Here is a 56,963-nt window from a genome sequence, read left to right on the forward strand (position 1 = left end):
CCTGGTCGAGGTCGAGGTCGAGGTCGAGGCCGCATTCCTGGTCGCGGCCGGGGTCGAGGCCGCATTCCTGGTCGCGGTCACATTCCTGGTCGCGGCAGAGGTCGTGGACGCGGACGGGCAGCCCGCCGCGAGCGCCGCAGAGAGGAGCGTCGGGCAGCCCGTCACGAGCGCCACAGAGAGGAGCGTCGGGCAGCCCGCCGCGCGCACCGCAGAGAAGAGCGTCAGCACCGCAGAGAGGAGCGTCGTCGGGGAGCCCGCCACGAGCGCCACAGAGAAGAGCGTCGGGCAGCCCGCCGCGAGCACAACAGAGATGAGCGTCGTCGGGGAGCCCACAGTGAGCGCAGCAGAGAAGAGCGTCGGGCAGCCCGCCGCGAGCACAACAGAGAGGAGCGTCGTCGGGGAGCCAACAACGAGCGCAGCAGAGAGGAGCGTCGGGCAGCCCGCCGTGAGCACAACAGAGAGGAGCGTCGTCGGGGAGCCAACAACGAGCGCCGCAGAGAAAGGGCGCGTCGTCGGGGAGCCGACAATGAGCGCAGCAGAGAGGAGCGTCGGGCAGCCGGCCGGGAGCGCCGCAGAGAAGAGCGTAATCAAGGAGCCCGCAACGAGCGCCGCAGAGAGGAGGCGCGTCGTCGGGGAGCCCGCAACGAGCGCAACAGAGAGGATCGTCGAGCAGCCCGCCGTGAGCGCCGTAGAGAGGAGCGTCGTCGGGGAGCCGACAACGAGCGCCGCAGAGAGAAGGCGCGTCGTCGGGGAGCCCACAACGAACGCCGTAGAGAGGAGCGTCGGGCAGAGCGCCGCGAGCGCCGCAGAGAGGAGCGTCGGGCAGACCGTCGCGAGCGCGGGAAAGAGGAGCGTCGTCGTGGAGCCCGCAACGAGCGCCGCAGAGAGAAGGCGCGTCGTCGGGGTGCCCGCCACGAGCGCCGAAGAGAGAAGAAGCGTCGTCGGATGCGTCGTAAGGCGCGTCATCGTGGAGCCCGCAATGAGCGCCGCCGAGAGAAGGCGCGTCGTCGGGAGCGTCGTCGGGCGGTTCGCCGGGAGCGTGAGCGACAGCGTCGCCGAGAGCGTCGCCGGACGTCTCCGGAGGCGAATAACTGCTGCAGGTGGGCTAGAGAAGTGGACAGTCAGTGTGTTTGTGAAGTTCTGGCTCGGATGCCACCATTCCTTGTGAGGCCTTCTCATCTATACACGCTCCGAATCGGTTATGGTGATTCATGCGTCATCACATACCGTTGCGGTTCACCAGTTTGAGTTATAGGTTCATCCTATTATTAACAAATAATATATACTGCATGTGATTATAGTTAATATATAAAGTGAAAAAAGAATAAGAATTAGGTGATTATTACCATCTCTATGTAACTGCCGGTTAAGAAAAGAAGAAAAAGATAAATAATTATATATATTACTACTACCTCAGTTTTTGGACTGGCTTGTAGGTGTGCTTTCACGTACGTCCATGTTCTAACTTCTAAATGTGTCTTTTTTCCTTTTTTTTTTTTTTTTTTTTTTTTTAATTAAGTAAAAATGTTCAGTATCAAGTATCAACTACCATGTAAGCATGTATCCTATTATCTAAAGACCACAAATTAATAACAATAAAATATGTGTGATTAGTGATTACTTCATCATTTGGCTAGAGACCTAATATTCTTAATTGAAAGATTGGTTCTTCTAATTTATTTCCCAACTCCTTACCTATTTTCGAATTTATATTTATATATTAATAATTTGGACTTTCTTTGTATTTTAGTTAAAAACAATCAATGCATCCTATTATTCCGATCCTCCTATATTAGCTTCCATTTGGAGAGAGAGAAAAAATTTAGGAACTAATTTGTTATTAGTGTCTTTTAGATATAATGATTAAATTTAATTTGACCATATCGTTGAATGGTTAAACAATCAACTCGGTAAAAATCAGTTTAAATTCGGTCAAAATCGATTAAAATTAGATAAATCAACCTCGTCAAACTATAAATACATGTACAGTTTAATTTATTTTTAGTAACTGATTTTAACGTATACGTAACATGATTGTTATATATATATATATATATATATATATATATATATATATATATATTAAACAAGAGAGTTCAACACAATTTAACTGTTAAACTATATTTTTTTTGTTTTTTGTTATAATATATAACTAATAATAATTAATAAAAATTCTGATTAACGGATATAAAATATTCGACAAGCTTGTAAGTTGTAACACAAATAATTATATAATACAAGGCAAGTTAGGTAAAAATAGAGGATCACATAATATGTATTATGTATTATGTATTATATTATTAATTATATTTTGTTTTATGTAGTTGTCTTACAAAAATTATTTGCGTAATATTATTAAACAGAATTATGGAATTTTATCTTTTCCATGCATGATCTATTAGAGGTTATTAGAGCTTAAGAGGGATATGGGTTGTGTGAAAATTTGTGCGTCATGTTCTCCTGGGTTTGAATTAAAATTTCTTAGGTAATGTTTTAAATTAATTTTTTTAATTAATTTAAAGCTTAGCTTCCTAATAATTAGATGACAACGATGGATAAAAATTACACTGTATAAAATAGCATTTATGAGAAAAATAAAATTTATATAACAATATTACTTAAAAAGGACTATCAAAATAGTAATAATAATTATAGGGTAGAGTACAAATATATAAAGTAATGGTGGATAAATTTTAGGTTTTTTCTTATTATTGTTAGTATTTAAAAATTATATCTTAGTTAAAACATCTTGTTATTCAACACCATATGCCACAACTTCAAGTTCACAAATAATATTTATGCTTATTATACTGGACTTAAATTGTGTATCAAAAAATTAAAAAACGTTCTCATCATATAAAATATTTGTCTTTTCTTTTTGTTCAAAAATTATTTGTCCTTTTGTTGTTTTGTTCAACAGAATCTTTGTTTTTTTTAACATAAAACAAAAAAGTGTCCAAAACTCACAAAACTATTTTATTTTATTTTATTTGTTCCTTCCTCCACAGTTCACACAATTTATTCATTTTTTACTTGGTGAGAATCAGATCACACAACTATTTCAGTATTTTGCAACTTATTTTTCAGGTCATCATTTCACAACATAGGGTTAAAAATAATGAAAACAAATCCTCTTTCTTAGTATTATAAGTTGATGAATGCTATGGTGCTTTTAAAATTATCTAATTACTAAAAAAGGTAAATAGATAATATTTAATAAATTTTAAGTATTTTATTTTTTATTTTAAACATTTTATTTTTAACTTTTAAAAACAAGTTAGGTAATTTAGACACCATAGTAAAAGGCACCATAGAACTCACCTTATAAGTTTTGGTTTGGTGGCGAAGAATTTAACACAGTATGCATGAAATTTTATATTCAAATTTATTAGAGATCCAAATAATGTAACCCATGTTTTTGTGAGATGTTCAAGTATTTATAACTTTTTTCTTTCTTTATTCTTTGTTGAGGGTTTTATTGTTGTTACGGCCTGACCCAAACTGAATGTGGGCCGGCCCGACCTGAGAACCATCCGACCCGGACGGTTAGGAACAAGGCGCCCGATCACCGACCCGGACACGCGTCCCTGACAGCTTCGCTACAGCTGTGCAAGGAAGGTCTCGAAGAAGGTGGGCCTGCCCTTGCAGGGCCCACCTCTGACACGGTATAAATGGGGAAGGACTTACCCTTCCCCCAAGGTACGTGATATACCACTCAATCTTTACTCGCCTGCACACTTCACTGACTTGAACGTCGGAGTGTCTTTGCAGGTGACACCCCCTCTACATCCGAAGAGCTCGGGACCTCGCCTACCCTCAGCCCAGAGACGTGCGACCAGACGACTTCCCCTTCTCTGATCACGATATCAACCCAACCCGTCCGTTATCCGACCTACCGAACATTGGCGCCGTCTGTGGGGACCTAGTCACCTGGATGGACGTTGTATTGGGCCCGGGAGAGACAGGCCGCGAGACCGAGCGCAGGGGGGAACCCTCCATGACTTCTACCCGACCGCGCACAAGGTCCCCTCCAAGACGTACCACCCGATCTCTCGAAAGACGCCCTTTCGGGGGAACTGGCGACAACCACGCCAGAATAATGCAGGAACTACGCCACAGGATGCAAGACTTGGAACGCCGGCTAGAAGACTGGGAACACGACCAGCACACCCCAGAGCAAAGTCACTCTCGTTCTCACTCAAGGAGCCATTCCAGACGCACAGCCAGCCCTCAGGCTTAATCCGAGAGCGCCGGGGAAAGAGGACGCGCGAGAAGACGCCACGACCCCCTCATCTACGCCAGGCACGAGATGCGGAGTACCACGGATCGCAACCACGAGGAAACTCATCAGGAGGACGACGAAGGGAGAACAACGAGAACGCGAGGACCCGTGATAATGGGAGCGACCCCATTTCATCGTTCCTTCCTCGAGGTCCAGCTGCCAAAACATTTTGACAAGCCAACGGACATGAGGTATGACGGAACGCAAGACCCGCTGGAACACCTCACGGCCTTTGAGGCCAGGATGAACTTGTAGGGAGTGGGAGACGAGGTAAGGTGCCGCGCTTTCCCGGTCATCCTGGCGGGACCTGTAATACGGTGGTTCAATAACCTCCCGCAGGGCTCAGTGACTAGTTTTGCGGACATCAGCCATGCCTTTCTAGCCCAATTCATGACTAGAATTGCAAAAGCAAAGCACCCAATCAACCTGCTTGGAGTGACCCAGCGGCCCGGAGAGCCGACCAGGAAATACCTAGACCGATTCAACGACGAGTGCCTGGAAATAGACGGGCTGACGGACTCAGTTGCGAGCTTGTGCTTGACAAACGGACTCCTGAATGAGGACTTCAGAAAGCACCTCACCACGAAGCCGGTATAGACCATGCAAGAGATCCAATGTGTAGCTAAGGAGTACATCAACGACGAAGAAGTTAGCCAAGTCGTGGCCGCCAACAAACGGCAGCCCTCTTACAACCAAGACCGGCACCGCGGGAGCAGAGAAAGACAAAAGGAACACGCCAGGGACGGCGGTCCAAGCAAGGCACCCAGACCGTTTCCTCATATCGGGAAGTTCACCAATTACACTCCCCTCACCACACCAATCATGGAAGTTTATCAACAAATCGCCGAAAAGGGATCTTGTCGAAGCCCCGACCACTCAAGGAACGAACAGGGGGAAACCGAAGCCTCTATTGTGACTATCACAAAGGCTATGGGCACAAGACACAGGATTGCTTCGACCTGAAGGACGCATTAGAACAAGCGATCAGGGATGGAAAGCTAGCTGAATTCTCCTACCTCATTAGAGAGCCGAGACGACGGAATCGCGACCACGACGACGAAGACAGGACTCGGGCAGCAAAGCGACGCCAAGAACCGGAGGACGACGACCAAGGCCTCACCATAGTGAACGTGGTAACAGCTAGGAATACGGCACCTAGGTCAAGGTCGGCACATAGGAAAGATGCCAAAGTTCTGGCGGTCTCCTCGTCCTCAGCACGAAGCACGAGGAAGCACCCACCCATTTCATTCGGCCCAAAGGATCAATGGTTCGACGAGGTCGGAGAAAGCCCTCCCATGGTCATAACGGCCAGAGTAAGAACCGGTATCGTCAAGCGAATCCTTGTAGATACGGGGGCAGACTCGAACATCATGTTCCGCAATGTGTTCGACGCTTTAGGCCTAAGGGACGTCGACCTACAGACTCACCAGCACGGCGTCGTAGGGCTCGGCGACCATTTCATCAAGCCGGATGGCATAATCACCCTGCCGACCTCATTGGGACAAGGCCAAGGGAGAAGAACGGTAATGGCCGAGTTCGTGATCCTATGAGACTCCACCGCCTATAACATCATCCTGGGGAGAAAGACCATCAATGACCTAGGAGGAGTCATCAGCACAAGGATGTTGATAATGAAGTTCATAACCGAAGAAGGGTCAGTAGGATCTATGAGGGGAGACCTGGAAACGGCAGTCGCTTGCGACAACGCCAGTCTCTCGTTAAGAAAGAAATCTAGGGAAGCATCGAGGGTATTTTTCGCCGACTTGGATGCCAGAATTGACGACAAGCCCAGGCCCGAACCAGAAGGGGACCTGGAAAAGTTTAGGGTCGGGAACACGGAGAAAAAGTTCACGTTCGTGAATAGGAACCTTCCCCATGAATTAAAAGATCCCTTGATGGAAATGATCAGAGCCAATGGCGATTTGTTTGCCTGGACACCTGCCGATATGCCGTGGATAGACTCCGGACTCATGTCACATCACCTAGCCATCAGGCCGAAAGCCAAACCAGTGGCTCAAAGGAGAAGAAAAATATCTCAGGAAAGGGCAGAGGAAGTGGCCAGACAAACGGCCAGCCTCCTTGAAGCATGGTTTATCCGGGAACTGGACTATTCTACCTGGTTGTCAAATGTGGTCCTGGTAAAAAAGCACAATGGGAGATGGAGGATGTGTGTGGACTACTCTGATCTCAACAAGGCATGTCCCAAGGACTGCTACCCCTCCCCAACGTTGATGCACTCGTTGACGCGGCCGCGGGGTACCAGTATCTGAGCTTCATGGATGCCTACTCCGGCTACAACCAGATACTGATGCACCGGCCAGATGAGGATAAAACGGCGTTCATAACGCCAGGAGGGACCTACTACTACAAGGTGATGCCCTTTGGTCTGAAAAACGCGGGGGCAACATACCAGAGGCTGATGGACAAAATATTCAGCGATCTTATCGGCAAGACGGTGGAAGTCTACATGGACGATATCCTTGCAAAAACCGCCCGACCTGATGACCTCATAAGTGACCTGGAGAATGTGTTCGCATCCCTCCGACAACACGGCATGAGGCTCAACCCGCTTAAGTGCGCCTTTACCATGGAGGCCAGAAAGTTCCTGGGGTTCATGATAACCCAAAGGGGAGTGGAAGCCAACCCCGAAAAGTGCCAAGCGATACTCCAGATGAGGAGTCCGGGTTGCATCAAAGACGTTCAGCGGCTGGCGGGAAGGCTCATCGCGTTGTCCCGATTCCTCGGTGCATCGGCAGCAAAGGCCCTACCCTTCTTCAACCTGATGAAGGGAATAGCGTTTGAATGGACTCCTGCGTGCAAGGAGGCGTTCAACCACTTCAAAGAAATCCTAGCAGCACCCCCTATGCTCGGGAAGCCCAGAACCGGAGAACCACTCTACCTATACCTAGCCATAACAGAAGGAGCGCTTGCAGCGGTGCTGGTGCAAGAAGAAGGGAAGACCCAGCAACCGATTTACTTCGTGAGTAGAGCGCTGCAAGAGGCAGAACTTAGGTACAGCAAGCTGGAGAAACTGGCACTAGCACTCTTGATCTCTTCCCGCAGACTACGACAATACTTCCAGGGTCACCAGGTGGTCGTGAGAACAGACCAGGGGATCCGTCAGGTGCTCCAAAAACCCGATTTGGCGGGGAGGATGATGACCTGAGCCATCGAGCTGTCCCAATACGATCTGAGCTACAAACCCTGGCACGCGATTAAGGCACAAGCAATGGCGGACTTCCTAGTGGAAGTAACCGAAAATCCAACCGAGGACACGGGCACACGGTGGAAGCTCCATGTGGACGGAGCTTCCAACCAGACGTCCGGGGGCGCCGGGATCATCCTAGAAAGCCCGGCTGGAGTCATTTACGAACAATCGGTTAAGTTCGAGTTTCCCGTATCAAACAACCAAGCAGAATACGAAGCACTTCTGGGGGGCTTGGTTCTAGCTCAGGAAGTCGGGGCCACAAAGTTGGAAGTATGCAGCGACTCGCAGGTCATCACCGTGCAAGTAAATGGAAGCTACCAAGCCAGAGACTCGCTGTTGCAAAAATACTTGGAAAGGGTCAAAGAGCTGAGCAAACAATTTGAGAAGGTCACGGTCCAACATGTCCCAATGGAAAGGAACACACGAGCAGATCTCCTATCCAAGCTGGCAAGCACGAAACCTGGAACCGACAACCACTCCCTCATTCAAGCCATCACGAAAGAGCCCGCAGTTGCTCTACACCTGACCAAGATGAGCCCCTATTGGTTGGATCCCATCACCGATTTCTTGAAAAACGGCAAACTCCATGGGGATGGGAAGGAAGCCAAAGCGTTGAGAAGGGAGGCTGCCAAGTACACGGTCATACAGGACCAGCTATTCAAAAAGGGACTCAGCCAACCTTTGCTGAAGTGCCTACACCCCGACCAGACGAACTACGTCCTCAGAGAAGTCCATGAGGGATGCTGCGACCACCATATCGGGGGCAAAGCCCTAGCAAGGAAGCTCATCTGAGCTGGATATTACTGGCCGTCAATGATGAATGACTCTAGAGAATTCGTGAAAAAATGCGCCAAGTGTCAACAGAACGCCAACTTCCACAGAGCGCCACCTTCCGAGCTGAGCCTACTAACGTCTTCCCGACCTTTTGCACAATGGGGAGTCGACCTCTAGGGCCCTTCCCGGTTGGCCCAGAGCAAGTCAAGTACCTCATAGTTGTCGTCGACTACTACACCAAATGGATAGAGGCTGAACCGCTAGCCAGCATATCCTCATCCAATTGTAGAAAGTTCATGTGGAGGCAGGTGATAAACCGGTTCGGCATCTCGGAAATCTTCATTTCAGATAATGGGACGCAATTTACCGACAAGAAGTTTGCAGAGTTTCTCACCGGCCTGGGGATAAAACAGAAGTTCTCCTCGGTTGAACACCCCCAGACAAATAGACAAGTGGAGTCCGCAAATAAAGTCATCCTGCTAGGCCTCAAGAAGCGTTTAGATAGCAAAAAAGGCGCATGGGCCGACAAGCTCGCCTCGGTCCTCTGGTCCTACCGAACAACCGAGCAAAGCTCTACAGGGAAAACCCCCTTTCGCCTAACATGCGGGGTTGACGCGGTGATACCTGTGGAGATTGGCGAACTGAGCCCGCGACTAATTCTGACGGGAGTAGAAGAAGCAGTGGAGAAAGACCTGGTGGACGAGGCCAGAGAGATGGCCCACTTGTCGGAGGTAGCACTGAAACAAAGAATAGCCCTGCGTTACAATACCAAGGTCCTCAGAAGGGAGTTTGAGGAAAGAGACCTCATCCTGCGACGAAACGACGTCGGGCTACCAACCCCAGGAGAAGGAAAGCTGGCGGCAAACTGGGAAGGTCCCTACAGAATTAGAGAAGTGCTTGGCAAAGGCGCCTACAAATTGGAGAGACTCGACGGCAAAGAAATCCCGAGAACGTGAAATGCAGGTAACCCGAGGAGATTCTATTCGTAGCCTGGGTACACCGGTTAAGCGGCCTGACGAGCTAGATAACCCTTTAATTTCCAGTGATTTACTTTTATTAAGTGCCTACCATGTTCATAAACTTGTTTAGCTGACGATTAATGTTTACTTGTCTGAATTCTCCCGTCCACTATTCCCCAATATGTATCCCACACCATCGCGTTCTTCAACGGCAACCCGGGACTGATCACCCCGGGAGCCAATCGAATCATAGGCATAACAAACGGCCGCGATAATAAGACCAAGACGGTTTCAACCAAGTTACCAACACAAACGGCAAAACGGACACAAGCAATAAGTCCACACCGAAAAAAATGGTAACAAAACAAAAATGCTACTAAACAAAGCAAGATAAATGCGATAATTATAAGCCAACCAGGCGACCACTAAAGTATAACAAGTTAACGGCCTCAACAAGTGTTCTACAAATCCACATAAAAAGCGCAAAGTTACAAGAGTTCACTTTCGGGGCATGTCAACAATCTTGCCGTCCTGAACTGTTTTGAAGACCCCAATAGCCGACGTGTCAAAGTCTGGGACCATGATCTTCACCTGGGCCTTGAGAGCCTCTTCGGTCATGAAGATTGCGTTCTTTCCCTACTCCTTGACCGCCCTATGTTTCCTTTTCAGCTATTCGACCTCAGCTCGCGCAGCCTCAGCCGACAAGACGGCCGCGTCACGCTCCTTCTCCATAGCGACCACCCGACCTTGCGCAGCGTTAAGCTGGCTCTCTAGAGTCATCTCCCGCTCGGTTAAACGGGAGACGGTGGCGTCAGAGACCTTCATTTTTTCCTTAAAGGACGCAGCCGTCTCCTCGGCATCCTTGTGCCCCTTCTCTGCCGCAGACAGTTGTTCCTGAAGCTTTTCGACCTGGACCTTGAATTCGTTGTTGGCCTAGGCAGCAGTATCGAGCTTCCTTCGCAACGCCTACATGCCTGACAACTCGAACTCGGCCTTCCGAGCTATCACCGCTCTGCGGAGAAGTGTGCGGTACATCCACCTCGCCTGCCCCGTGAGTTCGGTACCAAGAAAGTGATCCTACGTACCGGGAATCAGCTGATTGTCAATAAAGGCCCCGGCATCAAAGTTCCTCTCCATCACGATGAGAGTTCCTTCCGGACTAGAGGATGCCCTCTGCCTCTTGGGAGTAGGGACAAGCTTCAGATCATCATACTCCTGATGGGTAGAGGACGACTGCCCAATACCGGCCGTCTCCTCGGGAATAGGAGAAGCCTGCATCCCGACAGAATTCTTGTCGGACATTTCGGTGTCCCGAGGTGAAGGTACAGCTTGATCCTCCTTCTCCTCGGTAGGGTCTTCCGACTTCCCGGCAACCTTCTCGTTAGCCTTCTCCTCGTCGCTATCCTCCAAGAAGGTCTTAACTAAACCTTCGAGCCCGGTTACCGAAGCAGACATCTCCACTACAACAGACAAACAAATACGTCAGTCGCGAAGTCGGCGATAACAAATTAAACGATAAACAATACAAAAGTATAAGACAAAACAGCTCACAAATATAACTTCTGGCGGCCTCTCGTTCACCCATAAGGAGGTGGGAGTTCACGTGGTTCTTTCCAAAGACCGCCCACAACACGTCGGCAATTCTCTTATTTACGGCAGACATCCCCTTATAGGTCACCTTAATGAAGGTGTTGGACCTCGCCCCGAAGCTCCAATACGTCGGGATGAGGCGTTCTCCCTCCAAAGACAACCAAAAGGGATGGAGACCTTTGACGGGACGGACCTTGAAATACTTATCCTTGAACCCATGATAAGAGTCCTCGAACAAGCCAAATATCCTCCGACCCTGGGAAGATCGGAAAGATAAGAACCCTTTTCTCGCTTTCCCCTCCTTGGAAGGGTTAGTAAGGTTGAAGAAAAAGAGAAAGACGTCCACAGACACCGGCAGCTCGAGATATTCACACACCATCTCGAAACAGCGGATAGAAGCCCAACTGTTCAGATGAAGCTGCGACGGCGACACGGATATCCGACTAAGAAGCGCCATCTGGAAGTCGGAAAACGGTATGCGAACGCCCACCTGGGTGAACATGGCTTTGTAAAACCAAATCCAGTTGGTAACCCGAGGGGAGTGGAAATTAATCTCATACAGCTGTTCGTGGGGGCAGGAACGAAGACGTCATAATTAGCCTCCTCGTCTATCCCCCCGCACAGATACTCGGCTTGCCGGAACTTCGTCAACTCCCCCTCGTCCATCTGATTTGGCGAGTCCTTCACATCCTTAGTCACCCAGGCGTAGGGGTCGTAATTCGCGGTGGAAGAAGAAGCCCGGAAAACGATGCGTGGCATACCTACAGTGGGGGTACCACTCCGTTAGTCTATGAGGTCGGGAGTCCAGAAAAAGCCCAGAAACTATGTTCGTCATATTCAACAGTTAAGATCAAGCATGGCTAAAGTTATCTATCATGCAAGCTACCTAAAAGCCTACCCTGGAATGGTACCCCTCCCCTAACGCATCTACTTGGCACTAAACAGTCATCTACCAACAAAAATCAAACAAAACAGCAAGAACACGGAGCAAATACAAGCAACAAACGTACAACAATGAAGCAGAAAAGAGAAAGGATCAAAGATTACCTGAATTGGTTGCAAAAATTGAGAAGGAAGAAGGAAAGATGCACGATGATGCTAGAACGACGCTCTGAGATTTTTTGAGTAAAGAAGAGGGAGATTGTAGGGAGATAGTAGGAGTAAGAGTGGGAAGGGAAAAAATAAAGCAAAACTGTTTAAAATTGCCACCCTGGAAGCGCGAAAGACCTAGGGGCAAAATAGTCTTTGCATACAGGTTTTTCCAGCCCATTATGAGCATTAAATACCCCGCGCGAAGAACGAGGCGACAAGCGGTCGTTCCAACAACGAACAGACACGCGCGCAAGAGGCACGTCCCTCCCACGGACGGCCGACCTGGCGACAACGCACGAAAGGTGAGATGACACGCCACCAACGATCCTCACGGTCGTTGCCGGCGCGTCGGGGGTACTGTTACGGCCTGACCCAAACTGAATGTGGGCCGGCCCGACCCGGGAACCACCCGATTGCCGACCCGAACACGCGTCCCTGACAGCTTCGCTACAGCTGTGCAAGGGAGGTCTCGAAGAAGGTGGGCCTGCCCTTGTAGGGCCCACCTCTGACACGGTATAAATGGGGAAGGACCTACCCTTCCCCTAAGGTACGTGATATACCACTCAATCTTTATTCGCCTGCACACTTCATTGACTTGAGCGTCGGAGTGTCTTTGCAGGTGACACCCCCTCTACATCCGAAGAGCTCGGGACCTTGCCTACCCTCAACCCAGAGACGTGCGACCAGACGACTTCCCCTTCTCTGATCAGGATATCAACCCAACCCGTCCGGTATCCGACCTACCGAATAATTGTCTTTCGAGATAATTATCAGGTGCTATTTAGAATTTTTTTCTAAATTTTTACATATATACTAAAATTCATTTCCTAAATCGGATATTTCACATGCACCCACATATACGCACACACACAAATATATATATATATATTCAATTAATCACTAAAATAATCAAATTTATAATAGTAAAATAATAAATATGTACTAGATGAATAATTAAAGTTTATAATAATATAACAATTTTTTTATAATATTAAATATATTTTTATATATAGTAGCCAAATAAATACATATTAGAATATTAGATTGTGTTTGTTTTGAAGTATTGAGACTGGTATTAAAAGATCGAGATTGAAGATTGTGTTTGGTGAATAAAGAATGAAATAAAATTTGAATATTTTTAATACTTCTAAAAAATAAAAATAAAAAAATTAAATTTTCTAAAAATAAAGACTAAAATTTTAATAATATATTTTTTAATTTTAAATTTATCTTTTAATTTTTATTTATTTTAAATTAAACATAATATTAAGACAACTCAAATGAGTACATCTTTTAATTTCTGTCTCTCAATTTCAATCTTTCTTTCGAAGAAACAATCACCCAGCGGGGACGAGGAGGGACCAGAAAGAAAAAAAAAAAAAGAAAGAGAGTAAGGGGGTGGTTTTACAATTATAGTTAATAAGAGTATAAGTATCTGACAGCAGTCAGAGACGCTCATGAAACACATGATTCAAAATCCTCAATTATTCAAACAATTATTTACAAGCATGATAGGTTTATAATTAGAATTGGCACCCATAATTTTACATTCCCACAAAAATAAAAAAGAAAAAGACAGTAGTAGGTCGCATAATTACCCCTTAAGAGTGAAGAAAGGGGCACACATAAATAGGCAAAACCACCATACTACCATTATTAATATCATAAATTCACGATAATGAAAATGCAAATGCAAATGCAAATTGAAAAATCATCACAATCAATCATGTAGAAAAAATGTTACATTATTAAGCATGTACAATACATTACATTACTACACTAGACAACATTATTTATTTGTAACGCTACATCCGCTATTTAACAAGTGTTGACATTTCATTCAGTAACATACACTATACAATTTAATTTAATTTAATTTAATTTTCTTTTTCAGTGTCTATATTTTCCTGCGTTTTCTTTCTCTTTTTCTCGTTTGCAGAAAGTGGTTGGTTGCAGAGGATGTTACCTCTGACTATGAGTTTGATGAGGGTGCTGGGAAGTGGGAAACTGTTCCCACCGGAACACATAGTCACCGATTCAGAGGACATACCTTTTGGAACACTATGGTGGTTTGTGTACGCTGGAATTTCATGTTTTCTTGTCCTCTTCGCTGGGATTATGTCTGGTCTCACCCTCGGTTTGATGTCTCTTGGTCTCGTTGACCTTGAGATTCTTCAGCGTAGTGGCACTTCCACTGAGAAAAAACAAGCTGGTACTTCCTAGTTCCTACCTACCAACTTTCTTTCTCTTTCTTTCTTGTGTTTCTTGATTCTCAAATTTGTTCTTATTCTTGTTCTGTGTTTCTTGCAGCTGCTATTTTGCCTGTTGTTAAGAAACAGCACCAGTTGCTTGTCACTTTGCTTCTTTGTAATGCCTGTGCTATGGAGGTACTATTTCCAATTTTTTTTAACTAATTTTTTTTTGCAATTGATGTAGTTTTTGAGTGAATTGGAGTCTGTGTGTTTGTTTGATGATGCAAGATAGAATCTTGTTTGCATATGTTATATGAATTGGAAGCTAGGGCTGGAGAATCATAATATATGAGCTAAGTTTGACTGAGTTTTCACATGGTCAACTAGCTGCTCCTTTACTTGTATGTAGTAATTCTTTAGAGTAATATTAACTTGAATGATGTTGTGATTAAATATGTATCAGCATTTCATTTGTTTTAGAGTAACAACTTGTCAAGAAGAGCATGTTTTGTTGAGTTAGTAATCTGAACTTAGCTCATAGAGTATAAAAGAGCTCAGTTAATACAATTCTTGATGATATTGGCTCGTTGAATAATTCTTTATGAATCTTTTATTGTTGGTCCAAGAATATGGCAACTTCTTGTTTATTATCTTGTACTTTAATAGTGATTAAATTTGTCTTCGCAGTAACTAAGCCATAGCATTTCTCTCAGATACTCTTGCATTAATACAATGTTAATGGTGTGAGAACTTAAGGTGAAAAAAGATTATAAAATAAAAATACCCATCATGAGTATTATAAGTGAATATCTAATCCATTGTATGATTTTAGCTGATGTTCTAACTACTAATGCTGGATTCTTCTCTTTTGATCCGCAGGCACTTCCTATCTACCTTGATAAAATTTTTCATCCTGTTGTTGCTGTTATTTTATCAGTAACTTTTGTTCTAGCTTTTGGAGAGGTAAAATACTTTTTCAATCCATGGTTTTTGTCATGCTCCAACATTTTGATCTTGACATTGAAGAACTAACTGTTTCGATGCCTTTCGGCTTAGGTTATCCCTCAAGCTATATGCTCAAGATATGGACTCTATGTTGGTTCAAATTTTGTGGGACTTGTACGTGTGCTGATGATAATTTGTTTTCCAATTGCATACCCTATTGGAAAGGTATATATTATGATTCTTTAAACATGTTAGCTTGTATCAAGGAAATTATATTAAGATAATAACATCATTAGCTTTTGGTCTGTTGCATTTGTAACAAAATCATGGCCATTTTTGAGTTCATACTTTATACTACACCTTTATGCTTTCAGGTTCTGGATATATTACTAGGACACAACGATGCACTGTTTCGGCGAGCGCAATTGAAAGCCCTTGTTTCAATCCATAGCCAAGAGGTAATCTCTGTTCAAATCACCATGTGCATTTTGTAAAGGTATTTGGATTTCCTGGAAAAATGTTCTAATTTATTACCATGAAAAGCAAATCATGATAACAACTATATAGGGAAGGCTACTAATTTTACCATGATGAATTTTATAGTATCTTGTATTCTTTTTTTTTTCCCTCCCTAAATTTCATTTTCTTGATCATTTAAGGCTGGTAAAGGCGGTGAACTCACACATGATGAGACAACAATTATCAGTGGAGCACTTGATCTCACTGAGAAGGTATGCACTGATTTGAAGAACAGCAATCTTATAGGCTTTGTAATATAACAGAAAATTCATCAACATTGTTATGCAGACTGCAGAGGAGGCTATGACACCAATTGAATCTACATTTTCTTTGGATGTTGCTTCCAAATTAGACTGGTAAGTATGCATCTGCAAGATTTTCTGTTCACATATCAATACCAGCTAATTTTCTTTCTCATGTCTTTTTTATAGTAATTATTTTATAAGCCTGTACCTTACTGTAATTGAAGTTAACGGAGAATTGTCGATTATTTAATTTTATTATTTTAATCTCCCTTTTCTCATTCTTTCTCTTTTTCCATGATGAAAATTGAAGTTCCAGAATCTGTCAAATCATGATTTGTTCCCATTAACATAAATAAGAAGGCCTTCTTGATAACTTTATTTGTTATGACCTGTCACTGAGCATAAACTCAGTTCTGATCATGAGCATGCACACTTAGAGGTGAAGCAAACTTATATATCTTGTTCCCTGCTTTTTGGCAGGGAAGCAATCGGGAAAATTCTTGCACGAGGCCATAGTCGTGTCCCTGTATACAGCGGAAACCCCAAAAATATAATTGGCCTCTTACTAGTGAGTTGATTGCCTATAGTATCCAACATAATGAATTGTTTTGATGTTACTGGCTAATAAAAACTGTTTGCCAATCTTTATGATCATTGATTTGGCAGGTAAAAAGTCTTCTAACTGTAAGAGCTGAAACTGAGACTCCTGTTAGTGCTGTTTCGATCCGGAGAATTCCAAGGTATGATCAATAATCTCCTTCTATTTCATATAGTCTAATTGTATTTTCAAGTTTAACTGAATTTGTATTCTTGTAAAAATCACAGGGTTCCAGCAGATATGCCTTTATATGACATCCTAAATGAGTTTCAGAAAGGAAGTAGCCATATGGCCGCTGTAGTCAAGGTTACAAGAGATAGAAACAGCACTCAGGCTAATGGAGACACTGACAAATCTAAGGATAATGAAGTTTCCAAGCACAATTCTCAACTAACTATGCCATTGCTAGCAAAGTCTTCCGACAAATCGGAGAGTGTTGTCATCAGCATTGACAAAACTCATAAGCATGCTGCAGACAAACAATATCAACAAAATGGAACCGCAACAAACGGTGTTCACCATTTTTGTGAGAACACTGATGATGGTGAAGTTATTGGCATCATAACACTGGAGGATGTTTTCGAAGAACTCTTGCAGGTTTGGATTTACTTGCACAACAGCACTAGCCTCATAGATTATAAATGTTTCACCCCTTTAAGCTTATGTAACTAGGATCTAGGGGAATTTTTGTGCTTTATTGTTACAACTATGAAAATGCATTAGCAATATATTGTGTATAGTTTGAAGAAATTTTGGTGATATTTTTCTTTGCAGGAAGAAATTGTGGATGAAACTGATGTATATGTAGATGTACATAGAAGGTGATTTAAATTTTGCAGTTCACTTATACTCTCTTTCGAGTTTCGATCCCTTTGTGTTTAACCCTTTGCTTATACTCTTTGAATTTGGCAGAATACGTGTAGCTGCTGTTGCAGCTGCTACATCAGTGGCGCGAGTTCCATCCGGCCGGAAGTTGACGGTTCACAAGCCTGTAGTAAGTTAGAATCAGTTTTTCTTTCACTTCTGTCATGATATCATCACTCCTCCCAAAACCTTAAGCTGATAGGAGGATGCAACATAAACGGTTATATCTCTAACAACTTCTATGTTTCTTTCTCTCTTGGAAGCATTCAAGCTTGGACTAGAAAAAAAGATAACTATTATCTTGGGGCAGTTTTTATTGCATACTGAAAAGAAAAATCAAATTGCTAATGAATTATGAAGTGCATACTAAAAAAATGGTTGCTGCTCTTCCAACCAAAAACTTAATGTTCTATTAACACTTCACTAACTGATAGCCTGAGAAGTTGTTATGCAAATATTTAGATATTGACAGAATGTTGTTCACTTTCAGGGGAATCAAACAAGCAAGTGAAAGCTTGATAAAGAAATTTAGAAGATGAACTTCAATCAGCAGAGTGTATTAACAAGTTTGTGTGGCCACTAGTACTCTTTTTGTTAGGATGACATAGCATAATACACGGCCATATACTGCTATATAATAGTATAATACATAGATAATGTATTTTGGACCATTGTAACAAAATGTAGAACTAGGATTTCTAATATAAACTCCTGAATTCTACTCTTTTTTGTCCCTAAATCCTAAGCTATTTGATTTAATAATATCAATGATACATTGATACTTGTTTTGCCTGTCATATTCATAGCAATGTTGCAAGCTGTATCTCATATAATTTCTACAATATTTGAAAAAAATGTATACTTTAAAGTGTACCAAAAAAATACTTTAACAAAGATATGCGTATTTTTCGTATTTAACTGTCTTAATAAAAAAGAAAAAAAATTATAGATATACTTGAATATTCTTAAGTATAATATGTATTTGTGTGTTCAATCTTATTCTTAATATATATTATTGAAATAAATTTAGAAATAATATAAATTATTAATTATTATATAAAAATATTGAAAATATCTTGTATAATTAAAAAAAAGGCAATATTTAATTATTTATATCCAAATCAACATATTTTCAGCCTTCAACACATGGTCAAACTATTTATTTTGGTAAAACATTGCATTCAAATTTAGCTACAATGTTTGACAATGTAACTTTCAAGTACTTACCTGTCTTTAAGATATTCATATTGATCGTGTTTGAAATATTGCATGAATAGACTCAAATTAAAATGGAAAAAAAAAAACAATTATAGTTTACCACCAATATTAATAGATTTGCACCTCCTTCAGTTAATTTTTAAATAAATGAAAGTGAGTGATTAATGAATGAACAATAGTTTACCACCAATATTTTATTGGGAAAAAAGATATGAAAATGACATTAATGAAAATCTTTTGATTGGAATTGAAGGAAGCTTAATTGCATAAGTCCACATCTTGGCTTTAGTACAAGGATTGTGACCAAAGAACAATTTTTGTTTTAATGTTTTTCAAAAATGAATATTCTACAAATGGCTCAAGTACATTCCTGCATTACACTACTGTAGCTGATTTTTTTTTTTTTCAAATTTTCAATTATATACTCAACCATAAAAAAAAAAAAAACAATGGCTAGAAAAAAATATCTTTTTCAACAGAAAATTCCATACCTTGAACTGTTTATCACTTGTAGCCAAAAACAGAAAATTTAATTATTATTTTATCTTCAGGGATGCCATGGCCCATGAGTTTTCTAGTGTCAATCAACAGCTACACGTGGAGTATAATGTAGCTGAAATAATATTGTTTATTATGACTCATAAACTGCACAAGTTAGTTCACTTGGAATAAATAACAAAATAAGATCAATTTTGCAATGGAATGAAATTGCACAGTTGCATTTAATTTGCATTGACTATTTTTTTTTGGGGTTAGTTTGATCCATATTATTTATAACAAAATAAGGTTGATTTGTAATATAATATTATTTGTAGAATATATTAATATGGTGATTAATATTTATAATTGGTAATTATAAAGTGAAATTTAGAAATAAATAAAAATATTATATGAAAAATTATCTTTTTTTTTTTTTTCCTCATCTTCAACTTCAACACCTCTTCCCCAAGTATGAGTAATGATGGAAGATCAGAGCATGCAACATCCCATTGTTATGAAAACAACACCTCAAATATCTTCAATGAATAATTAACAAAAACGTTTCTTTCACTTCCTTGTCCAACGCCGGAAATAGGAAAACCGCCGCCATAGCCTTTGTGTTTTGTCATGTGTGAAATTACATTGTTATCCTCGTTTTGTACATCAAGATTTCACAAAAAAAAAAATTGAAAATTAATTTATTTTTTTTAATGGTCTCTTAATCTTAAATAAAAATATTAAATTTTTGTTTTCTAATATCTTTAAAAAATAATATATATTTAAATTTTTACTTATAAATATAATTGGAAAAATAAATTAAAATTTTCAATTATCAATCAAATTTAAAAAGACATAACTCATATAATTAAAGAACTTCATTATTTGACTATACTATATATCGCATGTCTATTTCACATTTCATGTTAGATTAATAGATAGGATAACTACTAAATGATTGTACTTTATACATTAATGAGTTCTCACTTATTTCTAATCCCTAATTTTGGTATCAATTAACTAAAATCAATCGTTAATATAAAATATAAAATAACTAATTTTGATATATAAATAATATTTTTGTTTTAGTATAGTATCTTCACTTTACCATTTTAGCATATAGACTAAAGAGCAAATATATTCAAGAGGAAAAAGAGCAAATATATTCAAGAGGAAATTAAAAAGAAAAAAACAACTTCAAAATTCAAAGAAGGCAATTTGGTGATATATGATTATTACATACATGTTAGTTTACATATAAATATATATAATCTACACATGAAGGTAGGTGGAGCCTTGCTTAGTACTTACGTACCTAGCTAATAATTAAGATTACAAAAGGTTTTTGTAATAATAATTTGTAGATTGCTACCTTGTGCTCTGATTCTGATCTAGCTATGTAATTATCTCAAGAACAAGAACTAGTACATGATACTAATCATGGCAGCACAAGAGTAAAACAGTGCATCTCCAAATAATGTAAAGACGAGTCCTCTGTTGCCTAATGTACTTTGAACATCTCCTTCTTGATGACCATACCTTCCTAACTGTTGTTGATGATGCCATTTCAAGAACTTGATGTTTTAATTTGGGTTTGGTGTAATAGAGTTAGTTGTTATTGTTCAAGAATGAAAGAATGAATGAATGAATGGATGGATGGTTATAGATATATATAATGCAATGTATGAGTTATTGAAGATATGAAGGAATTGAATTTGTGGTGGAATATATGAATGTGGCCCATGGTTGAAAAAATGTGGGACATGTTCCATTGTCCACCTAAGATGATCAACTTCCACCTCTGACTTTGTCTCCTTTTTCCCTAACCCTCTTGACATGGACTTCTCATCCAATTCTACTCAAACTCACTGATTAATAAGTAGGTAATGTTATGGAAAAAAAGAAAACTTAACATTTATCTTATTTAGTATTAATTAATTATTGATTAATCATTTTTTTTAAAACAAATAATTTTATTTTTGTAATTTTTTAATAGTTTTAAAGTCGTATAAATTGACTTAATTAAATTCAATTTTTCTCGTTTTATTTTAGAATAATCATTCACCGGACTAGATCGAAATTGGATTATATACATTTTCATTATGAGAAAAGGGTTATTTGAGTGTATCTAAATAGATATTATATTGCAATAATTAATTAATACTAAATAAAGTAAGTTTGGACTGTTTTTGGCTAATTTATTTTGACTACCAAATATTTTTGTTAATAAGTTTCTTTTTTTATTCGAATGGATGAGTTTAATTTTAATACATTAACAAAAATATAATAAAATAAAAACAAAAATATTTAATAATAAAAAAATATTAACAAAAAAAAATCAAAACTTGTTTTATTCTGTATTCAATAATTATTACTAGAATTATCGAATGTTAAATAAGACAAATTTATGTTTTTTTTTTCTCTCTCACATTATCAAAAATAAAATTGATTTAATTTGAATTTGATTCGGATTATATTATTACAAAAATATTCTTGGTTTTTTGCTTTTGTTGGATATGCATTCGCATCTACAGAACTATATGCTATAGTTTAGTAGCTTCAGCTACACTATGCTTCTTGTTATCTTCCTTCCTTTTTTTCTCTTTAACTGTTTTCTTATCTGATATATATTCCATTAAGATATGAAATCACAGAAGCTCGGGTGCAAGGCTTTTTAGCTATCAAAATGAATGACTAATAACAAAATATCTTGCTTCAAAAAATATTCTTGATCATTAGTTGGTCACTAATTAAAGGCATGTATATGTATATCATCATTATTCAAGATATTTTGTACCGTTTGTGGCAATATATATGGTTACATCACTGCATTTTATTCTAACCTTGTAATGCATTTCTAGTTGTCACAATTTTTAAATTTCTGTGAATGATAAAATGTTTGCCACATTATTGTAATTTTAATATTTCATGATATACATAATAACATATCATAGGTTGTAGATTATTAGATGAAATAAATCTATAGTATATGATTTTTTTCATTAGCAGTTAATGATCATATATCGCATCATTTAAACAACTTGTTAACACTAAATAATGATCATATGTTTTTCATAGTGGTTACTCGAAGTTGAAAAACCTTGAACTAACTATATTTATAGTGTTAGTTGGAGAAAGCACTTGTGTGTGAGATTTATGTCTTAATAATAAGTAGTCTATCCATAATATTAAAGAGATAAAAAAATATAAATTTATTTTATTTAATATTAATTAATTATAATAGTAATTAATTAATATTAAATAAGATAAATTCTGACTATTTTTTATTAATTTTTGCTGTTATCAAATATTTGTGCAAATCTACATGTGTTGGATTATCCACTTCATTAATTAGATATACCTTTTAACCTTTAATTTCAAGTTTAACTATTCTACATTATTGTTTAATAGATTCACATACATACAAACAGAAATTTATAATTTAGTTAAATTTCAGAAAACAATGAATAGTTAGTCAAATAATTTTTGTTTAATTTAATATATATAATACATAATTGGATATATAAAGAGTTATATATATTAATAAGGCGGAATTTTTGTCGTTCAAAACTCTCCACTGGTCAAAATTATTTATAAGTAGTATTTTTTTAATTCGTTGACTCTTATCAAAGAACTCAATATCTTATAAGACGTTTTTTCATGTGTTGGCTCATATTGGTTTTTCGAAACTCATAATAATAAGAATAGTAATTAATCAAGGACATCCATATATGAGATTTTTATTTTCAACATTCTCACACATGAAAGATCTAACGAGAAACACGTATGATTCACTTTTCACAAGACATTTGGTGCACCACAACTTATTCGAGAACAAGAAGAATAAAGAAAAAAAAAATCTTCACAGCTATTAGGAATATATATACTAATAATAATTATGATGATGATAGTCTAATGTGAAAATTCAGGTGTGTAATCAACTTCAGGCGAAGTTGATAATTGAGAGCCGTTAAATAATTTGACTGATTTGACTAAATTTTTATCTAACGATTTTCAACTATCAACTTTACGTGAAGTTGGCTGCACCTAAGTTTCCATCTAATCTTAAACATACATATACGCAGTATCTTCATATGAAGTTGATAGTTGATAATCATTAGATAATATTTTAGTCAAATTTATTAATTTATCTAACAATTTTTAACTATTAACTTTACATGAATATAATTATACGTAAATTTTTATTTATATATATATATATTAAAGAATTTTAAGTGTACTGAAAACATTGGTGTTTCATTTGTTTTAACCGTTGATTTAAATTATAAAAAATATATTAATATATATACATATATTAATTGAAGGTAAAAACTCATATAAAACCGACTTCACGTGAAGTTGATAGCTGAGAGTCGTTAGATGAAAATTTAGTCAAATCAGTCAAACTATTTAACGGCTCTCAACTATCAACTTTACGTGATTGCATCTGAATTTCCACCTTAATTGAAATCAATAGTTAAAATAACTAGAACACTAATATTTTCGGTACACTTAAAATTTTTTTCTATATATTGAATCGAAGAAAGAGCGGCGTGGGTTGGCAGAGGAGGGCGAAAACATCAAATCAAAAGAGAAAAGAAGAGAATTGAAGAAGTTGAAGAGGCATGCATGGACACAGTAGAGTCCACTGTCACGTGTTACGGTGTGGATCGGACAAAGCTAAACCCATAACAACGTCCCTCTCACCCCTCATCTTGCCGGAACTACATCATTAATATTTCATGGAATAATTAAATTATTTTCTCATGCCCAAGATTTTTTTTTTACCCTATTTTATATATTACGTACATTTAAAACACATTTTAATTCGTAATGATAATTGTTATGATATCCCTATATACTCTTCTAATGGCTAAGAAAACATGGCAACGAAGATGTAAATCATAGGATGGGTTTGATAGAGTTAATCGGAAATGTATAGGTTAAACAAAAAAAATTATATATTTATATTTTTAGTTTTTAAAAATTATGTCTAAAAGTATTTATAAACAAATTTTAAATATAATTTGTATTTTTTTAATATTAAAATTAAAAATTTAATATAAAATCATATATATTAAAAATATTTATATTTACTTATATTTATTATTAAAAACTAATCAATTTTAGAGAAATAGTACAAATTTTACCAAACCAACAAATTAAGATCTAAATTAATAGGAGAAGATTATGTTTAATAAAATTATGTAAAATGTTCACGTCAAATCTCTATGCGAAGATCTTCAGGCTGCAATGAGTGTTCTAAGATCTCTGCATTTATGTGCAAAGGCCCACATGAGTTTGTAATTTATATATTCCTTCATAATAGACAAAGTGGGCCTAAATGGGCCACATTGTGTGAAGCAAGTCCATTGAGTCAATTACACGTGTAATATGGGCTTTGATATTGGGCCATAGTTCTCCATTTTAAGTTAGTAATAATTTGTATATATATTTATAGAGATTTTACACATAAGAAACATATAATTTGTATATATATTTATCAAAATTTACACATATGAATCAATATAATTTGTAATTATATTTTTTAAAAATTATAAATATAAATTAGTAAAATTTATTTATTAAATATTAAAAATTGCTACCCAAAAATTTTTCTAATTTTATTGTACGTGCAAGCATTTTTATAGTTAAGTTTAATTAAGTTAACACAAGTCCACCAAAAAAAGCATGCATATATGTTACTGCTTTTTTTTCTTTGTTTGTTGAAAAATACAAAAATTTATTGATATAGTACATAAATATTTTTTTTTTACTTTTACCAAAGGTATGAGACTCGAACCCGCAACCTCTTAATTGAGTATGGAGAGACTATGCCATTTGAGCAATTATTCATTGGCATAATACATAAATATTTACGTATAACACATAAATTTTTATACATAATATATAAATTTTTACTGTAAATATATTTTGTTAGTTGAATAAATTAATTGTGATCTTTAAAAAAGTTGTATTTTGTGCATAAAAAATTTGTGCTAGATACCAAAATTTTTGTGTGGTATATATTTTGTTAGTTAGATATTAATATTTTGTATATGTAATTCTTCTAAAATGTGTATGCACATCAAATTTTTTGTATTATATATGTACCGATATTTTTAATTTGTACATATTTTATTTATTAAGTATCAATATTCTAATTATGTAGTTCTTTAAAATTTTGTGCTGTATACCAACATTTTTGTACGGTGGATAATTGTGTTGTAAATGAAAATTTGTGTGCTCTAAAAAAAAAATGGAGACGATATTATTAAAAAAGAGAAAGAAAAAGAAGACAACGCCAACGTAAGTCAACCACTACGATAAAAACAAAATTGTGCATGTTTGATTTAGTTGGGATTTGATTGATAAAATTAATTGACCGCGTAGCATTATTATTTATTTATTTCTTCAAAACTAGATCAATAATTTTCATTCTCTAATAGTGAAAAAAAATATCTACTTTATTGAGTGCTAGGGTTACCATAATCAGCGGCTAAAGTTTGTGAATTTTTTATTTTTAATATTAAAGTGGTAGTGGTGTTTTTTCAAAATGTAGATTGTTGGGGTATTATACTCAAATGTGGAATCGTTTAACTAGAAAAGTAGAAATTGGATCGTCCGATTTATTAGAGGTACAAAAATCGGACCGTCCGATTTCTAGAGGTACACAAATCGGACCGTCTGATTTATAGAGATACATAAATCGTACAGTCCGGTTTGTGGTAAAAAAATATTAAAAAATTTGAGGTACAGAAATCGGAGGATCCGATTTGTATACTTTACCTTAGGTAGTGTTTGTTTTGAAGTACTGAGACAGAGACTGAGAGATTGAGACTCAGTATCATGTTTGTTGGCTTAGAAACTAGTACTAAAATTTCTGTCTCTGTCTCCAAAATTTCAGTATTTCAGTACCTAAAAAATGTGGGAACATAGGGGACTAAAATTTTTAGAGATGGAGACTGAAACTTTAATAACATTTTAGACCTAAAATACCATCATTTCAATTAATTAATTCTAATTTTATCCTTTGTGCAAATTAAGTTAGAATTTCTTTTTTGTTTTAATTTCTGTCTTCCATTTTGCACCAAACAGAATACTGAGATTTATTTCAATCTCTGTCTCTTAGTTTCTGTCTCTCAGTTTCAGTCTTTACGTCTCTATCTCTTCACCAAATACTACCTAAAAAACACCAAAAATTACAATATTAAAGTATATTACCATCTCTACTTCCATAACACAAAAAATTAGCCAAAGTTTGTTCGATTTTATGCTACTTTCCTTTATATATGAGTGGTAATAAAGTACTTTTTATTTTTTATTTTTTTTTGGATCTTGTCCTAATGAAGTTTTGGTAACTCTTAAATGTTATGAACAATAATAATGAGGGTGAAGCAAAAGTTATATAAAAAATTGTTTATTAGTAGAACAATGACGTAAGAAAAGACTGAAAAAAATATAAGATAAAACTTAAGGTATACTTTAATTATGTTAATTTTCTTTAAAACGTTCCTTCCCCTTACACAATACGGTTGTCACTATCATTATTCATTATCAATTCACATGCTTCTGTTTCTTCACATACAATCTTTACTAATTAGTGGTTCCTAACTTTTGTTTTTTTAAAGAGAGAAAATAAAATGGAACTTGCTTGAAATTTTTTTTAATATTAGATTATTACAAGTAAATTTTTTAAAAATGGCTCAAATTATGTGTTATGTGCTGTTGGAACTCAAATAAACCTTGTTCAAGTTATTAATGTTGCAAATATGAGGAATGTTGAAGTTAGTCTCACATAAAAAGAATAAAGAAGAGTGATGAGTTTATAAAATGAGAGATCCATTAACTTATTACCTTAAGATTTTGAGTTGGATATAGTGTCTTCTCGTTTTATATTATCTCACTTGATTCTTTTCCGAAATTTTTCCGGTTGTCAAGAACTCCCCCTGACAGCCGTTTAGTATCAGAGATGATGATTAATCGGTCTGATTTAAAGAGTATTCAACAAGTGGTATCAGAGTCGGTGGTTAACCAGTCTAGTTTTAAGAAGTATTTAAGGTGAAGCATTCTGTGTAAAACCGAAAAACTTATTTTCTCTCTTTACATAAAAACGGAAATTTTGTTTTTTCTTTTTCTCTCTCACTTTTTATGACTATACTCTTTATCTCTCAGTGACCTTCAAAATCTGATTAGGATTTTGGCACAATAAATATAAAGAAATACCTTTAAAATGTTGAAATTAGACCTCACAAAAAGAGAAAAATCTAACACAAGTCATTAAAAAAAAAAATCCAACACAAGTCATTAAAGAGAAAAATTTTCTTCTCCAAGTTGAATATGCGTTCATAGGATCCTATATTCATAACTATATGACCCAGACTATGAAATGTTAAGTCACAGACTCACAGGTCACCAGGTCAGTGATCCAACCACTGATCTAACAATCAAATCAATCAATATGCTTGTGTGTGGTGGTATTTTATTTTATTTTTTTTTGGGATGGGGATGGAATGATGGGGAATACTATACGAAGTACATTATTGTATTTCTAGTATAATATAACTTTTATATATATGCTTAAACAAAAAGCAGGGTCTTGCTATGGTGTAGAAGTTCATATTGTTATACACATGTTGCACCTTTTCCGCATGACTATCCGAATCAACCACGTGCACCTGTTACCAAACTCCTTGCATCTCCCTTGGTATTTCAGATTGTCGGACTCCATAACCTTGTACTCAACTCCACTCCGAATACTGTAATCTTTTACACTCAACACGGCTTCCTCTTTACTCTGGAAAGATTGGCCAATCTGAAACTCAATCATAGGTGTCCCATCATGCATCCCCTGCCATCGAATGTTGCATCTACATTCTACTGTTGGCCGATGGCTTCCAAGTTCAAAGAAGAGAGGTGGGGAGGGTACTCTTGTGTTCCAGAACCGGAACCTCCATGGGCTGAACGTCCACCTCTTGGAATATCATCATCACTGTCCCCACCAATATCGACAGGCTCCTCATCCGAATCATCGTCAAATAGTGCATTCTCAACTCGATCCGGTCCGGCATCGCATTCAAAATCAGGAACAACAGGAGCAATATATGCATGAACAGCCCCAGCATGTTCGGGCTCAGCATTCGGAACTGCCGCTGCTACCACAGGCATTGATGTTGATGCACCACCAGCTGGGGTCGACTGAGGATTAGGTGCCGATGCCCCAGAGCTATCCACACCATCTTCCAACTTCGCAAGCAGCTCAGGTATCCTCACCTCCGGAAAACTACGCCTGCAGTGAAACAAGACCTGCAAGTCTTCATCTGACCCGATCACGAAGGTCTCATATCTGACACCAGTTGACACAACGGCAATGGGAATCTTGTAAAATAATTTTTTTACCCACTTCGTCCCACAGGTACCGAGCTTCCGTAATATGCTTAGCTTAATCTCTGCCAACGTATTCGACGATCGGATAAAAACACTAAGCGGTTCTCTATCTGTGAATTTTACACCATGCCTTTTGCTCTTTTGAATTTTTCCAGAGCAGTGAACCAGAGCCACAAAACTATCCTCCCCCTCCATTTGTGAATAACACTCTACCTCTCCACATTTGGCCCCTCCATGGTTTATATAGGCAGTCCCATTCAGCACACACACGTAAACCGCTACTGCCAGTAGCGGTTTACACTCACACACACACGTAAACCGCTGCTGGCAGCAGCGGTTTACACTCACACAGCAGCGGTTTACACTCACACACTCACACACATAAACCGCGGCTGATTGTAGCGATTTATGCACACCTGTAAACCGCTACTGCCAGTAGCGGTTTACATAAAATAGTGAAACAATGCATTTGCGTATTGAATTTGGAAACAATACATTTGCGTAATATTGAGGGTGAAACAATTTAATAACATAAATTGCCCTAAAAAATATATTAATATATATACATATATTAATTGAAGGTGGAAATGCAGAGATAGTCGACTTCACGTGAAGTTGATAGCTGAGAGTCGTTAGATGGAAATTTAGTCAAATCAGTCAAACTATTTAACGACTCTCAGCTATCAACTTCACGTGCTGAATTTCCACCTTAATTGAAATCAACAGTTAAAATAACTAGAACACCAATATTTTCGATACACTTAAAATTTTTTTCTATATATTGAATCGAAGAAAGAGCGGCGTGGGTTGGCAGAGGAGGGCGAAAACATCAAATCAAAAGAGAAAAGAAGAGAATTGAAGAAGTTGAAGAGGCATGCATGGACACAGTAGAGTTCACTGTCACGTGTTACGGTGTGGATCGGACAAAGCTAAACCCATAACAACGTCCCTCTCACCCCTCATCTTGCCGGAACTACATCATTAATATTTCATGGAATAATTAAATTATTTTCTCATGCCCAAGATTTTTTTTGACCCTATTTTATATATTACGTACATTTAAAACACATTTTAATTCGTAATGATAATTGTTATGATATCCCTATATACTCTTCTAATGGCTAAGAAAACATGGCAACGAAGATGTAAATCATAGGATGGGTTTGATAGAGTTAATCGGAAATGTATAAGTTAAACAAAAAAAATTATGTATTTATATTTTTAGTTTTTAAAAATTATGAGTGTTTCTAAAAGTATTTATAAAAAAAATTTTAAATATAATTTGTATTTTTTTAATATTAAAATTAAAAATTTAATATAAAATTATATATATTAAAAACTAATCAATTTTAGAGAAATAGTACAAATTTTACCAAACCAACAAATTAAGATCTAAATTAATAGGAGAAGATTATGTTTAATAAAATTATGTAAAATGTTCACGTCAAATCTCTATGCGAAGATCTTCAGGCTGCAATGAGTGTTCTAAGATCTCTGCATTTATGTGCAAAGGCCCACATGAGTTTGTAATTTATATTTTCCTTCATAACATTGTGTGAAGCAAGTCCATTGAGTCAATTACACGTGTAATATGGGCTTTGATATTGGGCCATAATTCTCCATTTTAAGTATATTTATAGAAATTTTAAGTTAGTAATAATTTATACATATAAAAAACATATAATTTGTACATATAATCCTCTTATATTTAGATAATTAAGATTTCTGTGGCATATAGCTAGAATTGAACGTCACCTCCTAATTGGAATTAATTGACCAAGAAATTGGCGGTTGATGAATTTTAGAGGAGACTAAAAAGGTCTAAGGAATTAGGGTCTAGTCACATATAATTTGCCATGAATTAAATCTTACATGATTAAAATAGTTAATAAGAAAAGTCAATCCGAAAAATAGATAATTCTAAAACTTTTGTTGCTTTCTCCATATTTTATTCCCAACTTATTTATTTGCCTGTCTTTTAATTTTCTGAAATTACTGTTTAATGCTCTTTGAACTCTCAACACCATTTTCTGTTTGTCTAACTAAGTAAATCACTTAACCATTGTTGTTTAGTCCATCAATCCTCGTGGGATTGACCCTCATTTACTTGAGGTACTACTTGGTACGACCCGGTGCACTTGCCAGTTAGTTTGTGGCTGTAAATTCCGCACCAAATTTTTGACGCCGTTGCTAGGGATTGATTGTGATTGACAACTGCTGGTTGTTTGATTGATTAGATTAGATAATTTTGCTTTTAATTAGTTTTATTTTAGTATTACTAATTCTTATTTTTCATTTATTTTTTTCTCTTTTCGTTTTGTTTTCTTCTTAATTTTTTTCTTCTTTTTCGTTCAGCATCCCCCTCCCCGGTTTCGTTTTCTGTTTGTTTTCTTTTATTAGTTAGTTTTAAATAAAAAAAAATAATAAAAAATAATAAATAAATAAATAAATAAGTTAATATTAAATTTTTTTCTTAATTTCTGAAATTAAGTTTGGTGTCTCCGTAGTAAATTTTCTTTTAAAAATATTTTTTAAAAATACTAGTATTTTTCTTTGTTTAATTTTTGAATTTTTAGTTGACCTTTTTTTATTTATTTTTGAATTCTTCTTTTATTTTTATTATTCTTTATTTTATTTCTTTTCAAAAAAAAAATTCTGTTCTTTCTTCTTTATTTTCCTGTTTACCACATGGTGCGTTTAATTCTTTTTGGTGTTTTGTGCTAAGGAAAAATAATGGAGAGAGATCACATGGGTTACTACTCACACCCAATGAGTGATTCTCATTATTGTGGATGGGGGAACTACCCGAATTTTGGTTGGCAAAGTCAAAATCAAAGAAACTTCAGTGCTTCATGTTCCAACTATCAAGAGCCACCATCTCCCTATTCATACCAAGAACCACCACCTCCCTATTTATATCAAGAACCACCATCTCCACATTCATACCAAGAACCACCACCTCTCTATCCATATCAAGAACCATCATCTTTCTACCCATATCAAGAGCCACTATCTCCCTTTTCATACCAAGAACCATCATCTTTTTACTCTTATCAAGAATCATCATCTCCTTCTTATTCATATCAAGAGCCACCATCTCCTTATTCATATCAAGCACCATCAGATCTTGAGCTTCTCATAAAAAAAATTCATACATGATATAAAGACGAGTGTCAAAAATGTAGAGAAATATGTGCAGTTGATTATCAAGCCCCAAGAAGAGGAACAAGCGAATTCCTTCCCAAGAGATATAATGCAAGATCCTATGGAAGAAAGTGAGAAAATCAATCAAAGGAGTTCATACTCCAGTGAATTAGAGAACTTTCCACCCTCACACATGGAAGAAGAGGAAGATGTAAAAACAAAGGAGGAAGATACACCAACAAAGAAGGAAGATGCACAAACAAAGGAGGTTGTAAGGGATGAAAACAATTATGGGAATCTACACTCCAATGAAGCAGAGAGTGGCATAGAGAGTGAGTTTATTGAACCACCAATTCAAGAAGTTCTTGATGAAGGGTACACTCTAACCATCACACAACACCCAAATTTTGAAATCAAAGAAGTGAAGGCAACCAAGGAAAGCACTAAAAAGGGGATTGTGACCAAGAAACAAAAGAAAATATCCATGAAAAAGAGAAAGTCAACAAAAAATAATCCAACCACTACACCAACAAGCAAGGTGAATCAAGTTAATCACAATAAAAGAAAGCTTGTTAGGAGAAATTTATATCAGGGGGCACTAATTTTCACCTCTCCCCCCTTGGAGACATTTCTTTTAACCAACTGGAAGAAGAGGAAGAAAATTTAACAATCAAGTGTCAAGCTAGTGACATTAAAGAAGCGCTTGTTGGGAGGCAACCCAACTACTAGTATCCTTGGTTTTGCAGTTACTTTGGTTTTAATTTCATAGTTATTTTTATTTTAGCATTATAGTTATTTTAGTTATGGTTTTAAATTACTTTATCAATTTTTTTTTGAATTTTTCTTGTTTTACATGTGTTGTGTTTTGGTTATGCAAAGTGATTAGAATAGGAATAGGAGCAATTAAAAAGAATTTTTGATACCCTGGAGTTTTACTTTGCTTGGGGACAAGCAAATTTTTAAGTTTGGTGTTGGAGGAGCACAGCCGGAGGAATGAGATGGCCACTAGGATAACTGAGGTGGTTGAGTTCTTTTCGTCCTATATTTCCTCTCGTTCTTATTATGTCATATTTCTGTTTTCAGTTTATTTTATTATTGCATGATCCTTTATTAGATAAATTCCTAGGTTATAGTTTAGTTCTACTATTTTGAAATTTTTTGTTATTTGCTTTAATGTTGAAAGGTGTCTCATGTACTGCCCACTGAGCTTGAAATAAAAAAGAAAGAAGAAAAGATGTAGTGCATGAGAAATTGGGTTTAATTTTAAGAGTAGTATCATTTATGCAAATGTGGTGGTATTTTTTGTGACTCTGAATGCATGACATGAACAGTGCATATTTAAATTTGAATCAAAGAATGTTGATGTACAAGGAACAGGAATTTAGAGAACTATTATGAATTCTCTGCAATAAGTGAAAGTTTAATCCTTGAAGCAAAAGAAACAGCAAAAGAAAAATAAAACCAAGGTCCAAGGCTCTGAGCATCAATGACTAGGGAGGTCAGACATGATTAAAAGCTCAAAGAGTTGTTTCCCTGGTCATATACTTGTGGTGTGATTGTGTCAAGTAATCCTTGAGACAGAACACCAAGAGTCGAGATCAAATGCATTTGACAAGAGTATGCCAAAGGCTTTGAGCACCACTGTCTGGGAGTAACTGAAAGAAAAATCAAAACTTAATGAGAGTTCCCCAGTTAAGTGCTTGTGGTGTTTTTGTATCAAGTGAAGCTTGAGACAAAACATTTAAAGTCACGGCTAGGCTCAAGGTGCAAAGCACCAAAGAAAAGAGAATCAAAGGAAATTTGCTGTGTTCAAGGATTAAATTGAAGTACAAAAGATTAGAATTCATAATATTATCCGGATTCTAATTCTGAATGACAGTGACAACCTTCTGATTCAAAGGAGAGTGAGATGCCAAAACTATTCAGGATTGCAGTTGTAAACCCCACTATAAGAAGAGACATGAGCTTAATTGAACTCTTATTTTCATGCGAATTCACATCCTAAGCTTATATTAGTTTGGTTGCTTGAGGACAAGCAACAATTCAAGTTTGGTGTTGTAATGCGTGAGCATCTTTCCTATCTTTTTCTAGTGAATTTGCATTTAATTTGTTGAGTTTAATCAAGAATTAATTATCTTTTAGCCACTATGGATGTTACTTTGAGTTGTGTGAAATTCTGTTTATTTTAGATAGCATTTGGCTGTATTTGATGGAGTTTCCGCAGAAAAAGAGAAGAAGGCGAATGATGCTGTCAACTCTGACCTCTCTGCGCTCAAACCTAAATATCTCGAGCTACAGAGGTCCAATGAACGTGATTCTAATAGCATTGGAAAGCTAACTTCTAGAGCTTTCCAACGATATATAATAGTCCATACTTCTTTTCTACTAGTGCAGCCAAGGTTGCACCTAACTTGAGATTTCTCAAGTTAGGCGCAAGGATAAAAGAAGAACGCCCAAGAAGCTCTGCCTAGGCTGCGCCTAACTTGAGATCTCTCAAGTTAGGCACAATGCTCAACAACAATACGCAAGAGGAGTTACTCCTTTCAAGTTAGGTGCAGGATATTGATACATGCGAAATTGTTACCCAGATCAGGTTGTAAAATTATTTGTTCGTTCTTTCCCTGGAAATGGCGCCAAAAACTGGTACACAGAACCATGGTCCAAACATAACTTCACAACTTCGCACAACTAACCAGCAAGTGCACTGGGTCGTCCAAGTAATAAAACCTTACGTGAGTAAGGGTCGATCCCACGGAGATTGTTGGTATGAAGCAAGCTATGGTCATCTTGTAAATCTCAGTCAGGCGGATATCAAATAGTTATGGAGGTTTCAAATATTAATAATAAATAAATAAACAGAAAATAAAGATAGAAACACTTATGTAATTCATTGGTGAGAATTTCAGACAAGCGTATAGAGATGCGTTTGTTCCTCTGAACTTCTGCTTTCCTGCTGTCTTCATCCTATCAATCTTACTCCTTTCCATGGCTGGCTTTATGTAAGGGCATCACCGTTGTCAATGGCTACATCCCATCCTCTCTGTGAAAATGGTCCGATGCGCTGTCACTGCATGGCTAATCATCTGGAGGTTCTCGATCATACTGGAATAGGATTTACTATTCTTTTGCGGCTGTCACTACGCCCAGCACTCGCGAGTTTGAAGCTCGTCACAGTCATTCAATCTCTGAATCCTACTCGGAATACCACAGACAAGGTTTAGACTTTCCGGACTCTCATGAATGCCGCCATCAATCTAGCTTATACCACGAAGATTCTGATTAAGAGATCCAAGAGATACTCATTCAATCTAAGGTGGAACGGAAGTGGTTGTCAGGCACGCGTTCGTGGGGGAATGATGATGATTGTCACGTTCATCACATTCATATTGAAGTGCGAATGAATATCTTAGAAGCGGAATAAGTTGAATTGAATAGAAAAATAGTAGTACTTTGCATTAATTCATGAGGAACAGCAGAGCTCCACACCTTAATCTATGGAGTGCAGAAACTCTACCGTTGAAAATATATAAGTGATAATGGAGTTCATTGGTCTCGGCTCCAGAGGGGAACTGGAGTAACCAAGACTAAAAATGATCCGAAGATAAAAACTCTGGATGTAAATACAATAGTAAAAAGTCCTATTTATACTAAACTAGTTACTAGGGTTTACATAAGTAAGTAATTGATGCATAAATCTACTTTCGGGGCCCACTTGGTGTGTGCTTGGGCTGAGCTTGAAGTTTACACGTGCAGAGGCTTCTTTTGGAGTTGAACGCCAAGTTGTAACGTGTTTTTGGCGTTCAACTCTGGTTCGTGACGTGTTTCTGGCGTTTAACTCCAGACTGCAGCATAGAACAGGCGTTCAACGCCCTTTTGCGTCATCTAAACTCGGCCAAAGTATGAACTATTATATATTGCTGGAAAGCCCTGGATGTCTAATTTCCAACGCAATTGGAAGCGCGCCATTTTGAGTTCTGTAGCTCCAGAAAATCCACTTTGAGTGCAGGGAGGTCAGAATCCAACAACATTAGCAGTCCTTCTTCAACCTCTGAATCTGATTTTTGCTCAAGTCCCTTAATTTCAGCCAGAAAATACCTGAAATCACAGAAAAATATATAAACTCAATAGTAAAGTCCAGAAATGTGAATTTAACATAAAAACTAATAAAAACATCCCTAAAAGTAACTAGATCCTACTAAAAACATACTAAAAACAATGCCAAAAAGCGTATAAATTATCCACTCATCACAATACCAAACTAAAATTATTGCTTGTCCCCAAGCAACTGAAAATCAAATAGGATAAAAAGAAGAGAATATACTATGAATTCCAGACTATCAATGAAACATAGCTCCAAAAAGATGAGCGGGACTTGTAGATTTTTGCCTCTTGAATAGTTTTGGCATCTCACTTTATCCATTGAAGTTCAGAATGATTGGCATCTATAGGAACTCAGAGTTCAGATAGTGTTATTGATTCTCCTAGTTCAGTATGATGATTCTTGAACACAATTACTTTATGAGTCTTGGCCGTGGCCCTAAGCACTTTGTTTTCCAGTATTACCACCGGATACATAAATGCCACAGACACATAATTAGGTGAACCTTTTCAGATTGTGACTCAGCTTTGCTAAAGTCCCCAATTAGAGGTGTCCAGGGTTCTTAAGCACACTCTTCTTTTGCTTTGGACCTTGACTTTAACCGCTCAGTCTCAAGTTTTCACTTGACACCTTCACGCCACAAGCACATGGTTAGGGACAACTTGGTTTAGCCGCTTAGGCCAGGATTTTATTCCTTTAGGCCCTCCTATCCACTGATGCTCAAAGCCTTGGATCCTTTTTATTACCCTTGCCTTTTGGTTTTAAGGGCTATTGGCTTTTTGCTCTTGCCTTTTAGTTTTAAGAGCTTTGGCTTTTTCTGCTTGCTTTTTCTCTTTTTTTTTTTCTATATTTTTTTTCGCTATTTTTTCTTTTTTTTTTTTCTGCAAGCTTTGTTCTTTGCTGCTTTTTCTTGCTTCAAGAATCATTTTTATGATTTTTCAGATTATCAAATAACATGTCTCCTTGTCATCATTCTTTCAAGAGCCAACATATTTAACATTCTTAAACACAACTTTAAAAGACATATGCACTGTTCAAGCATTCATTCAGAAAACAAAAAGTATTGTCACCACATCAATATAATTAAACTAAATTCAAGGATAAATTCGAAACTCATGTACTTCTTGTTCTTTTGAATTAAAACATTTTTCTTTTAAGAGAGGTGATGGATTCATAGGACATTCATAACTTTAAGACATAGTTACTAGATACTAATGATCATATAATAAGACACAAACATAGATAAGCATTTAACATAAAGAAAACAAAACAAAAAAAAAAAACAGAGAATGTAAGAACAAGGAATGAGTCCACCTTAGTGATGGTGGCGTTTCCTTCTTGAGGAACCAATGATGTCCTTGAGCTCTTCTATGTCTCTTCCTTGTCTTTGTTGCTCCTCCCTCATTGCTCTTTGATCTTCTCTAATTTCATGGAGGATGATGGAGTGCTCTTGATGTTCCACCCTTAGTTGTCCCATGTTGGAACTTAATTCTCCTAGGGAGGTGTTGATTTGCTCCCAAAAATTCTGTGGAGGAAGATGCATCCCTTGAGGTATCTCAGGAATTTCTTGATGATGAGCTTCCTCATGCGTTTCTTGAGCTCCATGAGTGGGCTCTCTTGTTTGCTCTATCCTTTTCTTAGTGATGGGCTTCTCTTCCTCAATGGGGATGTCTCCTTCTATAAAAGCTCCAGCTGAGTAACATAGATGGCAAATAAGATGAGGAAAAGCTAGCCTTGCCAAGGGAGAGGACTTTTCGGCTATTTTGTAGAGTTCAAGGGAGATGACTTCATGAACTTCTACTTCCTCTCCAATCATGATGCTATGGATCATGATGGCCCGATCCACAGTAACTTCAGATCGGTTGCTCGTGGGGATGATGGAGCATTGGATGAACTCTAACCATCCTCTAGCCACAGGTTTAAGGTCCAGTCTTCTAAGTTGAACCGGTTTGCCTTTGGAGTCAATCTTCCATTGAGCTCCTTCCACACATATGTCCATGAGGACTTGGTCCAACCTTTGATTAAAGTTGACCCTTTTAGTGTAGGGGCGTGCATCTCCTTGCATCATAGGCAAGTTAAACGCCAACCTCACATTTTCCGGACTGAAATCTAAGTATTTCCCCCGAACCATTGTAATATAATTCTTTGGATTCGGGTTCTTACTTTGATCATGGTTCTTAGTGATCCATGCATTGGCATAGAACTCTTGAACCATTAGGATGCCGACTTGCTGGATGGGGTTTGTTAGAACTTTCCATCCTCTTCTTTGGATTTCATGTCGGATCTCTGGATACTCATTTCTCTTGAGCTTGAAAGGGACCTCGGAGATCACCTTCTTCTTGGCCACAACATCATAGAAGTGGTCTTGATGGGCTTTGGAGATGAATCTTTCCATCTCCCATGACTCGGAGGTGGAAGCTTTTGTCTTCCCTTTTCTAGAGGATTCTCCGATCTTAGGTGCCATCAATGGTAATGGAAAAACAAAAAAGCTATGCTTTTACCACACCAAACTTAGAATATTGCTCGTCCTCGAGCAAGAGAAGAAAGAATAGATGAAGAAGAAAAAGAAATGGAGAAGAGGGAGAGAGAGATGTGTTTCGGCCAAGAAGGGAAAGATAGGGTTGTGTTGTGTGAGAATGAAGAAGAATGGAGGGCTTTATATAGGGATGGGAGGGGGGCTAAGGTTCGGCCATAAGGGTGGTTTTGGGTGGGAAATTGATTTTGAATTTTGAAGGTAGGTGGGGTTTATGAGGTAGGTTTATGGGGAAGAGTGGATGTATGTGAGTGGTGAAGTGGTGATAGGGAAGAGAGATTGAGGTGATTGGTGAAGGGTTTTGGGGAAGAGTGTTTATTGGGAAGAGATGATGAATGAGAAGAGGGAAGAGAATGAGTGGTGGTAGGTGGGGATCCTGTGGGGTCCACAGATGCTGAGTTGATCCTGTGGGGTCCACAGATCCTGAGGTGTCAAGGATTTGCATCCCTGCACCCATTAGGCATGTAAAATGCCTTTACATGCAATTCTGGCGTTTAAACGCCGAATTGATGCTTGTTCTGGGCGTTCAGCGCCCAAATGCAGCATATTTCTGGCGTTCAGTGCCAGCTCTTCCTCAGTGTGCATTCCTGGTGTCTGAACGCCAGGATGTTGCTTGTTTCTGGCATTCAACGCTAGATCCATGCTCTATTCTGGCGTTGAACGCCAGCCAGATGCTCCTTACTGGCGTTTAAACGCCAGTAAGATCCTCCTCCAGGGTGTGATTTTTCTTCTGCTGTTTTTGATTCCGTTTTCAATTTTTATATTTATTTTATGACTCCACATGATCATGAACCTAATAAAACATGAAAGAACAATAAGAATGAAAATAAATTAGATAAATAAAAATTGGGTTACCTCCCAACAAGCGCTTCTTTAATGTCAATAGCTTGACAGTGGGCTCTCATGGAGCCTCACACATGTTCAGAGCATTGTTGAGACTTTCCAACACCAAACTTAGAGTTTGGATATGGGAGTTCAACACCAAACTTAGAATTTGGTTATGGCCTCTCAACACCAAACTTAGAGTTTGACTGTGGGGGCTCTGGTTGACTCTGTAGTGAGAGAAGCTTTTCATGCTTCCTCTCCATAGGTACAGAAGGAGATCCTTGAGTTTTAAACACAAGGTTGTCCTCATTTAATTGAAGGATCAATTCTCCTCTGTCCACATCAATAACAGCTCTTGCTGTGGCTAGGAAGGGTCTTCCAAGGATGATGGATTCATCCTCATCCTTTCCAGTGTCTAGGATTATGAAATCAGCAGGGATGTAAAGGCCTTCAACCTTTACTAACATGTCCTCTGCTTATTTATAAGCTATTTTCATGGATTTGTCTGCCATCTTTAATGAGAAATTGGCTTCCTGTACCTCAATGGTTCTTAGTTTCTCCATTACAGAGAGTGGCATGAGGTTTATCCCTGACCCAAGGTCACATAGAGCCTTTTCAAAGGTCATGGTGCCTATGGTACAAGGTATTAGGAACTTTCTAGGATCCTCTTTCTTCTGAGGTAATCTCAGTTGATCTAATGCATTTAGTTCATTGGTGAACAGGGGAGGTTCATCTCCCCAAGTTTCATTACCAAATAAGTTGGTATTCAGCTTCATGATTGCACCAAGGAACTTGGCAACTTGCTCTTCAGTAACATCCTCATTCTCTTCAGAAGAAGAATACTCATCAGAGCTCATGAAGGGCATAAGGAGGTTTAATGGAATCTCTATGGTCTCCAGATGAGCCTCAGATTCCTTTGGTTCCTCAAAGGGAAACTCCTTGTTGATCACTGGACGTCCCAGGAGGTCTTCCTCCTTGGGATTTGCGTCCTCCCCTTCCTCCTTGGATTCGGCCATGATGGTTATATCAATGGCCTTGCACTCTCTCTTTGGATTCTCTTCTGTATTGCTTGGGAGAGTACTGGGAGGGGTTTTAGTGATATTCTTACTCAGCTGGCCTACTTGTGCCTCCAAATTTCTAATGGAGGACCTTGTTTCATTCATGAAACTCAGAGTGGCCTTAGATAGATCAGAGACTAAATTTGCTAAGCTAGATAGATTCTGCTCAGAATTCTCTGTCTGTTGCTGAGTGGATGATGGAAAAGGTTTACTATTGTTAAACATGTTTCTTCCACCATTATTAAAGCCTTGTTAAGGCTTTTGTTGATCCTTCCATGAGAAATTTGGATGATTTCTCCATGATGAGTTATAGGTGTTTCCATAAGGTTCACCTAAGTAATTTACCTCTGCTATTGCAGGGTTTTCAGGATCATAAGCCTCTTCTTCAGAAGGCGCCTCTTGAGTGCTGTTGGATGCAGCTTACATTCCATTCAGACTCTGAGAAATCATATTGACTTGCTGAGTCAATAGTTTGTTCCGAGCCAATATGGCATTCAGAGCATCAATTTCAAGAACTCCCTTCCTTTGAGGCATCCCATTATTGACAGGATTCCTCTCAGAAGTGTACTTGAATTGGTTATTAGCAACCATGTCAATGAGTTCTTGAGCTTCTGCAGGCATTTTCTTTAGGTGAATGGATCCACCTGCAGAAGTATCCAATGACATCTTAGCTAATTCAGACAGACCATCATAGAATATATCTAGGATGGTCCATTCTGAAAGCATGTCAGAAGGACACTTTTTGGTCAGTTGCTTGTATCTCTCCCAAGCTTCATAGAGGGATTCCCCTTCTTTCTGTCTGAAAGTTTGAACATCCACTCTAAGCTTACTAAGCTTTTGAGGAGGAAAGACTTGGCTAAGAAAGCCGTGACCAGCTTATCCCAAGAGTTCAGGCTAGCCTTAGGTTGAGAGTCCAACCAGATTCTAGCTCTGTCTCTCACAGTAAATGGGAAAAGCATGAGCCTGTAGACTTCAGGATCTACTCCATTAGTCTTAACAATATCACATATCTGCAAGAATTCAGTTAAGAACTGAAAAGGGTCTTCAGATGGAAGTCCATGAAACTTGTAGTTTTGTTGCATCAGAGAAACTAGTTGAGGCTTAAGCTCAAAATTGTTTGCTCCAATGGTAGGGATGGAGATGCTTCTTCCATGTAAATTGGATTTTGGTGCAGTGAAGTCACCAAGCATCTTCCTTGCATTATTATTATTTTCGGCTGCCATCTCCTCTTCCTGTTCGAAAATTTCTGTAAGGTGCTTGCTGGATTGTTGTAATTTAGCTTCTCTTAGTTTTCTCTTCAGAGTCCTTTCAGGTTTTGGATCTGCTTCAAAAAGAATGTTCTTGTCCTTGCTCCTGCTCATATGAAAAAGGAGGGAACAGAAAAATAATAATAATAGGGATCCTTTCTACCACAGTATAGAGGTTCCCTTATGTGAGTAGAAGAAGAAAAGAATGTAATGTAAAGAAGGGAAGAAGAGAAAATTCGAACACAGATGGAAGAAGGGGTTCGAATTCGGGTGAGAGGAAGTGTTAGTAGATGAATAAATAAATAGAAGGAGATGAGAGGTGAGAGAATTCGAAAAATAAAAATTAAAATTTAAAGTTAAATTTCGAAAATAAAAATAAAAATATTTTTAAAATTAAATTTAGAATTTGAAAGTTAAAAATTGAAATCAAATTAAATTAAAAGTAAAACAATTAAGTAATTAAAATGAAATTTTGAAAAAGAGGGAAGGGATTTTCAAAAATTAGAGAGAGAAGATTAGTTAGGTGGTTTTGAAAAAGATAAGAGATAGTAAATAAGTTAATTAGTTAGTTGAAAAAGATTTGAAAATCAATTTTGAAAAGATAAGAAGATAAGAAGTTAGAAAAAATATTTTAAAATCAAATTTTTGAAAAAGATATGATTTAAAAAAGATATGATAGAAAGATATGATTAAAAAGATTTGATTTTTAAAATCACAATTAATGACTTGATTCACAAGAAATCACAAGATATGATTCTAGAACTTAAAGTTTGAATCTTTCTTAACAAGTAAGTAACAAACTTGAAATTTTTGAATCAAAACATTAATTGATGATGATATTTTCGAAAATTATGAAGTAAAGATAAGAAAAAGATTTTTGAAAAATATTTTAAAAATTTTCGAAAATAATTAAGAAAAATGAAAAAGGTATGATTTTTGAAAAAGATTTTGAAAAAGATAAGATTTTTAAATTGAAAATTTGATTTGATTCATAAGAAACAATTAAATTTAAAAACTTTTTGACTAAATCAAATCATATTTTCAAAAATTTTGAGTAAAATAAGGAAAATATATTTTTTTTGATTTTTGAATTTGGAATGAAGAAAGAGAAAAACATGAAAAAGACTCAATGCATGAAAATTTTGAATCAAACAATGAATGCATGCAAGAATGCTATGAATGTCAAGATGAACACCAAGAACACTTTGAAGATCATGATGAACATCAAGAACATATTTTTGAAAAAATGTTTGATGCAAAGAAAACATGCAAGACACCAAACTTAGAAATCTTTCATGTATAGACACTATGAATGCAAAAATGCACATGTAAAACAAGAAAAGACATAAAACAAGAAAACATCAAGATCAAACAAGAAGATTTACCAAGAACAACTTGAAGATCATGAAGAACACTATGAATGCATGAATTTTCGAAAAATGCAAGATGAATATGCAATTGACACCAAACTTAAAATCTGACTCAATACTCAAACAAGAAACACAAAATATATTTTTTTTGATTTTATGATTTTCTATTTTTTTTGGGTTTTTTCGAAAATTATTTGAAAAGGAAAAAATAAGGATTCCAAAATTTTTAATATGAATTCCAGGAATCTTGCACTCTTAGTCTAAAGCTTCAGTCCAGGAATTAGACATGGCTCAATAGCCAGCCAAGCTTTCAATGAAAGCTCCGGTCCAAAACACTAGACATGGCCAATGGCCAGCCAAGCTTCAGCAGTATAAGCAATTCCCTAACATGTGGAGGCCTCAGTCCAAAAGAATTTAGACATGGCTTTACAGACAGCCAGGCTTCAACATGCTTCATGAAACGCTAGAATTCATTCTTAAAAATTCTGAAGAACATAAATAAATAAATATATATATATATATATATATATATATATATATATATATTTTTTTTTTTCGAAAATTAGAAAAATAATAACAAAAACTTAAAATTAAAATAAAATTACCTGATCTGAGCAACAAGATGAACCGTCAGTTGTCCAAACTCAAACAATTCCCGGCAACGGCGCCAAAAACTTGGTGCTATTGCCGGAATCTCAGACAATTCTTGGCGCCAAACAGGAACAAACAAATCCCCGGCAACGGCGCCAAAAACTTGGCATGCGAAATTGTTACTCAGATCAGGTTGTAAAATTATTTGTTCGTTCTTTCCCTGGCAATGGCGCCAAAAACTGGTGCACAGAACCATGGTCCAAACATAACTTCACAACTTCGCACAACTAACCAGCAAGTGCACTGAAGTAATAAAACCTTACGTGAGTAAGGGTCGATCCCACGGAGATTGTTGGTCTGAAGCAAGTTATGGTCATCTTGTAAATCTCAGTCAGGCGGATATCAAATAGTTATGGAGGTTTCGAATATTAATAATAAATAAATAAACAGAAAATAAAGATAGAAACACTTATGTAATTCATTGGTGAGAATTTCAGACAAGCGTATAGAGATGCGTTTGTTCCTCTGAACTTCTGCTTTCCAGTTGTCTTCATCCTATCAATCTTACTCCTTTCCATGGATGGCTTTATGTAAGGGCATCACCGTTGTCAATGGCTACATCCCATCCTCTCTGTGAAAATGGTCCGATGCACTGTCACTGCATGGCTAATCATCTGGAGGTTCTCGATCATACTGGAATAGGATTTACTATCCTTTTGCGGCTGTCACTACGCCCAGCACTCGCGAGTTTGAAGCTCGTCACAGTCATTCAATCTCTGAATCCTACTTGGAATACCACAGACAAGGTCTAGACTTTCCGGACTCTCATGAATGCCGCCATCAATCTAGCTTATACCACGAAGATTCTGATTAAGAGATCCAAGAGATACTCATTCAATCTAAGGTGGAACGGAAGTGGTTGTCAGGCACGCGTTCGTGGGGGAATGATGATGATTGTCACGTTCATCACATTCATATTGAAGTGCGAATGAATATCTTAGAAGCGGAATAAGTTGAATTGAATAGAAAAATAGTAGTACTTTGCATTAATTCATGAGGAATAGCAGAGCTCCACACCTTAATCTATGGAGTGCAGAAACTCTACCGTTGAAAATATATAAGTGATAATGGAGTTCATTGGTCTCGGCTCCAGAGGGGAACTGGAGTAACCAAGACTAAAAATGATCCGAAGATAAAAACTCTGGATGTAAATACAATAGCAAAAAGTCCTATTTATACTAAACTAGTTACTAGGGTTTACATAAGTAAGTAATTGATGCATAAATCTACTTCCGGGGCCCACTTGGTGTGTGCTTGGGCTGAGCTTGAAGTTTACACGTGCAGAGGCTTCTTTTGGAGTTGAACGCCAAGTTGTAACGTGTTTTTGGCGTTCAACTCTGGTTCGTGATGTGTTTCTGGCGTTTAACTCCAGACTGCAGCGTAGAACTGGCGTTCAACGCCCTTTTTCGTCATCTAAACTCGGCCAAAGTATGGACTATTATATATTTCTGGAAAGTCCTGGATGTCTACTTTTCAACGCAATTGGAGGCGCGCCATTTTGAGTTCTGTAGCTCCTGAAAATCCACTTTGAGTGCAGGGAGGTCAGAATCCAATAGCATCAGTAGTCCTTCTTCAACCTCTGAATCTGATTTTTGCTTAAGTCCCTCAATTTCAACCAGAAAATACCTGAAATCACAGAAAAATACACAAACTCATAGTAAAGTCCAGAAATGTAAATTTAACATAAAAACTAATAAAAACATCCCTAAAAGTAACTAGATCCTACTAAAAACATACTAAAAATAATGCCAAAAAGCGTATAAATTATCCGCTCATCAGATATACTCAAGTAAGGCGCAGTGCTCAAGCAATGCACACCAACACACACTGGTGACTCCAAGTAAGGCGCAGCTCTGTGCCAAGTTAGGCGTGCCTTCCTACGAAGCAAGTGGCCCCCATTCATCAATTGAAGATGCGCGGATTGCTTTAATTAATTCTGATTTAAACTTTATTTTTATTTTAAAATAGGAAAAGATATTATTTAGTTTTTAAAATTATAATTTAAAATTAATTAGGATTAGATATAAAAGAGAAAAGAAACTTCTCTTCTAGGGATTATTCCATTCTATTTTCATTCTGTAAATTACAGTTTACCTGAATCCTAGTTTTCCTCCCTGAACCATGAGCAACTAAACCTCCACTGTTAAGGTTAGGAGCTCTGTCTATTTGTATGGATTGATTCTATTATTTTTCTATTTTAATTCATGTACTGATTTATAACTTAAGAATTATTTTCGTTCTTTTTCTTATGAAATTGGGTGGAACAGAAGTATGACCTCTTTCTAATTGAGTTCTTGTATAACTTGGAAAAGCTCTTTACTTGAACAACAGCTTGAAAATATATTCTCCTAAATTTCTAATTATCTGGATTTAATGGGATACGTGACATATAATCCTCTTATATTTGAGTAATTAGGATTTCTGTGGCATATAGCTAGAATTGAACGTCACCCCCTAATTGGAATTAATTGACCAAGGAATTGGCAGTTGATGAATTTTAGAGGAGACTAGAAAGGTCTAAGGAATTAGGGTCTAGTCACATATAGTTTTCCATGAATTAAATCTTACATGATTAAAATAGTTAATAAGAAAAGTCAATTTGGAAAATAGATAACTCTGAAACCTTAGCTGCTTTCTCCATATTTTATTCCCAACTTATTTATTTGCATGTCTTTTAATTTTCTGAAATTACTGTTTAATGCTCTTTGAACTCTCAAACACCATTTTCTATTTGTCTAACTAAGTAAATCACTTAACCATTGTTTCTTAGTCCATCAATCCTCGTGGGATCGACCCTCATTCACTTGAGGTACTACTTGGTACGACCCGGTGCACTTGCTGGTTAGTTTGTGGTTGTAAATTCTGCACCAATGTTCCTAGGAGGAGTTTAGACAGTGGTTTAAGAGCTCTGAATTCTGATGATGAATTAAGAGAGACATGTTTCATGGCTCAAGAGAATGATGGACTGGTTGATATTTACTTTGAGCATGCAGTGTCATCACCCGAACTTCTAGAGGGGAAAGAGATTATTCTGTATGTTGATGATAAGCATGATGAGCTCAGAGTGGTTGGTGAATCCAAGGTCGAGATGGAAAATAAAACCAACCTTGAAGCACTAAAAAAAGATAGCCCTGCCAAGCCTAATGAGAAAGATGTAACAATGCCTGGCAATGAACCCCTAGCAAGCAAGATCCCAAAACAAGCTAACTACCCCCTGTCTCACAACAATGAACCCCGAACCACATCCAATTCTAATCCCAACGAAGGTAATAAGCCCACTGCCCTGGCTGATAACTGGTGCGCGGAATTAAACTTCGCACAACTGAACAAACAAGTGCACTGGTCCTCCAAGTAATACATGAGTGAGTCAGGGTCGATCCCTCGAGGATTGTGATTTGAAGCAAGTTACGGTTATCTTTTAGATCTTATTCAGGCAGATAGAAAAGTTGTTTGTTTGTTTAAAACACATAAAAGTAAAATAAAGAAAACGTTACTCAGTTGATGGTGAAAGCAATGATAAGAAGATGGTTAAGGCTTCGAAAATGCTTTATTCTTCTGGATCAATTCGATTTTACTGTCTCCTCCAACTGTGAATGATTTCTTCTATGGCACGCTGTATGTGATCAACGCCTTTTTTGAGAGGTAGCCAATTCTCCTCTAGAGCTGAACCCCAGGGTTAGTGTAGATCCAGTCTGATTGAGGGTAAAGATCCTGCAGTCCATTCCCCTTAGTGAGCCTATTCAAAACGCCACAGACAAGGTCGAATCTTCCAGATCAGAGAATACTGTGCCTTTGCTTCTAGCCTCTACCACAAAGACTCTAATCTCCCCATACCTCGGCTGAACTGGTGTCTCGAGAAGTCCCCAACAAAGTCGTGGATTAGCCGTCTAAGAGATGTATAATCAAGCTAGTTGTTCATCATTGTCTGATGAAAGACTCACTCTGAACCTATGTAGAATGAGATAACCTTGTGCCGCTTCAACGCATTCATAAGGATGAAGAACGAAGATACATCTTAGAATAGAGAATCAGACACGGATTGAAGATAGAACAGTAATACTTTCATTAATCCATAAAGCTCAGCAGAGCTCCTTTCCTCAACCTAGGAGGTTTAGAGACTCATACTGATAGAAAATACAATGAAAACGTGTAAAGTGTTCGAAAAGGTCTCTTTGACTCTCTCAAAAGTGTAAAAGTTCTCAAATAAATACTAGATTGATGACTAAGGATTACATAAGAAGGGTAAAACAGTCTTTTAGTGCAAAAATCCACTTTTGAGGCTCATTTAGTGAGTGTTTGGGCTGAGCTTAAGTGATCTCCACGTGCTAGGATGCTCCTTGGGCATTGAACGCTGGCTGGGGACACCTTTATGGGCGTTGGACATTGGCCACTCCTCTTTGGGCGTTGGACGCCTGGACTAGGGTAGATGGCTGGCGTTGAACGCCAATTTTGGCCCTTTAATTCTGAAGCAAAGTATAAACTATTATATATTTCTGGAAATCCCTAGATGTTAGCTTTTCATAGCCGTTGAGAATGCTCCATTTGGACTTCTGTAGCTCCAGAAAAGCTCTTTTGAGTGCAAGAAGGTCAGATCTTGATAGCATCTGCAGCACTTTCTCTGTCTCTGAATCAGACTTTTGCTCCAGCTCCTCAATTTCAGCCAAAAAATATCTGAAAGTGCATAAAAACAAAAAACTCAAAGTAGAATCCAAAAATGTGAATTTTACACTAAAACCTATAAAAACTTAATAAAACTTAAACAAAACATACTAAAAACTATATGAAAATGATACCAAAAAGCGTATAAAATATCCGCTCATCACAACACCAAACTTAAACTGTGGCTTGTCCCTAAGAAACTAAAAACAAAGTAGGATAAAAAGAAGAGTAAGATACAATAAATCTCAGAGTTGTCAATGAAGCTCAGTTTCAATTAGATGAGTGACACTTAATAGTTTTTTGCTTCTGAATAGTTTTGGCATCTCACTATCCATTGAAACTCAGAAGTGTTGGTCTCTTTAGGAATTTAGAATCCAGATGATATTATTGACTCTCCTAGTTTAGTTCTTTTTTATTCTTGAACATAGCTTTTTAGAATCTTGGCCGTGGCCCTAAGCACTTTGTTTTCCAGTATTACCACCGGATACATAAATGCCACAGACATTTAACTGGGTGAACCCTTTTGGATTGTGGTTCAGCTTTGCTAGAATCCCCAGATAGAGGTGTCCAGAGTTCTTAAGCACACTCTTTTTGCTTTGGATCACGATTTTAACTGCTCAGTCTCAAGCTTTTTACTTGAGACCTTCACACCACAAGCATATAGTTAGGGACACTGTCCATTTGGAGTGCTGAGGCCAAGATTTTGTTTCTTTTTGGCCTTCCCAACCATTGATGCTCAAAGCTTTGGATCCTTTTACCCTTGCCTTTTGGTTTAAAGGGATATTAGCTTTTTGCTCTTGCCTTTTGGTTTAAAGAGCTATTGGCTTTTTCTGCTTTTTATTTCTTTTTCTGCTTTTTTTTTGCATAAGCATATAATTTTTTTCTTTTAGTGCTTTTTTTTTGCTGCTTTTTCTTGCTTCAAGAATCAATTTTTGGATTTTTCAGATTACCAATAATACTTCTCCTTTTTCATCATTCTTTCAAGAGCCAACATTCTTAATTCCAATTTCAATTATGCACTGTTCATTCATACATTCAGAAAATAAAAGCAATGACACCACATCAAGATAATTGAACTATTCTTAAGATAAAGTCAAAATTCATGTATCTCTCAATTCTTTTTCAAATAAAATTTTCTTTTAAGTAAGGTGAGAGATATATGGAACATTTTATAACTTTAAGACATAGATGATCATGCAACAAGAACAAGAGAACAGACAATAAAACAAAATAGAAAATAGAAAAATAACATAAGAAAAGGGGATTAAGAGAACGAATCCACCTTAGTGATGGCGGCTACTACTCCTCCTTGAGGATCCAATGTAGTGCTTGATCTCTTCAATGCCACACCCTTGTCTCTGTTGTTCTTCCCTCATATCCCTTTGATCTTCTCTTATTTCATTAAGGATGGTGGAATGCTCTTGATGCTCCAACCTCAATTGCTCCATATAATGTTCAATTCTCCAAGAGAATTATGCAATTGGTCCCAATAGCCTTGAGGAGGAAATTACATCCCTTGAGGTATCCTAGGGATTTCTTGCTGAGGCGGTTGCACAGGCTCATGTGCATGCTCTCTAGTTTGCTCCATCCTCTTCTTAGTGATGGGCTCGTCCTCCTCAATGAATATGTCTCCCTCTATAACAATTCCAGCTAAATTGCATAGGTGACAAATGAGGTGAGGGAAAGCTAACCTTCCTTTGGTGGAAGGCTTTTCAGCTATCTTGTACAATTCTTGAGGTATCACCTCATGTACTTCCACCTCACTCCCAATCATGATGCATTGAATCATGATGGCTCTGTCAATGGTCACTTCTGACCGATTGCTAGTAGGGATGATAGAGCGTTGGATGAATTCTAACCATCCTCTAGCTACGGGCTTGAGGTTAAGCCTTCTTAGTTGAATGGGCTTGCCTTGGGAATCCCTTTTCCACCGTGCTCCTTCCACACAGATGTTTGAGAGCACTTGATCCAGTCTTTGATCAAAGTTGACTCTTCTAGTATAAGGATGTGGGTCTCCTTGCATCAAAGGCAAGTTGAACGCCAACCTCACACTTTCCGGAATAAAGTCCAAGATTCTCCCTCGGACCATGTGACGATCGAGATTTTTGTCAGTAAAGAATTTTCACAGATAAGTTCTCGTTGCAAGTATAGCTTCTAGACCGGCAAGGAATCCTTTTCGTGCAAAATTTTGGTTTTCACGAGTAACAAACCCCTAATAATATTGATAACCGAAGTATTCAAACCTCGGATCGTCTCTCAAGGAATTGCAGGGAGGTGTTCTTATTATTGGTTATGAGTTGTGTAAATCGGGGTTTTGGATTGAGAAATAAAAAGTGAAAATTGCAAAGAAAATAAATTAATAACAAGAGCTCGTTGATTTCTATCAATCTTGCTGTTGAATGTCATGACATGCTAAAGCTTGGCTGGCCATTGGCCATGTCTAGTGTTTTGGACCGAAGCTTTCACTTAAAGCTTGGCTGGCTAGCAAGCCATGTCTAATTCCTGGACCGGAACTTTAGACTAACATTACATGATTCCTGGAATTCTTATTAAAAAATTTTAATCTCTTTATTTGCTTTTTCAAAATGATTCTCGAAAAAAATACAAAAAAATTTAAAAAACCATAAAACCAAAAATATTTTGTGTTTCTTGTTTGGGTCTAGTGTCAAATTTTAAGTTTGGTGTCAGTTGCATGTTTTTACTTTCTTGTAATTTTCGAAAATATATGCATGGTGTTCTTCATTGATCTTCAAGTTGTTCTTGATGATTTTCTTTGTTCTGATCTTTAAATTCTCTTGGTTTGTGTCTTTTGTTGTTTTTCATATGCATTCTTAAATTGTTAGTGTCCCTAGTATAGAAAACTTCTAAGTTTGGTGTCTTGCATGTATTTGTTTTCTTGAAAATCTTCAAAAATATGTTCTTGATGTTCATCATGTTCTTCAAAGTATTCTTGGTGTTCATCTTGGCATTCAAAGTGTTCTTGCATGCATTATTTGTTTTGATCTTAGTTTTTCATGTTTAATTCCATTTTGTTGTTTTTCTCTCTCATCATTAAAAATTAAAAAATATATCTTTTCAAGTCAATAATACAGAGAATTGAAGATTCAGCACATACAGTAGAGGAATCACAGAGAAAAAGCTGGGCGTTCAAAACGCCCAGTGAGGAAGGAAATCTGGCGTTTAAACGCCAGCCAGGTAGCCCAAAAATGTAGTAATTTGGGCGTTAAACGCTAGAATAGGTATCATTCTGGGCGTTTAACGCCAGGATGATACAAGGGAGGTAAGTTAGTTTTCAATTCAAATCTTTTTCAAATTTTCATGTTTTAATTTTTAATTTTGAGATCATATCTTTCAAAATCAAATCTTTTCAATCATATCTTTTTCAAAAATCAAATCTTTTTCATTTTTCTTCTTAATATTTTCAAAAACCTTGCTAGCAATTAATGTTTTGATTCAAAAAATTTCAAGTTTGTTACTTTCTTGTTAAGAAAGGTTCAACATTTGAATTTTAGAATCATATCTTTTAAATTTCTTGTTAGTCAAGTCATCAATTTTAAAAATCAAATCTTTTTAATTTATCTTTCAAATCTTTTTCAAAATAAAGTTCAGTCATATCTTTTCAATCATATCTTTTTCAAACAAATATTTTTTCAATCTTATCTTTTCAAAATTTGATTTCAAAATCTTTTTCTAACTTCTTATCTTTTCACAAATTGATTTTCAAATCTTTTTCAATTAACCACTTGAAATTTTTTGTTTGATTTTAAAAGTTTACTATTTCTTATCTTTTTCGAAAATCACTAACATCTTTTTCGAAATTCCTTTTAATTAACTAATTGTTTTGAATTCAAATATCATTTTATTTAAAATTTTCGAAAATTCCCTCTCCCATCTCTTTCTATTTAATCACTAACACCTCTCCTCTCTTAATAATTCGAACCTTCTCCCCTCTTTATATGTTCGAATTCATCTCCTTCTACCTCATCCTTCTACTCTTCTTTTCCTCTGACACCCCAAGGAATCTCTATACTGTGATATAGAGGATTCCATACTTTCTTTGTTATCTTCTCTTTCATATGAGCAGGAACAAGGACAAAGGCATTCTTGTTGAAGCTGATCCTGAACCTAAAAGGACTCTAAAGAGGAAGCTAAGAGCAGCTAAAGCACAATACTCTGAAGAGGACTTAACTGAAATTTTTGAAAAGGAAGCAGACAAAACAACCATGGCCGAACCCAACAACAACAATGCAAGGAAGGTGCTTGGTGACTTTACTGCATCAACTTCCAACTTCTATGGAAGAAGCATCTCTATTCCTGCCATTGGAGCAAACAACTTTGAGCTTAAGCCTCAATTAGTTCCTCTGATGCAACAGAATTGCAAGTTTCATGGATTTCCATTGGAAGATCCTCATCAGTTCTTGGCTGACTTCTTGCAAATCTGTGACACTGTTAAGACCAATGGAGTTGATCTCGAGGTCTACAGACTTATGCTTTTCCCTTTTGCTGTAAGAGACAGAGCTAGTATATGGTTGAACTCACAACCTAAAGACAGCTTGAACTCTTGGGAAAAGCTGGTCAATGCCTTCTTGGCTAAATTCTTTCCACCTCAAATGATGAGTAAGCTTAGAGTGGAAGTTCAAACCTTCAAATAGAAGGAAGGTGAATTCCTCTATGATGCTTGGGAAAGATACAAGCAATTGATTAGAAGGTGTCCTTCTGACATGCTTTCAGAATGGAGCATCATAGGTATCTTCTATGATGGTCTGTCTGAGTTATCCAAGATGTCATTAGACCATTCTGCAGGTGGATCTATTCATCTGAAGAAAACGCCTGCAGAAGCTCAAGAACTCATTGAAATGGTTGCAAATAACCAATTCATGTTCACTTCTAAAAGAAATCCTGTAAACAATGGGACAACTCAGAAGAAAAGAGTTCTTGAGATTGATACTCTGAATGCCATATTGGCTCAGAACAAATTATTGACTCAGCAAGTCAATATGATCTCTTAGAATCTGACTGGATTGTAAGCTGCATCCAGCAGTAATAAAGAAGCATCTTCTGAGGAAGAAGCTTATGATTCTGAGAACCCTACAATGGAAGAGGTGAATTACATGGGAGAACCTTATGGAAATACCTATAATCCTTCATGAAAAAATCATCCAAATTTTTCATGGAAGGATCAAAAGAAGCCTCAACAAGGGTTCAACAACAATAATGGTGGAAGAAATAGATTTAGCAATAGCAAGCCTTTTCCATCATCCTCTCAGTAACAGACAGAGAATTCTGAGCAGAGCCGCTCTAGCTTAGCAACCATACTCTCTGATCTATCTAAGACCACTCTTAGTTTCATGAATGAAACAAGGTCCTCCATTAGAAATTTGGAGGCACAAGTGGGTCAGCTGAGTAAAAGGGTTACTGCAACTCCTCCTAACACTCTCCCAAGCAATACAGAAGAGAACTCCAAGAGAGAGTGCAAGGCATAACCATGGCCAACATGGCCGAACCTAGAGAGAGTAAGGAGGACATGAATCCCAGTCCGAAAAACCTCATGGGACGTTCTCTGGACAAAAAGGAGTTCCCCTTTGAGGAACCAAAAGAATCTGAGGCTCATACAGAGACCATAGAGATTCTATTAAACTTCCTTCTGCCATTCATGAGCTCTGATGAGTATTCTTTCTCTGAAGAGGATGAAGATATTACTGAAGATCAAGTTGCTAAGTACCTTGGAGCAATCATGAAGCTAAATTCCAAGCTATTTGGTAATGAGAGTTAGGAGGATGAACCTCGCTTGCTCACCAATGAACTGAATGACTTAATTAGGCAGACATTACCTCAGAAGAAACCGGATCCCAGAAAATTCTTAATACCCTGTACCATAGGCACCATGACCTTTGAGAAAGCTCTGTGTGACCTGGGGTCGGGCATAAACCTCATGCCACTCTCTGTAATGGAGAAACTGAAATATTTGAGGTACAAGCTGCAAGAATCTCCCTAGAGATGGCAGACAAATCAATGAAACAGGATTATGGACTTGTAGAGGATGTCTTAGTGAAGGTTGAAGGCCTTTACATCCCTGCTGACTTCATAATCCTAAACACTAGGAAGGATGAAGATGACTCCATCATCCTTGGAAGACCCTTCCTAGCCACAACAAGAGCTGTGATTGATGTGGACAGAGGAGAGTTAGTCCTTCAATTGAATGAGGACTACCTTGTGTTTAAAGCTCAAGGATCTTCCTCTGTAGCCATGGAGAGGAAGCATGAAAAGCTTCTCTCAACACAGAGTCAAACAAAGCTCCCACATTCAAACTCTAAGTTTGGTGTTAGGAGGCCACAACCATGCTCTGAATATCTGTGAGGCTCCATGAGAGCTCACTGTCAAGCTATTGACATTAAAGAAGCGCTTATTGGGAAGCAACCCAATTTTTACTTATCTATGTTAAATTTATATTTTCCATTGTTATTTTATGTTTTCTTTAGGTTGATGATCATGTGGAGCCACAAAAACAACTGCAAAAACTAAGCAAAAATAAAAAACAGCATTAAAAATAGCACACCCTGGAGGATGAGCTTACTGGCGTTTAAACGCCAGTAAGGGCACCAGACTGGCGTTAAACGCCAGAAAGGGAAGAAAAGCTGGCGTTAAACGCCAGAAATGGGCAGCAACCTGGCGTTTAACGCCAGGATTGGCACTCAGAGGGCGTTTACACGCCAGAATGGTGCAGGGATGTACAATCCTTGACACCTCAGGATCTGTGGACCCCATAGGATCCCCACCTACCTCAACTTACTCTCTCTCTTCTTCACATATTCCAATAACACCCTTCCCCAAATACCCTTCTCCAATCACCTCCATCTCTCCTCCCCATCACCTCTTCACCACTCACATCCATCAACTCTTTCCCAAAAACCCCACCTACCTCACTATTCAAGTTCAAACACTTTCCCTCCCAAACCCAACCCCAAATACGCGAACCCTAACCCTCCCTCTATTCCTATATAAACCCCTCATCCCTCCTTCCATTTCACACATCACAAACACCTTATACCCCTAGGCCAAACTCACTCTCTACCTCCATCTCCTCCATTTTTTCTTCTTCTTCTTCTTCTTCTTTCCTTCTTCTTTTGCTCGAGGATGAGCAAACCTTTTAAGTTTGGTGTGGTAAAAGCGTTGCTTTTTATTTTTCCATAACCATCTATGGCACCTAAGGCCGGTGAAACCTCTAGAAAGAGAAAAGGAAAGGCAAAAGCTTTCACCTCCGAGTCATGGGAGATGGAGAGATTCATCTCAAAGATCCATCAAGACAACTTCTATGAAGTTGTGGCCAAGAAAAAGGTGATCCCTAAGGTCCCTTTCATGCTCAAGAAGAATGAGTATATGGAGATCCGACATGAGATTCGAAGAAGAGGTTGGGAAGTTCTCACCAACCCCATTCAACAAGTCAGAATCTTAATGGTTCAAGAGTTCAATGCCAATGCATAGATCACTAAGAACCATGATCAAAGTGTGAACCCGAACCCAAATAATTGGCTTACAATGGTTCGGGAGAAATACTTAGATTTCAGTCCGGAAAATGTAAGGTTGACATTCAACTTGCCAACGATGCAAGGAGATGCACGCCCCTACACTAGAAGGGTCAACTTTGATCAAAGGTTGGACCAAGTTCTCATGGACATATGTGTGGAAGGAGCTCAGTGGAAAAGAGACTCCAAAGGCAAGCCGGTTCAATTGAGAAGGCATGACCTTAAACCTGTGGCTAGAGGATGATTAGAGTTCATCCAACGCTCTATCATTCCTACTAGCAACCGATCCGAAGTGAATGTGGATCGGGCTATCATGATCCATAGCATCATGATTGGAGAGGAAATAGAAGTTCATGAGGTCATATCTCTAGAACTCTACAAAGTGGCTGACAAAACCTCCACCTTGGCAAGGTTAGCTGGTGCACGAAATTACAATTACACTTTTGCAACTCCGCACAACTAACCAGCAAGTGCACTGGGTCATCCAAGTAATACCTTACGTGAGTAAGGGTCGATCCCACGGAGATTGTCGGCTTGAAGCAAGCTATGGTTATCTTGTAACTCTTAGTCAGGATATCAATAATTCTCAGATTTAATTGTAAAAAGTAAAAGAACATGAAATAAATACTTGTTATGCAGTAATGAAGAACAGGTTGAGGTTTTGGAGATGCTTTGTCTTCTGAATCTCTGCTTTCCTACTGTCTTCTTCTTCATGCACGCAAGGCTCCTTCCATGGCAAGCTTTATGTTGGGCATCACCGTTGTCAATGGCTACTTCCCGTCCTCTCAGTAAAAATGTTCCAAATGCGCTGTCACCGCACGGCTAATCAGCTATTGGTTCTCGATCATGTTGGAATAGGATCCATTGATCCTTTTACGTCTGTCACACACCCAACACTCGCGAGTTTGAAGCTCGTCACGGTCATCCCTTCCCAGATCCTACTCGGAATACCACAGACAAGGTTTAGACTTTCCGGATCTCAGGAATGGCCGCCAGTAATTCTAGCCTATACCACAAAGGTTCCAATCTTAGATTAGAGACCCAAGAGATACACATTCAAGCTTGATTGCATGTAGAACGGAGGTGGTTGTCAGGCACGCGTTCATAGGTGAGAATGATGATGATTGTCACGGATCATCACATTCATCAGGTTGAAGTGCGAATGAATATCTTAGAATAGAAGCAAGTGTGATAGAATAGAAAACAGTAGTAATTGCATTAATTCATGAAGAACAGCAGAGCTCCTCACCCCCAACAATAGGGTTTAGAGACTCATGCCGTAGAAGATACAATATGAAACGTGTAGAATGTCATGAGGTACAAAATGAATCACTAAAAGTGGTTTTTATAATCAACTAGTGACCTAGGGTTACAGAAAATGAGTAAGCTAGGGTGTTTAGTGTAAAAATCCATTTCCGGGGCCCACTTGGTGTGTGCTTGGGCTGAGCATTGAAGCTTTCATGTGTAGAGACTTTTCTTGGAGTTAAACGCCAGCTTTTGTGCC

General features: G+C 37.8%; 2 protein-coding genes, 1 non-coding gene and 1 pseudogene across 4 annotated transcripts; 3 read left to right on the plus strand and 1 right to left on the minus strand.

The window, feature by feature from the left end:
• The first annotated feature begins 7,511 nt into the window (after positions 1–7,511).
• Positions 7,512–8,282, plus strand: LOC148554416 (uncharacterized). The gene has a single exon (XM_088489817.1). The coding sequence runs from the start codon at positions 7,512–7,514 to the stop codon at positions 8,280–8,282; it is 771 nt and encodes a 256-aa protein (XP_088345943.1).
• Positions 8,283–13,591: 5,309 nt separating this feature from the next.
• LOC107645353 (CBS domain protein with a domain protein (DUF21)) lies at positions 13,592–18,065 on the plus strand. 2 transcript variants are annotated; one of them, XM_016349361.3, is made up of 13 exons: positions 13,592–14,117; positions 14,216–14,292; positions 14,977–15,060; positions 15,154–15,267; positions 15,417–15,500; positions 15,702–15,773; positions 15,850–15,917; positions 16,287–16,374; positions 16,473–16,546; positions 16,632–17,001; positions 17,179–17,225; positions 17,317–17,398; positions 17,759–18,065. In XM_016349361.3, exons 1-13 carry the CDS (start codon positions 13,865–13,867, stop codon positions 17,777–17,779), a joined length of 1,434 nt encoding a protein of 477 aa, XP_016204847.1. In that variant the 5' UTR covers positions 13,592–13,864; the 3' UTR covers positions 17,780–18,065. The 2 variants fall into 2 exon arrangements, with proteins under 2 accessions (XP_016204847.1, XP_088347392.1); XM_088491266.1 differs by lacking the exon at positions 17,759–18,065 and having other exon boundaries at positions 13,734–14,117; positions 17,317–17,407.
• A 2,095-nt stretch (positions 18,066–20,160) lies between these two features.
• LOC110263093 (small polypeptide DEVIL 14 pseudogene) lies at positions 20,161–20,582 on the minus strand (annotated as a pseudogene).
• A 20,147-nt stretch (positions 20,583–40,729) lies between these two features.
• On the plus strand, positions 40,730–40,837 carry LOC148554417 (small nucleolar RNA R71). Its single transcript, XR_015887482.1, has one exon. It is a non-coding gene; the product is annotated as a small nucleolar RNA R71 (small nucleolar RNA).
• Positions 40,838–56,963: the final 16,126 nt, after the last annotated feature.

The sequence above is a fragment of the Arachis ipaensis genome, chromosome B6, assembly GCF_059453495.1.
Source record: "Arachis ipaensis isolate K30076 ecotype BB chromosome B6, ASM5945349v1, whole genome shotgun sequence".
Taxonomy (NCBI): domain Eukaryota; kingdom Viridiplantae; phylum Streptophyta; class Magnoliopsida; order Fabales; family Fabaceae; genus Arachis; species Arachis ipaensis.

Bases quoted from the DNA above. Each gene is read 5' to 3' on its own strand.
- LOC148554416 (XM_088489817.1), top strand. From the start codon at position 7,512: ATGGCGGACTTCCTAGTGGAAGTAACCGAAAATCCAACCGAGGACACG.
- LOC107645353 (XM_016349361.3), top strand. From the start codon at position 13,865: ATGTTACCTCTGACTATGAGTTTGATGAGGGTGCTGGGAAGTGGGAAA. The intron at 15,061-15,153 runs GTAAAATACTTT...CTTTCGGCTTAG, and splicing joins TTGTTCTAGCTTTTGGAGAG to GTTATCCCTCAAGCTATATG. The intron at 16,547-16,631 runs GTATGATCAATA...TAAAAATCACAG, and splicing joins TCGATCCGGAGAATTCCAAG to GGTTCCAGCAGATATGCCTT.